This window comes from Pseudorasbora parva, chromosome 1 (assembly GCF_024679245.1).
Source record: "Pseudorasbora parva isolate DD20220531a chromosome 1, ASM2467924v1, whole genome shotgun sequence".
NCBI classification, from domain to species: domain Eukaryota; kingdom Metazoa; phylum Chordata; class Actinopteri; order Cypriniformes; family Gobionidae; genus Pseudorasbora; species Pseudorasbora parva.
The window spans coordinates 55467220-55539308 of record NC_090172.1 but is presented as its reverse complement, the minus strand read 5'-3'; the positions used below and the strand labels follow the sequence as shown (position 1 = coordinate 55539308).

Genomic DNA, 72089 nt, shown 5'->3' with positions numbered 1-72089 from the left:
CCTAAATCATCTCGACTCTGATATTTACTTTTTGCCTGGTCCAGAACGCAGTGGTGTCGGGCGTCATGACTGCGGCAGCGTGAGCAGTTTGGAAAGTAATGGTAGTCTGCCTAGCTTCAACAACCATTGTCGGTTCTCAGAGCGCCGTGTTGCATCATGGGCCGGCAGCTTTGAGCGCTTGCTCCAGGATCCTGTGGGTGTCCGCTATTTTTCTGTAAGTACTGCAGTTTGTCTTAGACATGCTTATTGTTAACTAAATATATATATTTTTTTTATGACCAGTGAGTTTTTGACAGGCTTGCCTTTGTGTATATCAGATTGATATTTTGTGTTGATTCATTTGTGGACACCATATAATAAAGAAGAAGTGTATTAATGTCACAGGATAGTAGTTTAGATCCAAATGTACTGTTATATGTTCCCTCAGGAATTTCTAAAGAAGGAGTTTAGTGAGGAAAACATCTTATTCTGGCAGGCCTGTGAATGCTTTAGCCAAGTTCCAGAACATGACAAGAAGCAGGTAATTATCTGCAACACATGCACAGTTCCCTCGGTGATACATATTTAATCATCTTTCTCCTTTAGCCTCTGTTGAAATCCTCACAAACCCCTAAAGTGATATTTCACAGAACAATGGAAATTCTGTCATCATTTACTCACCCTTATAAGCATACAGGTCAAAAGGTTCTTACGTTATTTTAATCATCTTTTTGTTGTTTTTCAGCTGTCCCAGAAGGCCAAAGAGATCTACAATCGTTTCCTCTCAAGTAAAGCTACTATGCCGGTGAACATCGATAGTCAAGCTCAACTTGCTGACGATGTCCTGACTGCTCCACAGCCTAACATGTTCAAACAGCCACAGCTACAGGTCGATGTACACACATGATTAAACTCCCACATTCACACAGTTATCATCAAACTTAACCTTCAATAAACCTTGACTCGTCCCAGCAGATCTTCAACCTGATGAAGATGGACAGCTATGCTCGGTTCCTGAAGTCCACTCTCTATCAGGAGTGTATGCTGGCTGATGTAGAGGGCCGACCTCTCCCTGACCCCTGCCCAATCCCATGTAGTCCCGCCCCCTCCAAGCACAGCTATACCTCTGACCGGTCCACATTCTCCACACCTAAAAAGGTACCAATCTCACTAAAGCAACAATATCTCAAGCAAGGTTTGTGTGTAATGTAAAAATGTTTTTTGTTTACAACCATTTTTATTAGTTGTCTACGACTGCTAAGCAACACTACCCTTTACTGTGATAATGCAGGCAGTTTTGTTTATCACTAGAGGGCCAAATGTTACATAGTGTACCTTTTTTTAATATATAAAAATATAATTAAATATTCCATTATCAATTATATTATCAATACCAATTCCATTGGAAAAAAAAAACTTTTTGATACATACTTTTTGATACATACATTTAGTTTATATTATATAAAATAATGTAGAATTATATAACATAAAATATTCCATGGTATAACATTTTGGTCATGTTATCCACTGCTTATATATGCTATAATGCATTTAATGGTCATTATATATAATGACATTTCCTATAGCCTGATTCATTGTCACGTGTCATATTGTGTTACAGGAAAATAAGAAGCCCAAAACTGGCCGGTCAAGTGATGACCTCCGAGACAAACACTCTGATAAGAAAAATGGCTTCTTCTCCTGGTACAGATATCCAAGTATTGGTAAAGGACAAAAGAAAAGAGACGCACCAGATTTACCTTACAGTGAGTTTTAAAACAATGTCTCATCATTTTTGTGTATGTATAACATCTATTTAGTTGATGTAGCAATGAATACTTATACTGATCATGCCTAATAAGCTGATAGGCACGTAAACGCTTTTAACAGGAAAAGTTAATATACAGTTTAACTTGATAGACACACACCTAACTTTATTTTCCCCCATTACCTGTCAGATTACCTGGATGTAAATGCATTTATTGATGTCGTGTCAGCTTATTGAATGTGCACACATCAATTGATCTGTTTTTTCAACTTCAGCCACTTGGGGGTTCTGTGGGGCAGATTTTAAGAAAACATATCCAGCCTCTTTCCTTTTTGTTATATGAATGTCACTTTAAAATGTGCAGGACAAGCATGTTTTTATTTTATTTTTTATAAACGTTCATCCTATCTATACTTAACTGCCCCATTTATTATTGCATTATTATTTCAAATGCCTTTAATGTAGTTTTTGTCTAGACCAAGACTTTCCAGTTTAAAAATGAAAAACACCCTTTTTTAAACCAATAGCAAAGAAAAACATCCTTGAGTTAATTTGGTGAACAGTTTTTATTTTTTTATTTTGGTAATCACTTTTTGTACATTTTTAACACACTCTGAAACCTGTTTAACGTATAAAGTATGACATATGCAATGTTGTGATTGGTTATGCATATGTGTGGACAGACTGTAATGGGCGGAGAGAGTCTCAGGGTTCACTGTCTTCTGGTGCGAGTCAGGAGCTCAACACTTCCTGTCCTGGAGGAAAAAATGAGGTAAGAGGATTTAAAGTTACATTAGGGAGTTTAGGAGTGCACTATTTCAAACACTAGGGAGTTACATAGCCATTAGACATGCATGGGGAGGCTTTTTTCAGAAAATCAAAGCAATAATTGTGATTGTACATTACAGTAATTTAACCACAGGTAACTGTGATGTTCTTAGTGCAACATAAAACATTATTATGATTGACATGTTACATTAAATTAACTGTAGGTTGTTTACAGGTGCCAGGAAGCACAGCAACTTGGCACATTAACACACCAAAGGTTTTGTTTCTCTGGGTGTTTTGTATGTGTAAAGCAGTGTGAGCTGAGACGCTCGGGTTCTGTTTGGGAAAAGGACAAAGAGCGGTGCAGCAGGACGTGTACAGTATTGCTGCCCGACGGCTCAAGCTGCTCCATTCCCCTACGACAGGGCGCCTCCATCAGACAGGTGCTGCTGGAGCTCTGTCAAAAACAGCACATTAACCTGGCTGCTGTCGACCTCTTCCTCACTGGAGGAGAGAAGGTAGAGAGACCCTTCAGTTTTATAATGTCTCCTTTAGTTATACTGTGAATGCTAAACTTGAGTGATTCCCCCCCCCCCCCCCCCCCATTGTTCCCTGCTTAGCCTTTGGTGTTGGACCAAGATAGTAATACTCTCAGCTCCCGAGAACTTCGTCTTGAGAAACGCACTTTGTTCAGGTACATTTTGTTATTATTGTCTCTGGAAAATCATATTCTAGTGCTCGGTTGAAAGTTCATGATAATCCCTGAACAGTTAATGACCCAAATATTTACACCCAAATGGATTCACGTTATTTTGACATTTATATTCTGTCTTAAGAAGTCTTATTCAGTACCAGCACAATCTGTTTTCTCTAAGAGGACCATATGTCATAAATGTAGAAAAGACTATCTAACAAATGTCTTGTGGTCGTTGCTAAACTATAAATAAATCCACCCTGTTTTCTATTTTCAGACTGGACCTGGTACCCATTAACAGATCGGTTGGGTTGAAAGCAAAGCCCACAAAACCTGTGACTGAGGTTCTGCGTCCTGTGGTTGCCAAGTATGGACTCCACCTTAGCGATTTGGTGGCCAGAATAGTAAGTGATTGGCTGTGACCGATTACACACATGGTTGGTACGATACGTTGTACCTATATTTTTGCGTTGTACACTGTTGGTACACATTTAAATTCAGTCTTAATAAAAAGGGCAATGTCTCATCTAATCTGTAATTTAATTTTAATGTTATGGCAAATTGAAAAACAATAGGATGTGAAATGTACATGCAGCTGGTTCAGTGTCATAGGGTGTGGAGTTACATGGTATAGCAGGAAACACTGCAGTTTTTCCTCTCTTAAATGTCAAACAGTGCTCATCTGAGCTATCTTTTAGAAGTTAATGGAAGCCAGCACTAAGCAGAGAGGATTGACTGTACTGGCTTGAAACAAAGCCACTTCCCAGCTCCGCAAATCATGAAAGCTAGTTTATTTTTAGCCAGCGGTCTATGAAGCTTTTACTTATATCGCTTAGCACAGACGTTTAGCATTAACCTTCAAAAGCATAGAAGATCTATGTGATGCTAGAATGTAGGGCATAGCTAAAACTAGAGATATAGGTGCTAACATTTCAGTCATATATCTGCGTTTGCTACCTAGAGGAATGTTCTGTGTTTAAAACTAGTTAAAGGCAAAAAATGAAAATTCTGTCATCATTCACTCACGCTCATGTCGTTCCAAACTTGTAAGACCTATTTTCATCTTTAGAACAAGATATTTTTGATGAAATCAGAGCTTTCTGACCCCACATAGACTGCAACGATACCACTTTCAATGCCCAGAAAGGGAGTAAAAACATTGCTAAAATGGTCCATGTGAATATCGTGGTTTGTGTTCCGAAGATGAACATAACTCTTACGGGTATGGAAAGACATGAGGGTTAGTAATTAATGACAGAATTTTCATTTTTGGGTGAACTATCCCTTTAAGTTAACAACAAGCAACAACTGTTTGGTGGTGCAAGACGGTCTAGAAGATGTGAAATGTGCAGCTTATTTAAATATTTCCAAACCAAATTGTCTGTTATTTGAGCTATAGAGTTATCTAAATATTCCTTTTAGCAATGGGAATACTGTTCAGACTGCTTAAACCTCTCGTCTTGCATTACCATCATTTTTGTGAATGCAGTTTGCTTATTTAAACAGTACTTAACGTGGATAATAACATCATATTGTGAAAGGAATTCAATTGTAATTGTACACAGACACAGTATTTTAGCTAATTTATCAGTCGTCTCATGTTAACATGTATTATGGGCAGGAGTATAAAGCAGCGCAAATGGGTCGCAATGTTTGTGGAGTGTTTTGTCAAAGAAACAACTTTATTTTGAAAGATGTGCATAAATCCTGTGAACTCTTCTACAAAGGCTTTGCTCTTCTGTCAGACAGAACGCCCTTTTCCATTCCACGGTGCTACTATTCCATAGTTTTTCTATGTAAACGCGCTAGACGGACGTGTTTGACTGCTCTGCTCGCGTCTTTTGCGGTGTCTCATGCATGACACGGTGCTCAGGTAAAAAAAACCTTCAATTTTACAACAAAAAAAACATCTCTAGACGTTGCAGTTTTTTTTTTTTCATTCCACTGACCTGCGTCTCATGTTGTCATTACTCTAATGTTATTTTAGTATTTTGTTAGGACACAGAATGTGTTTTTGCAATCAAAATTAGAGCATTCAAGGCAAGCCAAGTTTATTTATATAGCACATTTCATACACAATGGCAATTCAGAGTGCTTTACATAGAAATGAATTAAAATAGTGATAACATATGGATAAGAAAAAGAATACCATGTGTAAAAATAAAAATAGAAACAGTTGTAAAGAGAATAAAAAACACACAAAAAAAAAAAAACAGATAAGTTGGTGTTTTAAATGGTGATTCTAAATTCAGATACCCCTATCTTAGATGGAAGAGATGGAGCAGGTTCGCAATGTCTCCTGGACCTTACTAGTCAGTCCAAGACGGCCTCCAGTAGTGGGCGTTACCTTTGCCCCGCAGGCCCTTCCCTTTCTTGAGTCCACTTCTTTACACTGTCTGCTACACAAGCAGAATGAAGCGAAGCACACCGCTCTCCTATTCCAATCTCTTCCAGTCAGACAGCCCTAACCAAAAATAATAATCAACAGAAGCATAAGAAATAGAAGCATAAGAAATAGAAATATACAGTTGTAAAGAGAATTAAACATAATAAACTGATGATAACCAAAGATAAGAACAAAGGTAAACTAAAGCAGTTATAAAAAGATTAAAAAGATTAAAAAGATGATGCATAGATAAGATAAGGTGCGATCAGCGTCATAGTTACATTAGCTGGGTTTCCTTTCCATCCAAACGTAAAGCAAATCTTTTCACAAAAAAAAAATAAAACAACTGCGAATTAGGAGTGTTTAGGTGTGTTTCCATCATCTAGTGGATGGTATTGGTAACCGAGTACCTAACAGCAAAAAAATAAATAAGGCATGCATAAAAAAATGGAGACAGGACTGCAGTTAGTTACGATTGTGCAAGTGATACATTTGCTAGCACTGTAGCTTGCAATCGCCAAATTGAATGCGACAACGTCAGCTGGATTTTTGAGAGGTCATGGTGACCAGACATTTTACTCTCAACCTATGGTAATGACATTTCAGAATGACAGAGGCCACATTTGAAATGTTATGAAACATTACTGACAACGTGAGTCGATTAGCCGATTAGTCGTGGGTTTAATGTTCATTACATCAGAATTTATTCTGCAAATGCGTTTCCATCATCCATTTTTTCGCATTAAAGGATTAGTTCACTTTGAAATGAACATTTACTCACCCCAATGTCATGTCTTTATTTCTTCAGTCGAAAAGAAATTAAGTTTGAGGAAAACATTCCAGGATTTTTCTCCATATCATGTATTTCATGGGGCGGCAGTGGCTCAGTGGTTCATGTAGGTTGTCTACAAACCAGAAGGTTGGTGGTTCAATCCCCGGTTCCACCTGACCAAGTGTCGAAGTGTCCATGAGCAAGACACCTAACCCCAGCTGCTCCCGACGAGCTGGATGGCGCCTTACATGGCTGACATCGCCGTCGGTGTATGAATGGGTCAATGTGAGGCAAAAATGTAAAGCGCTTTGGATAAAAGCGCTATATAAATGCAGTCCATTTATTTCAATGACCACCAATGGGTTCAAATCAATGAAGTTTCAAAGTGCTTCAAACGGCTCTGCACGGAGGAATAGGGGCTTATATAGTGAAACGATCCGCCATTTTCATGAACAAAAACAAACATTGATATACTTGTTAACCACAAATGCTCGACTTCAGTGTTGTGATTCTTCACAGCGTGTGACGTCATTACGTTGGAATGTCAATTACCAAAAAGTACCAATAAATTATGCAACCGGCACGTGTGTTAGCTGAGAAGGATTTGCTTGCGGGTATGATGTTCATTCTATTCATCAGGATCCGTGGCCATGTTTCATTAGCAGGTCATGTTAGTATTGTGCATTCACCATGGTAACTGTAGTTTCTGTAGCCTTAACCCAAAGTCACCCATTTTTGATGTCTGTGGTGGCTCATACAGGCATAATTTACTAGTTTGAGACTGCTGTCTTACTTTATAATACTGTTTATTCATTGATAGTGAAGGTTAGTAAGGATGGGCCGAAGCCTAAATCCTAATTCAGTAAGGCACAGGAAATTAATAACGCATTCATTGTTAGTATTGCTAGTAGTTGGTTATATTACTGTACATCAGAGTTCACCTATCACGTGAAAATAGCAAGAAGAGATGACAGATAGGATGATGGCGGAGGATTATTTGCAAGACATGAATATCATTGACAAATTTCTTATATTGTAAAATGTGTGCTCACTAGACAGTACTGCCGTTTCCTGTACACAAAGTGTGTGTGATCACAAATTGGAAAGTGAAAATAAAAAAGCAAGTGTGCATTCGAAAGCGATTTCAATACCCTGCATATTCATAGCCCCTCCATGATGCCCAAAAATGATATATAATGTAATTACCCAACTATATAACTGAGAGAGAACGCAAAATAATTTTCCCCCCATCACCATGTCCCTTTAGGGACTGCGTAGAATGCATCATTTCCTTTCCAAACATAGTATTTGACTTGAATATTTTGAGTAAGCATGTGAGTAAATTTGGTTAAAATTCCTAAAAATGTGGTTTGTGGCTTAATGGCCGTGGAAAAATGTGGGTCACATGGCCAAACCAGTTGAAAACCACATGTATAAAGTATCTGAGCTGAAACACAAATTATATGATTGCTGAAATATTATCAGGCAACATGATTCTTAGGGGCCGTTTACACAGCACCATTTACACTGAAAACGTAAAACTTTTTATTGGAGTGGTCCCATGATGATTCATTACTATACACACCATTTTAACATTACACAAACATGAGATATGCATAGACATTATTTTCTGTGGTAATCAACAGCATGCATCTTTAGACCTTAAATTGTACTGAAACTGGAATATTCCTTCTAGAACTTTAACCTGTATGTGTCAAAATTTCAGCCATCATAAATCAAAATGTGTTTGTAAAGTTGTCACATTTGAGAGGCTGATGCTAAATGTTTTACATTTTTAGAGTGGTGAGACAGAGATTCTGGATCTTGGATTACCCATATCAAACCTTGATGGTCTACGAGTTGTGCTGGAGAGGGCTGATCCAGCAAAAGGTACGCACGCACACACACATTGAGTTTACATGTTTTATAGAGACTTTCCATAGACAATGATTATTTTACTGTACAGACTGTATATTCTATCTCCTAAACCTACCCATCACAGAAAACAGGGAATACCTGAACCACACACACACACACACACAGCCTTGTACTACTTTTATTTACTTTTCCACTTCTCCCTGATAATATCAAGTAATTGTGTTCAAGGCCATTTCAGCATTCCTTTGTGTAATTGTTTTGTTGTACTCCTTTACCAGACAAGTCTAAATCACTCAACTCCAAAACACCAGCTGCCAAGAAAGGTCTCCCAAGAGAGGTGAGAGTGACTTCAGTACTTCGTTCCTCTAAATACCCACATGTTGATTCATCCGACATACTCTAGATGCATGTACAACATTCTCTGTATATTACTAACTCTAAACATGTATGGATGTGCTGAGCGGGAACTTGTGGATACATGCATGCTAACAGCTTTTTCTAGTGTTCAGATGAAATTCCTATTTTATAAAGGGAAATAAAGCCTTCATGAACATGTCAGTCTATAAGACGATACTGAGTTGTCCTACATCTGTCTTTGCTGCATTGATAGAGAGACGACAGCTCGGCAGGGAAACCGTCGAAAGGAGATGCTGAAGACAAGCATCCCCGGACAGCTGCTTCAGAGAGGAAGAAAGGGAAAAAGAATCATATAGATGAAGCAGAGGGTACTTATTTTACTCTTTTCCCTGAGTGTTATTATGTCTATTGTTTTTGTCAAAAGGTATTGGGAAACTTACGTCTGCCTCACTGTTTAGCATGAAAACACAAAACTGATGGTTCAGTTGTGACCTCAGTTTTTACGTCACGGTTCGGTACAGCAGGGGAGAGAAAACTAAATATAAACTTTTTTTATTATTAAACATTTGTGTCAGTCCTAAAATGAATTCAATAACTACAAGTTTCTTTAAGATAAAAAATGTTCTCTGCTAATGCTGTAAAGTTTAAACTATATATGGAGCCCTCACTTGCGTATTACTATAATATAACAGAATTATCTTAAAGAATTATCTTAAATTACGTAGCTATTTATTTGTAATATGTTCGTGTGTGAACTCAGATTGAAGTGCGTTCCGTGTGTAAAACAAGCCGACAGTTAACCGTTAAAGATTGCATTGGGTACTGTTCAGTACACACGAGCACCGCAACCGAAACGGTTCAGTACGAATATGTGTACGTTACTTTTTAAAAAGTGTGAAATAGTTGCATGCTATAATTGTTTCTGTTTACTCATTGTTTAAATCCACTCTTCTTTTCTAGAATTTTTCGAGTTGTTGAGTCGTGCTCAGAGCAGCCGCGTCGATGACCAGAGAGGCTTGCTGAGAAAAGAAGATCTTGTGCTTCCTGACTTTCTCCGTGTGAACCCTGATCCCGAACCCCAAGCTCCTGCCTGCTCGACCCCCACCTCCCATAAACCTGGCCACCACAACACAAACCCCCAACCCCCTAAACCCAGCTCTTCTAACGGACACCTCCGCGCTCCCAGCCCCGACTCGCTTCCTTTCATCGCCCCGCTCTCCCCTATCCTACGCTCCACTGGTCCCCAGGGCCAGGAGGAGGAAGGGCTGGGCGATCTGACTCTGGTGGGGGAGGGGGACATCACCAGCCCTAATTCAACTCTGCTTCCACCTCTACCGATCTCTCCGCCTCCTTATGAGGGCAGCCTACCTGAGGCCAACTTCACCCCTCCGGCATGCATTCACAAGCGGCCCAGCCCAGGTATTTCTCCCGCCTGACTAGCCGTGAGTGTCGCTGTGTGTGTGTGCGTGTGGTGGGTGGCAAATCTGAATGGATTAGCGTAGTATTAAAAAACACACATCCCAAGTTCACCTGATGAGACTGACATACCCTTGATAGTGTTGATTTCATATTCATAATTACATGCACTTCTGTTGAAAAGTTTGGGGTATGTAAGATTTCGTTGTTGTCGTTTTTGAAGGAAGTCTCTTATGCTCATCAAGGCTGCATTTATTTGATGAACAATACAGTAAAATTGTGAAATATTTGTATGTTTTCTATTTGAATGTATTTTATAATATAATTTATTTCTGTGATGTCAAAGAATTAGAATTTTTCAGTGTCACATGATCCCTCAGAAATCATAATAAGCTGATTTGCTGCTCAAGCAACATTTATTATTATTATCAACACTGAAAACAGTTGTGCTGCTTAATATTTTTGTAGAAACATTGATACTTTTTTCAGGATTCGTTGATGAATGGCAAGTTCAAAAGAACTGCATTTATTTGAAATATAAATCTTTATATAATTAGAAATGTATTTACTGTTGACACACTTCTGATCAGTTTAATGCAGCCTTGCTGAATAAGGATTTCGTTTTAAACCAAAAAAAAAGAGTTTTGCCCCCAGACTTTTGAACGGTAGTGTAGCTGTTCTTGAAATGGTGCCTAACACTAGTGCCTAATGTTTCTTTAAGAATAGTATGTGAAACGATATGGATTATGCACTTATAACCATCATTGTAACATGACCTTAATACAAGAACAAACTCAATGAGTTATAAACACACACACACACAAATATTGTTATCTTGCAGTTCATCAGTTAGAGGGTCAGATTGCATTGCATCGTGGGATGCAGTGCTCTGTTCTACCCTACATTTATCAAATCTAGTAGGGCATCTGGGTATTCTGTGTTTGTAGAGAATGTGCATACTATGCACAATATACATGTTATTTTATACAGAAATAGTACGAGTATAATGCTAGTGTGCAATTCGGCTCAGAGTTCATTTATGTAACTCTGGACTGTGTAAAGTGTTGAAAGCTTTAAATTAACAAGACATTATTTTGTCTTTACTGTTTTGACCAACATTACAAAAATAAGACCCCATATTGATCATGCTGTAATGTATATCCAAGACTACAATGCAAAGACTGTTGTGCTGCTTACAGTGTTTCTGAGGGTTGTAAATAATCATTTAAAAACTGTCTCATGTAGTTTTGTTCATTCCTTTTCACTTTTCCTGTTGATACAAGCTGTGCAAATGTGTCTCTGCCCATCTAATCATTGCCTAAAGTGCCATTCAACAACGCTAGGCTATTTTATCAAACATTGTTGATTTGCCTGCCATCCTGTTTGCTTTGTAGTTGATCATGTTGATTCTGTGTGGATCTGATCAGATCTAATAAATGCTAGCAAAATCAGACTAGACTTTCTTGTGATCTTGTGACATCCCTACACTTCTGTTGAATTTCATCTTTCCTGGTGTAATCATGTTTCTTCTCTACTTAACTTTCTGTCTGTCTTTGTTCCCCCATTCATACTTGCATTGATTGCATTTGAAAAATATACTGGAGGCTGTTGATTCATATCATATCTAGAGCTGATCTAAAACCTGATACCGCAAAGCATTATTGGTAACTTCACATTTGTCCTATAATAAATCAAAATAATAATCTCTAATATATGGTGTACAGCATGTTTGTGCACAACAATAACATTTCCAACCTTTTAAAGCTGCTAAAATAAGGTCTTAAAGGGATAGGTCACCCAAAAAAATGAAAATTAGCCCATGATTTCCTCACCCTCAAGTCATCCTAGGTCTGCGCATTCATGAAAGACTGGCATCCCAGCACAACATAGGACGCAGGCGTAATTACCGGTGCTGAACACAGAAGCGCAGAGGATCGAGCAAAACAAAACTTGGTTCTTGTGAGAAGAACTAACATATTTCCACCGGAGAGTCCTACGCCATACGCTGGAGCGGCAGTCTCTCGTGAACACGTACGACAGTTAGCGGAAGTTTTAAATATGGACATTTTTCTTGCCATTGCTTCACTTCACAAGGGCTTTATTAACCCCCGGAGCCATGTAGATGCACTTTTATGATGCATCGACTTAAAAACAGAAACAGCAATTCACTGCCATTATAACGCTTGGAAGAGCCAGGGCATTTTTAAATATAACTCCGATTTTATTCGTCTGAAAGAAGAATGTCATATACACATAGGATGGCTTAATGGTGAGTAAATCATGAGCTAATTGTCGTTTTTAGGTGCACTATCCCTTTAAATGCACGAAAAGTGACCTATGAGCGCATGAACATGAAGAAAGCTCTGCCATCTACATTATTTGCATGTTTCCAGTGATCATAAACTAGAAACGCTCTTCTCAATACAACTTATTATAACTCTGTTGTAATTTTACTGAACTGGTCACTGCCAGTTGTGAAAAAAAATAGAGTGGTGTAAGGATGACGTATTTTTGTATACGTCATCCTTACTTCCAGCCTAGCTGGAAGTTAGCATCACCCTGGTTGGATTATTGCAGAAAATAAGGTCTGTGACTGACAAAAGTCCATGATTCCCACACGTTTTGTTCATTGGGATAATCTTAACAAATGAACACAGCTATTATGACAATTTATGAATATTGAAGTGTAAGTTAAATACAATCGGCAGAAGTCAAAAGCTAAATGTAGGCTATAAAGTTAATAAAGGCCTTCTGAAGCGAAGCGATGGGGTTATGTAAAAATGTACATATTTAACATGTTATACAGTAAAATATCGAGCTCCCGCCAAATCACCTTCCGTATTTAACTTACGAATTTTACTTACATTTTGAACTGCGAGAGGCGCTACGCTTTTTATGCAAGTTGAATATGGAAGGCAGATATTTTACTTTATAAAAAAAAAAATATATATATATATATATATATATATATATATATATATATATTATATATATATATATATATATATTTTTTTTTTTTCTTTTTTTTTTTTTCTTACACAAACCCATCAATTGACTTCAGAAGCCCCCCACCCCCCAAAAAGATTTGTGCTGCCATTCACTGCCATTATAAAGCTTGGATTAGCCAGGACATTTTTTAATATAACTCTGATTGTACTCATCTAAAAGAAGAATGTCATACACCTAGGATGAGTTTTTAATTGTGGGATCATTTTAATTTTTGGGTGAACTATCTCTTTAATGTCCCAGACACTGTAGTCCCATTTAGCCACTTGCTAGCAACAGCCTTTTACAAAACTACAAGAGGGTATTACTGAGGTGTTTCATATCGTAGAATAAAACGTGAAAATATCTTGAGCTTGTGTTCACCACAGACCTCATTTTTGAAGCATTTAACCAAAAGCCCATAAGAAAAAACAAAAATCATTGACTTTAAAACCAACTCGTTTTTCTGGGTTTTTGGCCTACAAAAATATGCCATCCCTCCACACATAATAATAAAAAGTGGTATTGGTAATACATATTTTTTCCTACATTTTTATTTTTTTTATAAATAAGTAATTCAGTAATGACACATCCTGAAAATAGTGTTGAGCTAATTTATTTATTTTCAAACGAATGGGGCCATACTGCCACCTTGTGGTTGGATGTCACTGTCAATGTCGCGGAACAGGCTCTCGTATAATTAATTATAACTTTATTATGCTGTATTCATTCCAGAGCATTTCCGTGTTCTGAACTTAATGAGGATGTGATAATCATGTCACTAAATCAATCCAACCTGACTTTTTATTTAGCTTGAATCAATCATTTCGATTCTTCTGGTTCCCCGTTCCCGCGTTCTACCTGCTTGTTTCTTCATTTGTGCTGTGCTGACTTGTTTACAAACTTGTCTCCAGGTACAGAGGAAGAAAACGCGTGCACTTCAGCGGCCAACATCCAGCCCCCCTCCTCAATAACATCCCAAGTGGACTCGACTGTGCAGGACAGGGGGGTCAGTGTAGAGGGGGTCACTCTGGAGGACAGCTTCGAGGGTTACGCGGCCGAGCTTCGCCAGTGCCAGAACAAAATGAAAAATGGCATTTACCCCTCCACAGAACCGTCCCGTCCCCTCAGCGGGGTGCTGGAAGTCAACGAGAGCGACACAGTGCAATATAAAGCAACGTTTGTCTGAAGGAAGCTGCTTGTTGGACAATTTTCAAAGACTGATATGGAGCCAAAATGTGCATGTGGAAAATATTGTGTAGGCTATGTTAATAATGAAACCTAAGATTGAAGAGGTTATTTGTTAATATTTTGTAACTTACGACCATTGTTTATTTAATGATAATTAATAAACGTGTTCAGTGTTAGATTTGGGTCATAGTGCACATCCGAATATCAGTGTAACTAGATGGGAATGCATTGGCAAATGGTTTCAGTAGTTATAGTGGAACTTAGTGCACCAATTGACCAATAATAAATATAATTTTTAATTTTTTCGTATGGTAATTTTTGAAATTGCAAACACATCTAGTCTTGTTTACAAGAATCAGTTCTAAAAACCACAAAAAATATTATTAATTATTAAAAATGTATTTAAAAAAAATCATCTATTTTTGTCTGTGTGTGGGCTCACTCTTGGTTGGTTGTGAACCATTTTCATACTTTAAAGAATAACTTTTAAGAGACAAGCGCTGCTGCAGATCACTTAAAAAGTCACTGATTCCAAATTATGCAATAAAAATTGTAGTTCCATTACACATTTAAGGTAGCCTACTGTAATATGACTACTTTTAGATTACTTTTGACCACATTATCACATTGATTTGAATGGGATAATCCTGTACCATATTGATGTAAAAATACAAAGAGAAAGAAAATGTTTTCCATTCTTTGTTATCAGCAGCAGGAATTGCATTAAAGTTATATATATATATATATATATATATATATATAAATATACTATATATACATTTTTTTTTTTACTTAAACATCCAAGTTGTTTGTACTTTTAAGGCAGCAGGTTTTTTTTTTTTTTTTTTACAGTGATGAAAAGCTATCAAAGCAATCGTTCACCCGAAAATGAAAATTCTGTCATCATTTACTCACCCTGAAGTTGTTTCAAACCTGTGTGAATTTAATTTATTCTGCTGGAAACAAAAGAAGATATTATGAATAATGCCAAACAGTTCCATTTGTTTTCAATAAAACCAATTCACTGCCATTGTGAGAATAACATGTAATCAAACAACAGTGTAAAAGGAAGCCAACCAAAAACTAGTGAGATTGTAAGTGTTCAAGTCAAGTCTAAAATCGGCCACATTATGTGAAATTTATCCTGCTTCAAAAGCAGGGATAAAGCAAACAAAAGGACATTTTTATAGAGCTTTTATTCAGCCTGCACAGTCTCAAACAGACTTTTCTAATTCCTAGCTTTGATATACTGTGTCGTGCAGCGCACACTATTTTTAACGGCACAGTTAGTGTCAGATATTAAGCGTCATTTTGAATTATGCAGTTTATACTTTGTATTAAAATAGCATACTTTGAGCATACACCAGTTTATCATGATCTCATAAAAACTATTACACTTCGTACTTTTACACTGTATAGGCCAGAGGGGCGTTTCCTCAGAGGAGGCAAGGGAGGCAGCGTCTCCTTAAAAAACTGGATGAGAAAAGAATCCATATTATTAAAAAATAAAACAATACATGACTTTAAAAAGTGTATAAATGACAGCTCGAGGCTAGATTCATTGTGTTCACACTGGCCGTGAAGGTATTCCACCCTGTTAGGGACATAGTTATCACAAAATGTTAATAATGGAATTGTTAAGCAATAGCAAGCTTTTCTTGGATAGTATTTGTCACATGCCATCATAGTATTTTTTTTTATTCTTAAAACAATAACAAAACAATTATTAATGAATAGAATTATTCATATAAATACAATAATAATTAAAGCTGCGAGCAGCGATGACGGGCCCAAGCCGGGGGCACCGCCACCCCGGTGGCATCAGCTTAAAGTGCGCAGCAGGCAATAGGCATTTAATATGGGAAAAAATAAATAAAGGGACTATGTCAAAGTCATTTGAATTCACCTCATTAACTGCAGCAACTGGTGCTGCTATGACCAGGAACCACAACACTCACATCTCTGAGATCAATTACATTTTATTCATTAATTTTATGTCAGATGATGTCAAATGTCAATTTCAAAATGAGTGCAGAATACTGTCCAAATGCTGAAGTTGTATTATCCTTACACTTCTCTTAAAAATAAATTAAGCTAAATCACAGAGACCGCAACAATAATTTTAATATCAGTGTCAGGTAAGAGTAATATGCGTGAATATAATTTATTAAAAGTTTATTATAAACAGCCACTTTTATAAGATCATGTGATTTTTTTTTTTTTATCCATTTGAATTCTATCAATAAATAATTAGTTTAAAGAGGTGTCATACGTGATCTTTGCAAACACAGCACATGACCTTCTTTAAAGCCCATGTTACAGAAAACAATTAAAGTATTAGGATATCACTTTTAATTATGTGCAAATGTATTTTTTGCAGCTCAAAATTTTGTAAGTTCAGAAGACCAGTATTTAATTAAAGATATAATATATGTTTTAGTTTTTTACTTATTTTTCACAATAAAGTGATAGATATTTGTGATAGCCTATGATATGAAAGGGTTAAATTATTAAAAAACAAGAGACCCCCTCCACTTATACACTTATGAAAACTTATACAATATTGCCCTCTACTGGTCATTTAAGGGAGAGCATACGTGTTGAAAAAAAAACAAACAAAAAAACAGTGTGATATATAGAATAACCAGCAGGTGGGAGTATAGCCTTATTTATGAACCAGGCACTTGTGTGTCCCTATTTTGTCTTTTTTAGGCTTTTGCTAAGGGAAAACCGTTTGAGATATCCAATAACCGTTCGCATTTTAGCATCTCCTGTATATTTACTTCATGTTGTCCGAGTTTGGAGGAGATTGAATGAATCGCTTTTGAGGAGAAGGTAAAAACTCAGAGCTCGCTTTGCCACTTCTTGTTATCTTCCAACCAAATTATCTGACTTCCTGTTGGTCAGAGCTAATGACTGTAAATTAGAAAGTTGTCCGGCTCGAAATGTACAATATATATACCGAGTTTGGTGACTGCAGATAAAACTAACCCCCCACTTTGGACAAAAGTGACACACTTCCTGCTGCCAGTTGGTGGCGCTATAACATTGACTCACAAAAGTCATATCCATGTGATCGGCCTCTTACAACGAACACACAGCTGAAGTTTCATCAAAATGAATTAATGAATGCAGAAGTTATAATACACTTCCTGTTGCCCTTTTCTCGCCATAAATTCGTCTCTTCGCCACGACCAAACCGTTTGAGATATCAAAAAGTTGCTCGCAATTTAGAATCCTCAGTGTCTTGACTTCATGCTGACCGAGTTTGGTGCTGATCGGGTGAATCGTCCAGGAGGAGAATGTTAAATTCTACTGTCTATGGTTAAATTCCACAGCATGCGTTTTCCGAACAACCCATAAAAGCTCACTTCCTGTTGGGCTGACGCATAACTTAGAGCACGAAAGTTGTTCGGCCCGATGAGCTCTATATGTGTACCGAGTTTCATATATGTATGTTCAAACGTTTTTGATTTATGGACCAAGTCAAATATCGCATTCAAGGGGGCGCTGTCGAGCTCCTGATGCGTGTGCAAAGTTTCAAGAGTTTTCGAGCATGGGAAGGGGCTCAAAAATGCCTGTATAGTCGTAAAAAAAAAGAAAGAAAAGAAAACAATAGGGCTCTGCGCCCTATCAGGGCTTGGGCCCTAATAAATAAATACAAGAATAGAAGTCTTGATTATTAAGAACAGGTATTTTTTTGTACCCATTTTTGCCAAAAGGATTTGTTAGAAAGTTCAAAAACATATTTGACAGCAACATTAAATGTTTTGCATATGTATTATTTTGGGAGGTGCTGAGCCTGAGCATATATATATATGGTTTAGAACTGTAAGATTTTTAAAAATGTTTTTAAAGAAGTCTCTTCTGCTCACCAAGGCTACATTTATGTTAATAGAAATACAAAAAAAACTGTAATTAAAATATATTTATATTTATTTTTATATTTCAGATAAATGTTGCTCTTTTGAACTTTCTATTCATCAAAGAATTCTAAAAAAAATGTTTTACACAACTGATAATAATCATAAATGTTTCTTGAGGAGTAAATCGTCATATTAGAATGATTTCTAATGTTTCTAATTTCTAATATATAGTCTATATACACTCTAAAAAATTCTAAGTAAAAAACAACCTAATGTTGGGTCAAATATGGACTAACCCAGCAATTGGGTTGTTTTAAGCAAATATTTAACCCAACCGCAGGATTAAAACAACCCAATCACTGGGTTAAAACAGCCCAATCACTGGGTTAAAACAGCCCAATCACTGGGTTAAAACAGCCCAATCACTGGGTTAAAACAACCCAATCACTGGGTTAAAACAGCCCAATCACTGGGTTAAAACAACCCAATCACTGGGTTAAAACAACCCAATCGGTGGGTTAAAACAACCCAATCACTGGGTTAAAACAGCCCAATCACTGGGTTAAAACAACCCAATCACTGGGTTAAAACAACCCAATCGGTGGGTTAAAACAACCCAATCACTGGGTTAAAACAGCCCAATCGGTGGGTTAAAACAACCCAATCGGTGGGTTAGTCCATATTTGACCCATACAATATACACAAAATACAATTTATTCTATTAGAATTTCCACCTTCTACTTGTATACTACGTCAGATATGTTTTTATATATTTTTGACCAGACAAACATTCTTCATAACATCTAACAGGGTGGAACTTTAAGAGCGGCGGGACAAACAGGATAACATTTCAACTAAAAAAAAAAACGGTTGTGAGAGTTGATTCTTCCTTCAGTTTGTACATTTGAATTCCAGCAGGAAAAATAAATGATGTAATTTCCTAAAAATGGTCCCAATGATACTTGTGGTCTTTTGTGGAAGTAGAGAAAGTACTAACAGGGTTGATGATGACTTCAGGGGCACGGTAAATGAAGAAAAGTGTACAAAAAAAAAAAAAAAACACAGTTTCACTTGATTCATATGTATGCTTTTTAAGGCAGTTTAACCTATTCTATAACATAATCCAAAAATATTTTGAGATTTCTATTATTTCATGGTTTGTTTGGGAAGTTGATTACTTCGCACTGAAGACATGATCAAATTGAATGCATATATCACTAAAAAGGTGTGCATATATCACAGTAAAGTCACTGTACAACATAACAACCCGTTTATTTTAACAAGGAAACTGTGAAAAAATTAACTGGGAGAAGAAGTTGTATTTGATTCATTTAAAGGGGTGGCTGCATGCGATTTCACTTTTGTAACTTTAGTTAGTGTGTAATGTTGCTGCTTGAGCATAAACAGTATCTGCAAAGTTACAGCGCTGAAAGTTCAATGCAAACGGATATTGTCTTTTAAAATATTTGCCTACAAAAACGGCCGGTTTGGACTACAACAAGCTTCTTCCCGGGTTGGTGACATCATAAACCCTTGCTAGTCACCGCAGATGTGACTTTTGCCCGTAATGGGAAGGGGCGTGGCGTTTCCGGACAACCTGTGCTTGGCACTTCAGCCAATAAAAATACAGGAAACTACATTTGGCCATCTAACCAATCTAAGACCATTGCATTTTTCAGAGGGATGGGCTTCATAGAAGCAGGAAGCAAACGAGCCGTTCAAAGCATAGACAGTAAAAGAAATGGACAGAGCGATCCCATAGACGTCAACTGTGAAAATGAAGTCAATTATAGACACTCACTTCCTGATGGCTGAGCGAACTGCGCAGGCTCAGACTGAGCTTGGCGACGTAGATGTGACATGAGCCTCCTGTCTGACAGCTGTAGGTCTTCTAGTAGTTGTGGAAAGGGAAAGCTGAATCACGTTGTGTAAATATTTTCTCCCATTGCTTTTGGTTCACTATGGGCTTCTCCCCATTCTTCTCCCTTGACTTTATCTGACTTTTTGTCTCCACGTCCCCCCGACTGTCTCATAGACAGAAAAAAAGATTGCTTCTGAGCGTCTCCTCCTGTCTATACGGTAATTTAAATAAAACTGTGCGACAGAGTCACGTTGGTTATGACGCAATCGTTAGCCTATTTTTACAAAAACAGCTTCTACCCAGTGTAAGATACAAGGTAATGGAGCCTTTTATGCATTGTTGTGTTTCTTTATCAATAAACTAGGGATGCACCGAATGTTCGGCAACCGAAATTAATTTTTGCTGAACAATGACGTTTTTAATGACGCGATCAAATAGTAACCCACGTAGAGTGAGAGGCGTGCGCTTTATGCAAACATGTCAGCAGTGTGGAAGCACCGTTTAGTGCTGCATCTCATGTCATCGATGAGAAGAGGAACCGACTTTCATGTGAGAAAGCAGAGAAGCTACTTTTCATAAAGAAGAACCTGCCACTTTTCCTGAAGAAGTAGGCTAGGCTTATGTCTAGGACAGTTATTTATTTGTTGTGGGTTCATCCACCTTTTTTGCACTATTCAATGCACATTTGATGTTGTAGACATACAGAGTGTATTTTTGTTATTTGATTTATTTCTCTGAAAAGCAACACAAATTAGTAAAAAGCAAATTTTTACAATTTAATTATTGTAATGGTAAAAAAATGGCCAAATAAATGGAAAAAATGCGAAACACCGCATTCGGTATTTGGCCTTCGGCCAAGCATTTCATTATTATTCGGTTTCGGCTTCGGCCAAGAATTTCATTTCGTTGCATCCCTACAATAAACAATGGACAAATGGAGTCTTTAAACGTCTCAGATGTAAAGTTATTCACTGTCAAAGTGACTCAAAAATTAATGGGAGTCAATGGGATGCTAACAGCAGGTGATGGCTTGGTTAGCAATGGCCGCCCCTATGGGTGGAACGCTTTCCGAGCGCTAGATTAGCGGTTCAAAGGACAGAGGAGACAGCGGTGTGGAATAAAGGTCAGATATAAGACAAATATGGCGTTTAAAAAAAAAAAAAAGAAGTACGAAGACAGGTTATTCTGCGCCCCATAAACACAACCAAGCCTAGAAAAAAAAAAAAACACATAACCACCCCTTTAAAAAACACCTAAAGAGAGAGAAGACTGACCTCCACTTTCAAAAGCGCCACTGGATGGCTCTGTAGAGGGCGCTGTTTATATGCTCGACTTCCGAGATGAGAGGAAGTTCTTCTGGTTGTTCTGTGGTGTCTGTGCATCTTTAGTGTCCATCGCGATCAAAACACTGTACATCTGCGCTGAGTGTCCGCGCTCTCCAGCATGAGTCGAAAGAGAAACCACTGCTATATGGAAACAGGGCCGTCTTCCGAGCCCCAGGGCGCGTTCATGGACAACGCGGGGTCCTTCGGCCGAGACGAGGAGGATTTCTCCGAGCTCGAGCCCGACGAGCAGCTGGTGTGCTCGGTGACCGAGATCACGGAGCACCTGGGCAGAAACATCACGGTGGTGCTGGAGTCCGCGCTGTCCGAGATACGCAAGCTGGTCGGCGTCCGGATCCGAGTCCTGAAGATGGAGCTCCGCGAGAAAACCGACGAGATCGAGCTGCTTAAGGCCAAGCTGGAGTCGACGGAGAAAGACGGGAGGGTTGCGAACCCCAGCACCCTGGACGGCAGAAAAACGGAGCATCAATCGGGCCAGAAATACAGCGCTGACCCGAAGAAAACCAAACCCGGTACGCCCGTAGTGAAGAAGGAGAACATCAACGCTATCTGCGACTATCTGATGAAGGATAAGAACCAGCGGGGTTCTGCCGAGGTGGAGAGCGACCACAGCAGTCAGGCCTTCGGCTCCGACCGGGACATGAGGAGTGACCCGCAGCCGCACGCGTCTCTGAGCCTGTGGACGGACAGCGGCTCCGCGGACACGGACGCGGACACGGACATCTTCAACATGCTGCCGTCCGCCAGCAAGCGCATGTATGACTATGAGTGGATGGCAGGGGTCGAACTGAACTCAGCCGAGTTTAAAGGTACCGCTATATCAAGCCTGGTTAGACACAGATGGTAGTAAACATGCAGTTGCATATTGTATTATTTGACATATCTTTACATATAGTTTGCATGCATTGCCGTACATTTTAACGTGTGTGGAACGATGCATCCATTTTAGATGATTATGAATATTGTAGCATAATTGCCTGCATTTATTGCCATAAACGTATGTATACACAACGCATATCACTATGCATTTTTTGGTAGTATATGCATTGCTGCTTATAGTATAAATTCAGGTTTATAGCATGCATGCATCTGTGTGTGTGTGTATATATATATATATATATATATATATATATATATATATATATATATATATATATATATATACATTTTTATATATATATATATATATACTTCAATGTATATATTAATAAAAATATAGTATAAATGTATGGTTTGCAGTATTTGCATCTAGTATGCTGTCTATGTTTGTATATATTTGCTTATAGTATAGTACATGCATGTATTATTATTTTCAAATGCTGTTGTTGCTGCAATATTTTATGTGCAATTGGTTTTGTTTCTTGCTGTATGCTTTGCAATTTTGCATGCCATTTCTTGTATGAAATATAAATGCGCTACATCAAGTTTAATTGTATTTGCCTTACTTTAGCTATTTATTTAATTCACAGTTTATGACTGTTGACGTGTTTAAGGATAAAAAAGACTAAAAAGCTAAAGACTGACTGAAGAAATAAGCTAAACCCAGAGGGTGTTGCATTTATTCCTCTGCTCCGCCGCTTCTTTAGGTGACACTGAAACAAAATGTGAAGACGTTCCCCCTGTGGATGAGGATGAAGAAAATGAAGACTCTGAAGGAGGAAGAGGAAGTCTGAGGTCAGTGTCTGACCATTTTCCTCTGGACACTCAGGGCTCTCCGCGGGAAGACAGGAGCAGTCCAGCGGAGGACAGCATGGACAGAATGGAGCCAGGTCAGTTTCAGCTGAATACAGATGGGAATAAGTGTGTGCTGTCTCTGCACGTCTGACTCTTATGTGAACATTTTATTAATCTTTACTAGAGATGAACGATACAAACATTTTCCACAGAATTTTATCAGTTGAAACTAATTCTCTAAACTATACAGGGAACCTCTCGTATGGTACATTACCATAATATTAGAGGTTAAAATTTACAACAGAGTCAAGACTATGATATTCAACTGCTATTTATTTTCAGATATAATAATCATACTTGAATTAAATTTTTGTATAAAAATCTGTTGCACATAAGTTCGATTTATAAACACTTGTCATCTTAATAAATTTATTCAAACACATATTTAATTAGCAGTAAATTAAGCTCCTCTCTAGTGTTTTTAAAGCTGTGAACACTGGATAACTTTCCTGAGGTAAATAAATACAACTTTAAGTGTTATTGTTCACAAGCTGCTGTTTTATTGATGTCTTTCTGGTTTTGAAACACTGATTGAGCAATTACATGAGACGTGATTCATTTCGACACGTTGTTCTGTATCTTTTCACACACCTTTTGATGTTCAGGCATGTCTTTTCACGCTATAACTGTTGGAAAAAAGACTCGTGTTCCACATTGCCGCTTGAACTGAGGCGCTACAGCGATCTGTCGCGTCACATTTAGGAACGTCAAAATGCCATTTATTGCTTTAATTTTGTAATAAATTGCACAGAATTTGAAAGCTGAGACTTTGTTTATTATCAGAAGTAACAAAGCACAAAGCTCTTTGTGATTTATGGATAAATCAAAAGGGGTGGAAAAACATGTTTCACTGTGTGTGAAGAAAATGTTGAGTTTAATTTAGGCCTGTTAAAGTTAATGTATTAAGTGACAGATAAAAGTACAGCAAGCAATTTGAAAGCATACGGATCTATCTGCTCTCTAATCACACCTAGTGTCCACGTGCAGCCCCGTTTTTGTGTTCTTCCAGAAAGCGCATGGGCAAGGTGAATATTGAGACAGAAATGTCCACTAGGTATGGCAGGTGGGAAGGTCTAAAAATAAGACTAATGACTTGTCTTGGGAAATCACTATACTATAGCCAGTAACTACTGACTTACCCACTGATAGGCCGGCAGTGGATCTGTATAAGTACTTTCCTCACACGGCTGACGACTGACTCTCCTCGCAGCAGGCGACTCACTTTCCTCACAAAGCGACTCGCTCTCCTCACGCAGCGCCTCACTCTCCTCACGCAGCAGGCGACTCGCTTTCCTCACACAGCGACTCACTCTCCTCACACAGCGCCTCACTCTCCTCACGCAGCAGGCGACTCGCTTTGCTCACACAGCGCCTCACTCTCCTCACACAGCGCCTCACTCTCCTCACGCAGCAGGCGACTCGCTTTCCTCACACAGCGACTCACTCTCCTCACACAGCGCCTCACTCTCCTCACGCAGCAGGCGACTAACTTTCCTCACACAGCGCCTCACTCTCCTCACACAGCGCCTCACTCTCCTCACGCAGCAGGCGACTCGCTTTCCTCACACAGCGACTCACTCTCCTCACACAGCGACTCACTCTCCTCACACAGCGACTCACTCTCCTCACACAGCGACTCACTCTCCTCACGCAGCGACTCACTTTCCTCACACAGCGACTCACTCTCCTCACACAGCGCCTCACTCTCCTCACGCAGCAGGCGACTCGCTTTCCTCACACAGCGACTCGCTCTCCTCACGCAGCAGGCGACTCGCTCTCCTCACGCAGCAGGCGACTCGCTTTCCTCACACAGCGACTCGCTTTCCTCACACAGCGACTCGCTCTCCTCACGCAGCAGGCGACTCGCTCTCCTCACGCAGCAGGCGACTCGCTCTCCTCACGCAGCAGGCGACTCGCTCTCCTCACGCAGCAGGCGACTCGCTCTCCTCACGCAGCGACTCACTTTCCTCCCACAGCAAATCACTTTCCTCACAGGCAACTGACTCTTCTCCCACAGCGACTCACTCTCCTCACACAGCAACTCACTCTCCTCACGCAGCAGGCGACTCACTCTCCTCACACAGCGCCTCACTCTCCTCACGCAGCAGGCGACTCGCTTTCCTCACACAGCGACTCACTCTCCTCACACAGCGCCTCACTCTCCTCACGCAGCAGGCGACTCACTCTCCTCACACAGCGACTCACTCTCCTCACACAGCGCCTCACTCTCCTCACGCAGCAGGCGACTCGCTTTCCTCACACAGCGACTCGCTCTCCTCACGCAGCAGGCGACTCGCTTTCCTCACACAGCGACTCGCTTTCCTCACACAGCGACTCGCTCTCCTCACGCAGCAGGCGACTCGCTCTCCTCACGCAGCAGGCGACTCGCTCTCCTCACGCAGCAGGCGACTCGCTCTCCTCACGCAGCAGGCGACTCGCTCTCCTCACGCAGCAGGCGACTCGCTCTCCTCACGCAGCAGGCGACTCGCTCTCCTCACGCAGCGACTCACTTTCCTCCCACAGCAAATCACTTTCCTCACAGGCAACTGACTCTCCTCCCACAGCGACTCACTCTCCTCACACAGCAACTCACTCTCCTCACGCAGCAGGCGACTCGCTCTCCTCACACAGCAGGCGACTCGCTCTCCTCACACAGCAGGCGACTCACTCTCCTCACGCAGCGACTCGCTCTCCTCACGCAGCGACTCGCTTTCCTCACAGCGACTCGCTCTCCTCACACAGCGACTCACTCTCCTCACGCAGCGACTCGCTTTCCTCACAGCGACTCACTCTCCTCATGCAGCGACTCACTCTCCTCACGCAGCGACTCGCTTTCCTCACAGCGACTCGCTCTCCTCACACAGCGACTCGCTCTCCTCACACAGTGACTCTCTCTCCTCACACAGCGACTCGCTTTCCTCACGCAGCAGGCGACTCACTTTCCTCACGCAGCAGGCGACTCGATCTCCTCACACAGCGACTCGCTCTCCTCACACAGCGACTCGCTTTCCTCACGCAGCAGGCGACTCACTTTCCTCACACAGCAGGCGACTCACTCTCCTCACACAGCATTTCATTTTTGTATGAATTATCTCTTAAAAAAATCCTCTTGGTGTGATTGTGAAATATTAATAAATTGTATTGTTAATTGTTTCTCCTCCAGGTCAGCAGTTCACATCTCACACCTTCATTTGCCCCTTCTGTGGAACCCTTTGCCCTGACTCCTCTTTCTTGGAGGAACACGTCAAGCTCATGCATCACGACGAGGGCACTCTGCAGTCGCCGCCGGGCAGCTCTTCGTCCCGCGGGGAGGGTGATTCGGGCGAGGCGGGGCGAGCTCCGGGAGGCCCAGAAGGACCCGTTGGCAGGGGCGCACGGGAGAAGAAAGTGGAGGGCGGCTATGAGTGCGGCGACTGCGGGCGTCATTTCAACTATCTGGGCAACTTGCGGCAGCACCAGCGCATCCACACCGGCGAAAAACCCTTCGTTTGCCCCGAGTGCGGAGAGCGTTTCCGGCACGCTGCACGTCTCAAAAGCCACCGCCTCAGCCACAGCGGAGCCCAAAGCCCCTTCCCCTGCCCGCAGTGTGGTAAAGGCTTTCCGGTGCTGTCCGGACTGAAGCGGCACCAGCGCGTGCACACCGGAGAGAGCCCGTATGCCTGTCCCCAGTGCGGCCGCAGATTCAAAGAGCTGGGCAATTTATACACACACATGCGCATTCACAGCGGCGCCACACCCTACACTTGCTACCAGTGCGGGCGGAGCTTCAGGCATCTGGGCACATACAAGAGTCATCGCTGTATGCCGGCCACCCAGCTGCCCAGCGGACACAGTCCAGCGTGGGTACAGGAAGACAAGGTGCAAACTGGGTGATGGCCAGGTGACAGATGCTCCAAAAGCAGTTCATTACTTCCTCAACGGCTGGTCTAGGATCAATTTCAAGTCCGACTGGCCGAAGAAATAAGTGCAACATATCGCTATGATAGTATCAGGTTTCATCATGAACAAGAAACTATGAATTAGCGCATCTTTCTCTTTTAAGTTTGTTAACGTCAAATTTAACGATAAATTGCTGCTCGTTAAATGTTCGTTTTTGAAACATTTCGCAATAATATCTTCCAACTTCAAACACAAAATATGTTTGAAAGCCCACACGCGGTATTTCAAGACTTAACCATCTTTTTATTCAGACTTTTTGTAAACTTTTTTTTTTGTAAAGAATTTCTGACTGTTTTTAGAACTAGATAGCAAGTCCACAAGGCCGGATTAACTGCCTTAAGTTATGTAACAATCTTTTAAGTTAAATTAAATAGATACATTTATAATATGACATGACCTTTTCCACCCTTTACAAAAAGTACCATGGTATCAGACTGTAATATAGTGTTACTTAAACGAATAATTCAACCAAAAATGAAAATGATTTACTTACCCATGTCGTTCAAAACCTGTAAGACGTTCGTTCATCTTCAAAAGCACAAATTAAGATCTTTTTTATTTAATCTGAGAGATTTCTGTCCCTCCATTGACAGCTATGCAACTTTGACACTTCACAAAGTTAATGAAGAGGTCCTAAAACTAATACATATAATTTGAGTGGTTTAGTCCAAATTTCCTGTCTCGATCTCTTAATATGATGAACAGACTGAATTTATGCTTTTATTCACATATAAACATTCATCAACTCACATCAGTTGTGGTAAACGGAAGGTCAAACATGTTCGCTTGACGTGTGAGAACCAATGAGGTTGATGCTCATTTGAGCTTCTATATCCGCTGATGAATGTTTATATGTGAATAAAAGCATAAATTCAATCAGTTCGTCATATAAAGTGATTGAGTCATTTAAAAAAAGTGGACTAAACTGCTCAATTCCTATGGATTCGTTTTGTGATTTCGAAGATCTTTTTGAAGCGTCAGTGGTAGTAGCGTAAACTGTCAACGGAGGGACAAAATCTCAGATTACCTCAAGAAGATCTTCATTTGTGTTCTGAAGATGAATGAATGAAGAATTTTCTTTTTTAGGTGAACTATACCTCAAGATATAATACACATATTGAAGAATTATCATGTAATATGTACACTATTGTTCAAAAGTTTGGGGTCGAAAAAACATTTGTTTGATCATAAATACAGTAAAATATTACAAATTAAAATAACCGTTTTTGGTTTAATTATATTTTAATGTAACCAGCTATAATACTTTTTTCAGTATTCTTGGATGAACAGAAAAAAGTATCAGCATTTATTTGAAATATAAATAATGTAACATCAAATACCTTGACTATTGATTTTGATCATCTCAAAGGTATGTTTTGTTTTGTTTTGTTAAATGTATAACATCTTGAATCCATCTTTCAACTGTGTTTTTGTCTTGTTGTTCTGAATTACCACGGTATGCCTATAAGAAGTATTTATATTCGGACTAATTTAGTCCGTGCGGAGGAGCACCGTACCTGCGTGACTCGTCATACACAAACAGAGAGTGTTTGTTTAGTAACCGCTAGAAAATGTTATTCAGTAATTCAAAAAACAGCAACTTTTGAACACTAGTGTACAAAAAATACCATGGTATCTGTCCAAACGCAAATGCAGTCTTTAGGAGTCAAGCAAACCAATATCAAGTTATCATAAATGCCTGTGAAAATGTAGATAAGATCATCTGCAACATGTACTAATTTCTATTAAGGCTGACCAGCATACAACAGATGTAACTTTTAATTGCGTTAAAAAAATGTATTTCAGCAACTCAAACTCATGTTAGGCTAATGAGAAACAGATCGTTTACAGTGTTATTTTGAAAAGATATTACAGTTTTAAGTGCTGCCATCGTGTGGAGGCTCATGTTACTACATCGGTATCACCTGGAAAGGCAAATCTTCAATTTGTTCCGATTGTGATCTCACTATTAACATTTTAGTTTTTTTTATTTTATTTATATTAGTGAATTTGTTTATATATGTCTACCTGTATTTTAACAATTTATATATTTGGGAAAATATACTACCTAAATGGAAAAATATGGCTTTAGAAAAGATCTGTTATTTTCAACAACAACAAAAAAAAATACTTGGACACACGATGGAAATGACGCATACATAGTGTTGGAAATGACCGGATGGATCTTCAAGATTTTTTTTCCTGTAGTGCTGATATTACGATATCCTGAATGTTATGCATTAAATAGCACAAAAAGGTACAATTTGTCATTTCTAAGTTGAATGATCTGTACAAGGCAACCTGAACTGTAACTAAATAAATACTCTAAAGCTATGGTTCTAGTTGTTTTATAAGCGGTTGTTGACATCTTGACATGTTATCAAAGCACATTAAAAATAACACTTGTGTATGAAAAGATGTTTGTTTTTTAACCTGAAAAAAATTACTATGGACACAGATAGTTATCGACAGGCCAAGTGAATGCCTTTGACAGGTTGAATGTTCCTTTATTCCTGGGAATGCCTCTCAGATGTGCTTTAGAAAAAGGCTGTAGTGACATTTAATTGAGGGGGTCATGTATGTCAGGAGAGACTGAGTGATAAAACAACATCCAGACATGGGAACTATTTTCTTTATTAGAGGGTGACAAGTCATCGTCAGTAAACTCGAAGCCTTAATAACACACTGCCAGCTGAACGTGTCATTTCTCCAGGAGATTGCAGGGCTGTGTGGTACTGAAAGAGTATTTTTCAGGAAAACACTTTAAGAAGCAACATCTCACACACAGAGACTTACACATGCAAGTAAGCTATACAAAGTGAATATACGCTGTTTAATGTTTACGGTCGCATTAGCTTATGTGCGCTTAAAGGATTAGCTCACTTCAAAATGAAAATTTCCTGATAATTTTCTCACCCCATCTAATCCAAGATGGTCTTGTCTTTTTTCTTCAGTCGAAAAGAAATTACGTTTTTAGAGGAAAACATTCCAGGATTTTCCCCCGCAATGGACTCAATGACAGATAGAGAAGCGATGGGTTGTTGGTCTGATTGGTTGAAGGACTAAGGAGTTATTTTAACTATACCTGTTGATCAGGCCTCTTGTGCAGTAGAAAATACAGAGCACACTCCCCAATGTTCAGTTTTAACATATTGAGCTTGGTCTGGTGATAGTCAGACAAGACGAAAGTGTTTTATGAATTAATATTTCGAATCTTAAGTGTGAAATAACAGCTAGTAGTAAAACAAAATAAATTATACTATCAAATTAATACAGACTTACCTGGTAATTACAAACCCAATTCCAAAAAAAGTTGGGACACTACTAATTGTGAATAAAAGAAATGAATGCAATAATTTACAAATCTCATAAAATATTTTATTCACAATAGAATATAGATAACACATCAAATGTTGAAGTTGAGACAATTTGAAATGTCATGCCAAATATTGCCTCATTTTGGATTTCATGAGAGCTACACATTCCAAAAAAGTTGGGACAGGTAGCAATACGAGGCGGGAAAGGTTAAATGTACATTTAAGGAGCAGCTGGAGGACCAATTGGCAACTTATTAGGTCAACTGGCAACGGTCAACGCAATCCACCGGCACCATTGCCGACTAAATATAGGTAAAAAAAAGAAGCCATATCTAAACATGACAAGACAAGTTGCTATCAGCGCTCTGTTCAGAAGACTGCATCACAACAATATATGGATTTTTATTCCTAAACTTGAGCAACTAGTCTCTTCAGTCCCCAGACGTTTGCAGACTGTTATAAAAAGAAGAGGGGATGCCACACAGTGGTAAACATGGCCTTGTCCCAACTTTAAGATGTGTCGATGCAATGAAATTTAAAAAACTATTTTTTCCCCCTTAAAATTATAACAATTTTCAGTTTAAACATTTAATATGTCATCTATGTAGTATTCTGAATAAAATATTGAGATTTGAAACTTCCACATTATTGCATTCTGTTTTTATTCACGATTTGTACAGTTCCAACTTTTTTGGAATCGGGTTTGTATATCTAAATACCTAACCCAACCCTTCCATAACAAGTATAATTAAATGACTTTAAAAACTGATGAAAACAAACAGTATGACTTACAGCGTCTGGTGTGTCTGGAGTGTGGGCGGGCTTTTGATATATTGCGCCTTTACTTCCTGCTCTCTACAGCGCAGACTCCGGTCTTCAATTACTTCAGCGGAAGAGAATGAAGTTGCGTCGTGACAGGGCGCTCAAGATGGCGACGTGAGCGGTTGTGTTTTTTTGAGCTGTGACAGAAATATAGGGTCCACTTAATTTCCTATGACTTAAACTGATTTGTTGCTTAATATAGTAAGCAGTGCATTTGTAAAACACTTTTGGAGACTTTCAACAACTGGCTTAAGGTCGAACAATAGCTATTTGTCGTTTGAACTAATAGCGCGAAAGATGGAAGATTCTGTGGAGATGGAGACTGAGTCTGCAAAAGAAAAAAGGTCTATTAAGGATCTCCACTCTTATGCTTGCAAAGAGACTGAGGGAGGTACATGTAGCTCCAATCCTAACACTCCAGTGAAACGTCCACCAAAGAAAGCAAAGAATGATGGAGGGAATGAACCGTCTTTGACCGAGATGCAGGAGAACATCATTCGCGTTCTGACGGCAAAAATCGACCAAAGAGCTGATCAAATTGACACGGCAGTCAAACAAAATACTCTACAAATCGAAGGACTCAAAAAGTCACTCGATAACTGTTACCAAGACGTCGCTGATTTAAAGAAAGAAAGTGCGCGTCTTAAAACACAGTGCGCGGAATCTCAAAAGAAGATTCAAGAAATGGAGCAGAAACTGAATGACTCTGAACGATACAACAGACGATGGAACTTGCGTCTTTACGGAGTCCCTGAGAGATCAGAAGAAGTCATCAAAGTGGTTGTGAAAGAAATATGTACAGAAATCCTCCCAGAAGCTGAACGCACCTTTGTGACAGGAGCCATCGATGTAGTCCACAGGATTGGGAAACCTCCTGAGGTGAAGAACAACGTCACACCGCGACCAGTGATCATCAGGTTTCTCTCACGGACGGCGAGAGACTTGGTTTGGAGAAATGCTAAAGCAAATGAATATCTACAAAGAAAGCATCTTCGTTTCAAAGAGGATCTGACTGCTACAGACAAAGAAGCACGCACTAAGTTATGGCCACTTGTAGAAAAGGCACGCAAAGAGGGAAAGAGAGCATACTTTGTAGGTAACAAGGCTTACATAGATAAGAAAGAGGTTAGAGTTACATAAAGTTTCATTAACTGAAATGTAGATTGCTTGGAGCAAGCAAAGTTTTCTTTCTCTTTTGAGTAAGCTGCATTGGTTTGTATACCAGGTTGTAATTGTTAGGTATACCTATACAATGCATTACATTTAAAAGGTATTTTCTAAACCATATTTTGTGTTCAGATGCAACTGTAAATATACAATCTGTATTTATAGGTTGTTAAATTTCTATTGTATATTGCAAAAATCATATAGAAGATAATATTGAAGCAACAAACAGTACTTCAAAGACCCTAATAATTCTTTTAAAAAAAGAGTGTAAATTTGGATGTCTATTTCTGTTTTTTCGATTAATGCCAGAGGTTTACGTGATCTTTTGAAAAGGAAATCTTTATTTTTATATTGTAAAGGAAAGGGTGTTGATTTTTATTTTGTGCAAGAAACACATGCTTGTAAAGAAGATGAAAAGTTCTGGAAAAGTCAATGGGGAAATGACATATGGTTCTCTCATTTCAGCACTAGATCTGCAGGGGTCGCTATACTAAAAGGAAATTTTAAGGGTCAGGTACTCAGCCACGAAATTGATAGTTTGGGAAGGTTGGTAATTGTACATGTCAGCATTGATCAAACTCATTACACTCTTGTGAATTCATATGCCACCAATAATAAACAGCTTAATGAGACATTTTTCACAAATATTGAAATTAAATTGAAGCAAATTAAAACTAAATTTCCCTTGGCAAAAATAGTATGGGGAGGTGATTTCAATAGTGTGTTTGACGAGGATCTGGATCGATGGCCATCAAGAAGTAATGAAACTCGTTGTGAAATCAGAAATGTATGTACTCGAGTAGGTTTGGTTGACATCTGGCGACTCAAAAATCCAGATAAAAGAATATATACATGGAGCAACAAAGATTATTCCAAACAATCACGCATTGATTTTTTCCTAATATCAGATGAACTGGAACAGTGTGTCCAGATTGTTTCTATTGAGCCGTCAGTTTTAACTGACCATAAAGGTATATCAATCTCAATTAATATACATGGTCCAACTGATTTTCAATTTAAAAGGGGTTATTGGAAATTGAATAAAAAGTTATTACATAATGATAAGTTTAAAATTATGGTATCAAAGTTAATTGACAAGCACTGGTTTCAGGCTAAAATAACACATTGTTATGGTGAACATTGGGAAATAATGAAGTACAAAATCAGGAATCTAGCCATTTCAATGGGGAAATCGATTGCTTCAGTTAAAAGACAAAATGAATATAGTGTTATTGAAGAAATAATGCGGCTTTCCAGTAAAGGTAATTTGAATACACAGGAATTGATGGATTTGTCATTGTTACAAGTACAGCTGGATACAATTTATCAAGAAAAAGCAGAAGGTGCATTTATTAGATCAAGATATAAATGGTTGGAACAGGGGGAAAAAAATACTAAGTATTTTTTTAATTTGGAGAAAAGAAATGGTGAACTGACCTCCATTAGTAAATTGTTAATTAATAATACTGTCATTGAGGATGATAAAAAGATATCACAGTTTGTTACTTATTTTTACAAAGACCTATACACTTCCAATTGTATATCTTCTGATCTGAACAACTTCTTAGACAATGTTTTAGATAAGGCCAAAATTATTGATGAAGATTTTAAATTGTTTTGTGATGATGATTTGAAATTGGAGGAAGTTAAAGAATGTATTGGCAACCTTAAAGATAATCGTTCTCCAGGTAATGACGGACTTGTTAGTGAATTTTATAAAATGTTTCGGGATAAGTTGGCTCCATTTTTGCTAGCAGTATTTATAGAATCTATTGAAAAAGGGGAACTGCCCTCTTCTCTAAGACAAGGTGTTATTACATTAATCCCAAAGCCAAACAAAAATATTCTTCATTTAGAGAACTGGAGACCCATTAGTCTATTAAATAATGATGCCAAATTATTTGCTTTAATCTTTGCCAAAAGACTAAAAAAGGGATTAGAAAATATTATAGATGAGGAACAGACTGGATTTATTCAAGGAAGGCACATTAGTAATAATATTAGATTGATACTAGATATGGTAGACTACAATGAATATGTTTTAGAGGATAGTTTTATTTTATTTATTGATTTTCACAAGGCATTTGACACCATCGAACACACCTTTTTATTTAAAGCAATTGAATTTTTTGGGTTTGGTATTTATTTTCAAAAAGCTATTAAAACCTTATACAAAGGATGTACAAGTTCAGTAAAATTAGCAAGGGGGACTTCTGGCAGATTTGAAATAGGTAGAGGGATTAGACAGGGATGTCCGATCTCCCCCTTTTTGTTTTTATTAGCAACACAAATAATGGCCCTTCACATTAAAACTGGAAATTTTCAAGGAATTACAGCATTAGGAAAAACATTTAAGTTGTGTCAGTTTGCAGATGACACTGCCTTATTTTTGAAAGATAGGAATGAAATTATTAAAGCAGTGAAATGTATAAAAGAGTTCTCCAATGTATCAGGGCTAAGAATGAATATAAATAAATCAGTTCTGTTTCCTCTCAAAGAATGTGGTTTAATTAGCTTCTGTAATATTCCAATTGCAAATCAAGTAACATATCTGGGAGTTGTTATATGTAAAGATGAATATCTGCGTAATAATTTAAACTTCAATCCAATTATTAACAAAATCAATAAGAGGTTTAATATGTGGTTACAAAGGGATTTGTCAATTCAGGGGCGAGTACTTTTGTCAAAAGCGGAAGGAATCTCCAGATCAGTTTATGTTTCGTTATCATTGGATATCCCCCCAAAAGTTACCAAAAAATTGGATAAAATGCTTTTTGATTTTATTTGGAGAAACAAGCCACATTATCTTAGAAAAGACATTTTATGCAATTCTAAAGATCATGGTGGTTTAGAGGTGTTGAGTTATGATGCCTTAAACAATACATTTAAAATAAATTGGCTTATTCAATATTTAAAAAATAAAGACAGTATTTGGAATTCCTTTCCCAACTACCTATTCAAGCAACTAGGCGACCTCTCATTTTTATTGAAGTGCAATTATTCAATTGACAAAATACCAATTAAGCTTGCAAAATTTCATAAACAAGCTCTCATGGCGTGGACACTGGCCTACAAACATAACTTTTCACCTAGGAGATACTATATTTGGAACAACAAAGACATCCTATACAAAAATAAATCTCTCTTTTTTGAATATTGGGTCAAGAACAATATTATTTTAGTTAGTCAGCTTTTAAATAATGATGGTATTTTATTAACATATAAGGAATTTTTAAATAAATTTAAAATACCAGTCAGACCCAAAGAATTTGCTGTTATAATGGATGCAATCCCCAGAAAAGTTTTGATCCTTCTGAGGAATACATCACAGGAAGAAGATCTAAATTTTAATGATATCAAGGATAAAATATTTATTGGTAATAAAAATATTTTACAAGGTAGAGTCTCAAATAATTATATTAGAAACATACTTAATAATATTGTTTATCCTCCGGCTAGATTTTTCTGGTCTTCTGTATTCGGAGATGTGAATTGGCGTAAAGCTTGGCGAACAGTAGATAAATTCTGTATTAATAATAAAGTAAAAGAAGTGTCTTTTAAAATAATGCATAGAATATATCCAGTAAAACATGTGCTGGAACGCTTTAAATTAGATATTGATTACTCTTGTAATTTCTGTAATGGTGAAAAGGAAACAATTTTTCATTTATTTTTCCATTGCATATATACAAAAATATTTTGGATTGATGTGGAGCGTTTAATAAAAAAAAAATTGAATGTTAATTTGCAGCTGAGTGGATTTGACATATTAATATACTTAAATGATTATGGGATTGAGAAAGATAAGGCATACTTCATACAATTATTAATATTAATGGGAAAATTTCACATTCATAAAATGAAATGGTCGGACTCCAAACCTAACTTTTCTTGTTTTAAAAATGAATTCAAGCTTTATTGTTCCATTTTGTGTAATTGCACAAGTAAAAAGGCAATCAGAACTCATAACTTGGCAAGCAGGTATGACATTGTATAAAATAGCACCCTTGTCCTTTTGTTTATTATAATTTTGTTCTTGTCCTCTGGCACTGTTTTTTATTTTTACTTTTCTTTATCACTTTGTAATTTTGATTTGAATGTATATGTCTTATTGTATTGTTCTGGTTATGGCATTAATAAAAAAAAAAAATAATAAAAAAAAAAAAAAAAAAAAAAAAAAAAAAAAAAAAAAAAGTTGCGTCGTCCATATTTTTGTACGGCCTATGCTGATGCCTTCGGAGGTCACATCAAGCCACGTCCGAATCCAATGTTAGCTTCACTTCCTGTCTCTTGAGACACTTTCATCTGATCGAGTTTTAAAGGACAACTCCGGTGAGAAATGAACCTAGGGGTAATTAAAGGTGAACTATGTAGTATTTTTGCAGTAAAATATCCACTTAGGCCAGTGTTATATATTTTGTTCAGTTGAGTACCTACAATATCCCAGATTTTTCCAACTATTTGTAAATTGTGAGAAAATTGCTATTTTAACTAAGGACAGGGACGTTGCAGCATTGCATTTGAGAGAGTCGCCTGTCAATTGCGTCATATCTGCGTTACCCTCGGTTTCGGCTTTTATTTGGCAGGAGCGCTTTACTCTTAGCAGTGTGAACAACTGAACGCACGGAGTAACGTCATAACATCGTTTTAAACACACTTAAATGTATCTAATATGATAAACAGAGCTCCATTACCTCAAAATCATAACCGGAAGAGCGGATCTGTGCAGGCGCCCGGCAAATGAGTCCCGTCCCGTCATAATAAAAGTCCCGGTATTCGCAAGGCGGGTATTTGTTTAACAATTGCTCCAGCAGCTTTGCTCAGGTCCATAACACTCGGTCCTGCTCTGCTTTAGACTACAGTAACGTTAATAACCGCATGCATGAACGTGATTTCTGCCCGAGTCCTATTTTTCACCGGCTGTGATGAGAAGACCACATCTCCCAAGATGCTGCGCTCACACTTTGCGTCATCAAACTACGCATTTGTTTTGCATAGGCGCCCTCCAGTGGACAAAAGCTGCATAGTGCACCTTTAACAGATGGTTACCGAGTAGATCGTTCTCTGGGATGCATTTTCATGGAAATCGAATGTAAAGAGTTTTATCTTTAAAAACAGATTAGCTTATAACACTAGTCTATGGGGCACAGAGTAAGTGAAATTAAATCGCTAGTTAATACCACTAACAAGGCTACAAATAGCCTCACACTAACACAGTAGCATAATGAGGGTCCCTACATGCCAACCGAAGCATTGAAAACTTTGTAAGAGTACAAACAGTTTAATAAGAAGATACTTTATAAACATAGTGCCTTACACGTTCACAGACAGGCGCCATCTTGGAAAACAGTCTCGAATCATCGAGCCACGAGCGCTCTGCTAAGTGATGAACTGTGACTTGGAATCTCATATGGTCCGTTGTTTCCGGAAGAAAACACTGAACACAACAGAGAAAATAAATAAATAAAAATAAAAATGTCCATGTTATTACATTTCACAAACTTAATTCCTATCGACCAGCTCACTTAGAACAGCGCTCGTGGATCGATGAGTCGAGACTGTTTTCCAAGATGGCGCCTGTCCGTGAACGCGTAAGGCACTATGTTTATAAAGTATCTTCTTATTAAACTGTTTGTACTCTTACAAAGTTCTCAATGCTTCGGTTTGCATAGGGACCCTCATTATGCTACCGGGTTAGTGTGAGGCTGTTTTGAGCCTTGTTAGTGGTATTAACTAGCAATTTAATTTTACCACCCTGTGTCTACCCTGTGCCCCATAGACAAGCGTTATAAGCTAATCTGTTTTTAAAGATAAAACTCTTTACATTCGATTTTCATGAAAACGCATCCCAGAGAACGATCTACTCTGTAACCATCTGTTAACTACCCCTAGGTTCATTTCTCACCGGAGTTGTCCTTTAAGGCAGCATAGATGTATCCTTCACTCTCTTTGCTATCCCACAATCCTGTGCTTTCCATTCAGTGACAGTTGAGCTAAAAAAAGAAAGATGGCATCTGAAAGGTGCATTTGCTGGTCAGTTTGTGTGAATGTACGTTTTTGACCAACATTTTCCACTTCTGATGTAATTTCTAGCCTGAAATTACAACTGTAGTAATTTAATATTTGCTGTAGATCTTTAACTTGCTTAAACTTTTGCAGTGCCTCTGAAGTCTGTCCAAAATCCGTTTCGTGAGGTGCCTTTGCGCGCTAACGCTGCCTTTCTCGCTAGATATGACATCAAAAGTGGAAACCATTGGTCAAAAACTTTCATTTACACCCAAATTTACCACCAACCGCAACTTTCAGACACCATCTTTTGTAGCTTAACTTTCACAGAATTGAATGCACAGCCCTTACGAAAATTATCCGTGGTTTTACTATAGTAAAAGTGTAGCAATCATGTTTTTTTGGGGGGGGCTAATTGATTACCACAGTTTTACCACAAATACCATGGATTATGGTTTGAGTAGCAAAGTCATGGTGGTTACCATGGTTTTTTGGTTTTATTTGTAGTAAAACCATGGTTTGTAAGAGAGGATTGAGGGTTATCAAAGGGAGCAAAGGACAGGAAATGAAGCTGGATTCAGACGTGCCTTCCCACCCTGGAAAATGTCCTCTGAAGGCAGCAGTTTTTTTTATCTACTGAAATTTCTTGGAAAGATATTTTTGCAGTGTTTTGTCAGCAGAACAATCTCAAAGCACATTAAATAACAGCACAACCCACAGAAAATTTGTATGTCTACCCCTCACAGCCTCGCTGTTAAAAACAAAGATGGCACTGCTGTGAAAAAGGTCTATAGTGAAAACATTGAATACTTGCAATGAAACCGCCAACACATTTCCATTAGTTCAAGCACTTACCGGCCTATAGCTGCATTACAGACACAATACAAACACCTGGGCTCCTATTGTGGAACTGCAGGTATTTAGGGACACCTGATGTGAAGAGGGTCTAATGTTATCAATCATGAAAAGACCACACATGTGGGATGTTTGCTGTAGACACAAAGAGTGAATAGACACATTTATATACTAATAGTAGCAATGATAAACAAAACCTCACTTACTTGCCACTTTCTAGTCAGTGAGAGTTGGAACGGAAACAAAACAAACAGGCCTCATAAATGGGCTTTTCATACTTGAGTAACTCCAGGCTATCTTTAACCAAAAGTAAGGGAACGTTTAATGTTATCACTGGGTAGCCTAGGATATTGCATGCTGTGGTCGTCCTATTAATAATACCGACACCGCAAATAAGAGGATAATGCGAGTAATCATTACCCTTACCTAATTGAACTAGAGAAAGTATTTTACCAATATAATGTCTTTCATTTAGTCTCGAGTCAACATAATTTAGCTGGATCAGGGCCAATGAATGTAACACTAAACTTTATTAGGTTTTCAAATGCCGTTTATAAAAGTGTATTTATTTTATTAAACATTATTGACACTGTATACTAATAGCCTACAGCATGTTAAGAACTTAACGTGGTAATCTATTCATAGGCCTACTGCACGACTCATGTTGTGCAACGCGATGACACAGGCAACTAAACCCAAATAATTTGCAATGTTTTATTACAATATTGTTCTCTTTATAATAAAAAAGTCCCAACTATGGTCATTATTAGTTGTGCATTGCTGTTTGAGCTGCATGCGCAAACTGATCACCGGATTGGTTTACTACCATGTTAATTCTTTAACCAAATGCATCCAAATGAGATAAATCAGATATAGATAGGCCTACGCAAAATAAACAAAAATACATTCAAACTTACATCTGCACAAAACAAAAATCTGCGGACAGTAACTCCAGCTGTAAAATGGAGCCAATTAACAACTCTGGCACACTAACGATGGTTAAAGGGATAGTTCACTTTGAAATTAAATTTTGATGTGTTTTAGCTTAACTCATGGGCATCCGAGATGTAGGAGTATTTGTTTCCCCAGTAGTTTCAATTTTGATAATTTTAGGTCAAACTGTTCTTGTCTGTGCCTCACATAATGCAGGTCTATGGTCACCACCTCAAAGAGCAGACACAGAGAAGTCCAAATTAAAGAATCCCCCATCGTAAGTACACACTGATGGCCTAAGACACGAAACGAGCGGTTTGTGTGAGAAAACGAACAGTATTTATATCGTTTTTACCTCTTGTACACCACTACGTCCGACTGATCCGAGGGCACGCATGCGTGTTTCCTGTGGTGTACAAGAGGTAAAAACGATATAAATACTGTTCGTTTTCTCACACAAACTGCTCGTTTTGTGTCTTAGGCCATCAGTGTGTCCTTACGATGGGGGATTGTTTAATTTGGACTTCTCTGTGTATTCTCTTTGAGGTGGTGACCATAGACCTGCATTGTGTGAGCCACAGACAAGAACGGTTTGACCTAAAATGATCAAAATTGAAACTACTGGGGAAACAAATACTCCTACATCTCGGATGCCCATGAGGTAAGCTAAATTATATGAAAATTTAATTTCAAAGTGAACTATCCCTTTAACATCCCTATAGTACAGGTGTTGTGCCAAATTCTGACCCGATATCAAATTATTACCCAAATTATTAATAAAATTATTATTATAAATTGTAAGTGTGGGGGAGAGATTACAATTTGTGTCAGGGGTTTGGGGTGTGGTTAGGATTAGGCAAACTGGCAAAGGGGGGCACAACAGTAAATAGCACCACAGTATTCATTAGGGGATTCCAGGATTTTTGGAGCCGACTCCGATTCCTGACTCCCACTGTAATCTATGGAATTGACTCCTCGACTTCAATTACTTTACACCAAAACAGGGTCAGAAAAGACAACATTTTGCCCATCATTAACAAATGCATAGAATGAATAAATATGACCCAAGAACTGGTTATGTCCTATATTTTTCAACGTTTGCATTCATGATAACCTTATTAAACAGACATATTTAGACACATTAATAATTGTTGAAAAACCTTGATGGTTATACAACATTTAAAATGTTCTGTACTTCAGATAAAGATGAAGACATGTTTTGTGCATGGACACACATTGCTTCAGGGTTTCTTCTGGTTTTCTTTTAAAACTTTTATAAGGTAACAACTGTTTACCTGAGTGTACTGAAGGCATGAATTATTGCATACATCTATTCAGTATTGAACGCTCACACACTGACACGAGCTTTACACAATGACAGGGCCAAGATCAATTTAAAACGTGACTGCTTGACGTATTGATGAAGGTATGAATGCTAGCACATCAGTGCACTTATAATTCAACTATTCAGCTAAAAATACACCATAACATCAATTCCTTTTCTCTTAGTTTTAAAGAACATCTGCACGTCTGTTAAAAACTATAATTTTCCGCACCTGACTGCAGTTACACTCCATTAACCGATACAAAATCCTCAGTGATGCATTAAACGGGCCACATTGCCAGAGCAATCATTTATGGTTGCTTTCTAGACTTGATACATGTTGAATTTATCTGATGAAATCCATTGCAATGTGTTGAATACAATAAACCACTGGGTCTAGGCCGATGGTTTTATGAGAGACATAAAACTAGCACAGTGCAGGAGACAATGGTCAAAAGTTCAGTCTACCTGTTATGAAAATATTTCACTACAGAATTGCTGTTGACCAATCACAACCAAGCATTCTAGAGAACCATGATTAAAAATAAGGAGTTTAAGGTCTGTCACATTTATGATATGCTTCTCCTTCTCTCCTGTGATCCACACGCGCACAGAAATTACAAATCTGCAGCAACCATATCAGGAACTGGTTTTGACTGTTATACTCACTTACAACAGCGTCACCGTGGCGTGATGAAGGCTGTCCCACTCCCAATTCAAAAGCTCCCCCAAATGCATCCTTCGTTTCCCGTGAACGTGCAACAGATGGATCCTTCGCGGCCTTGAACACCAGTGATGACAGGATTACAGGACAGAAATTGCTGAATTACACTTGTAACATATTTTTTTGTATCATAAACCTAAGAATTAGGTCTCAACTTAGCCTACTTATATTACTTATTAAAAAATAGTGATTCAGATGTTGACTTATCTTACCAAGATGTGATAAGCCTATATATAGTTTACACTCTTTATTACATGGTGAAAATATTTAGACAGTTTGCGAACCCTGTTTTAATTTCAAACTATTTAATAGCTTTCAGAAATGTCACTCAACGGGAGCTTTCACAGTTGCTAGGCGACAAAAACAGTCCTCCATCCCATTTAAAGAATTAGTTCACTTGAGAATTAAAATTTTTCTGATCATTTACTCACCCCCATGTCATTCAAGGTGTACTCACCCCCAATTCATTCGTTCTTTTTTTCTTCGGTCAAAAAGAAATGAAGGTTTTTGAAGAAAACATTCCAGGATGTTCCTCCATATAGGCCTAGTGGAAGGTCCAAACTGCAGTTTTAATGCAGCTTTAAAGAGCTCTACACGATTCCAGACCATCAATAAGGGTCTTATATAGCAAAATGGCTATAAAATGGCTAAAAAAAAAAAAAAATGAATGCATGCTTTTTAACCACACATGCTCATCTTCCACTATAGCGTCCACGACTTTACGCATAGTTACGTTGGAAAGGACATGTGTGATGTGACGTTCATCTGTGTACTTAAACTCCGAGGACCCTGTACAGGGACGGGAATGATATCGTCATGTATATACTTTCCATTTTAAATGTCTGTGGAGCAGCTATCAGCTGTCATATGTGGTACCATTTGAAAGCCTAGAGCCTCTACTTTCTGGAGATGTGCATCACTTTGGCATTTGTTTTACACAAAGTAATGTATTTACACTAAATTACTCTGGTGCCATTTCCGCCTGGATTTGGCCTACCCAAATTGAAAAGCCTCCCATACACACATACAGTGGTCTAGGTTCAAAATGTTGGTGTCATTTTACAGGAAACCCTTTAAAGTTACATAAAACACTGCTAAAAGTGATAAACATGTAAGTATATGTTGTGTAAGTTGTTATAACCCCCCCCAAAAAATTAGGCGCTTTTTGATTTTTTTATATAAATACATTTTTGAAAGTGTGTAACTCAGGCCCTGTGTGCTCTAGGACCCTGCAGACAGTTTGGGCTGCTTCCAGCATGTATAATTAATTTAATGACACTGGGATATTGCATTTATATCACTGTATATGGTGGTGGGAGGGGGTGGTGGAGGGGGGTAGCAGGGTCGTGGGGGGAAGGGTCATCCCTTCAGACCCATTTGAATAAATGTGGCATACAACATGACACAGACAAACTTCATTTTTCCAATATTTTCTGTAATTTAGTGGAAACAGCCCAAAGTGTCTGCAGGTTCCTAGAGCTCACAGGGCCTGAGTTACACACTTTCAAAAATGAATTTATGAAAAAAAAAAATCAAAAAGCGCCTACTTTGGGGGGGGGGGGGGGGGGGGGGGGGTTGGGGGGGGGGTTGTTATTACAGCTTAGACAACATATACTTACATATTTCTCACTTTTAGCAGTGTTTTATGTAATTTCAAAGGTTTCCTGTAAAATGACTACAACATTTTGAACCTAGACCACTGTATGTGTGTATGGGAAGCTTTTTAATTTGGGTAGGCCAAATCCAGGCCGAAATCCCCAAAAATGGCCCTGAGTGTAAGAGGCTAGGTAGGTAAGGTAGGCCGAAAAACTTATTTTCACATCCGACATCGTTGTTTTAACTTTTTGTTTTGTAAAGGGCATTTGACTTGGTTCACTGTGTAAACACTGGGACGGTACTTCCACCTATGCGTGATCTTTCCACTGTGACTAAAGGCTGAATCCGAAATCGCCTTCACTATTCCCAACGATAGTCCACTAATACAGTTCACTTGAAGAAGTGAAAGAAAATGAGAATTCGGACAGCCGTTGCGTGTACATTGGCTGTACACTCGTTATTGCGGTTGCTACAAACATAGGAAATGCAGTTCCCGTCTTCGACCATCAGAGGTCTCATTCTCCTGAATTCTAGACTCTTTCCTAACTACATTTCCCACAATCCCGCACCTGGTTCTGATTTCCCATCACACCTGAATTTAACCTCATCACCTCCTGCACTTAAACAAACAGTTTCATTCAGCTATCTTTGCGAAGTCTTGTTTTGCACTGGTAAAACATTTCTAAGCATTATCTTCTGTTTTTGTCTGCTTGTTACTACTTTTGGACTGTCTCTCTGGTTTTTGATAGTTTGCTGCCTGTCCTTTGAATCACTGCTTTGTTTTGTGGTTTTTTGATTGTTTGCCGCCTGCCTCGACCCTCAGCCTGTTTGTAGATTACGCCCTGCCTTTCCTGCATTGCCCAGTTGTTCTGTTGACTCTGCCTGTCTGACCACCATATTAATAAAATACTGCAAATGGATCCAAACTCTGCTGACTCGTCATTACAGCGGTGCAATGTGGGATTGAATGAGTGCACTCAATAACATCCACTATGGTTTCGGACACCACTACAAATGGGTGTCCCCTCAAATAATGTCCTATTTGAGGGTGTAGGGGGCGATTTCAGATTCAGTCTAGGTAATGCATTAAGTCGTGGATGCATTTGTGGTTTGAAGGTATATATATATATATATATATATATATATATATATATATATGGATATATTGGACCCCGTTCAAGTGAAGTCAAGTCATTGTAAAAAGCGCTACAGTATAAAGGTGACTTTAACAACGCTCAGTCCGACCTTCATGGCGTTTGAAGGCATGGCCTTTGAATTAGGACACAGCCAAGAACTAAATTTAATGAAGGGGTAAAATAGCTGTTTCCATCCACCTAATTTAATGCACATTTTAGGATACTGCATAAAAATGCTGTATGGAAAAGCCAAGGTGCTCATAAATTCGAAAAAAATCCATTTTTTTTATCCAATAATAAGATGTGCAGTGTTGCCAAGTCTGCGGTTCCTGTCGAATTGGGCTGCTTTTTTTGACTACTATTTTTACTAGCGGAGGTTTTTGGATCCCACCTATGATGAAAACATATTTACTGAATATCCCTCTTTGTTCAACAAAAAAACTCATGCGACTCAACAGTGGATGTGATTGGATAACTGGACTAGCCAGTGGACCAATCGCATCGTAAAGCATCTCAACTGTTGATCATTCTGAAAGGAGTCAAAAGCTGTGTCTCGTTTAGAAAGGCTGCGCCCTCCTGAGGTCGCATTTGAAGGCTGTATGCGTCATAACGCTGTCTCATTAAAAAATAAAAAAAAAGTGAGTAGGACACTCCTAGCCTGAAAAGCCAGACCCACATCAAGATGTTTGGTCTGGAAACTCACCATTGACAGGGCTCAATCTGAGGGGCGGGATAAACAGTTGTCTTTCAAACTCCCTCTGGACAGCGTGCACGCGATAGGATAGCGCTACAACCAACCAGAGCAACGAAGGTGAAGCAGAGCTAGTTGATGGATTAAACTTTCTCCGTATCCGGTCGGCTAAACTCCGAATACATCTTCCCTTCTTAAGAATGACTTCAGTGCCGTTCTTTGTTCTTTTCTCAGAGAAAAGCTTAACTCCAAGTCTTGCAGTCAAAGCTGATTCGAAAGACCGCCGTTAGCCAGCTTCTGTGTTTACTAGTAGCACTTCATAATGTTAAGCCCCGCCCACCGACTCTATACACGATGTGATTGGCCCGACCAGAGTTTGGCGTTTACAGCTCAGAAGTGTATTGAGTGTTGCTAGACGACACTAGCGGCAGATTAGATTTGCAGCGCTAGGGTGCGTCTAGATTTCTTGGCTAGGACACTCCAAATGCAACCTTCGGATGCGCCCTTCTCTAAATTCGGAGTGTGCATGAGGTGTATCTTTCGCTAATGCAGATAATCCACAATTCTTTGAGTCGCCTTAACAACCGTCATATTTTTTTTATATTATATGAAAAAATGGCACCAGATATACATGCAAGCGTTGATGTGGTGTTTAAATGTAATTCGTTCTAAGCTTGATTTTGTTTTTTAAGCTGTATTAGCCTACCTGAAACAGATAGTTGTGGTAAACAGTGTGGTTTGTGCTTTTTAAACATTAAGAACAGTAGCTGTCAAGACAAGCAACATGTCAAGTAATAAATCAATTGAATTCATATAACTGGCATGAGAGAGAACATGTTGGCATAGTAACATGATACTTCCTGTCTGTGTGTCCTACAAAGGACGTCTCGTTTAATTCTGATTGAGGACACTCTGTACACTGCATCCTTCACAGGATGTGTCCTCCGGAGGACGCAGCCTTCGAAATTTAACGAAATGAGACACAGCTAAAGTCTGTAATCAGAATGATTTGGTTTAATTCCCTCCCAGAAGCGTCTCACATGATTGTTCACAAACACCAGCATCCGAACGCAAGATAAAATGAGAGTGTTTATTGTGTTTTGTCTGTGCGCTCTGAGACGCTAGTCATTTATGATGGAAGAAAAACGGCCAACAGTTTCTTCCACGATTGCAGCAACTTCCATTTTTTTTTTTACAGATATTCTTCATAAGACAGCATTTTGAATGAACTTAGCATATACACTAACTTACTGCAAATGATTAAGGGTATGGACTTAAAAAAACAAACAAAAAAAAAAACAAACATTTTCTACATCACAGCACTTACCAACTCAATCTGTTTTAATAAAACAGATACAAATCTGTTTTAATAAAACAGATACAAAATACCAACTCAAAAAAGTAATTTTGGGGTGTACTGCGGCTGTAAGGTTGTCACTCGTAGCATTTTGTCAATATATTTACAATCTCCCATTTTTCCGCACACAAGTGTTACCCGCGACTGCAGTCTAATGAGTAGTTATAAATGAACAGATCAGGTCAATTTGGGCACAGTAACACTTGAGTTGACACATAATATCTAGGTTCATAAAGAGGATTTGAGACAGCAATTTCACTACTACTTGTTAAGAAAAAAAAAAAAGTATTGTATTGTTTCAATACTGTCCACTGAAACGACAGTTGCAATTGTACAATAAATGTAACAGAAAACACAATCAGGCCTGTTTGCTATGGAAAATAAAATAAATGTCTTCCCAAACAATTCAGAAAGTCTTTTCCATATGGTCTCTTTTTTCCAAGAAAAAGTAAGATCCTTCCGGAAAAAAATATATTGAATAGGTTGAAAAAATAGGAGAAGAAGAAAAAAGAATAGAACTAGTCGCGTGCCCAAAAAAAAAAAAAATCTAACGTTAACACCCGGGTAGTTTTAAACTCAGTTTCGCTCAAATTATCCAAAGTGTGTGTGTTGTACTCTCTTATCTGTATCCAGGAATTGATGACAGATTTAGGATACTGAATTCACTCCAGAAAGTCGCGTTGTGACATCAGTTAGGTACTGTTGGCTCGCTGTACAATCGTCCGATAAGTATGCATCAACAACAGGAACAAAAAAACCAACCGGAGTTTCTTTAAATTAAAGAGTGAAAGATCCCTACTGACTATCACCGGAAAATAACTTTTTTTCTCTATTTAATCATTTTTAAGATAGATGTGCTCTGAATCAATTTTTTTTTTGCTTTGTTTTTCTGAATTAATGACTTAATTATCTCAGAATTATGAGATAATTTTTCATAAATAAAATTTTTTTTGCTCTGTTTTTCTGAATTAATGAGATCCCTCAAAATCCAGCCAAGAGCTCTATTTTAGCTGGATTGCATGGAAGTAAACATGTCCCGCCTTTCAAATTTAATCCGGATTTATTTTACTTTGGGTTTGAGGCATTGTCTTTAAGTAATAAAAATTGTATTGTTTTTAGTGCATCAACTTTGTGCAGACACCTCAAGACAGCAGAAATGAACATTCTGATCTGCTTGACATTGCTATTGCACTCCATGGGGATCCAGTATTTTCAACAATTGCCTGATTGTCTCTTGTGTCACCACGTAGCCAGCCTGAATGCATTTCAGATGCATCATCTTAACACGATCACATAGTAATGCGTATCAATAGTACAAGTGTGAAATCGTGTCTAATGTATATCGTCTGGAATGTATATTGTGTGGAATGTTTACTGAGATAATGCACGTGCTACACAGTCTTTCGCGTGCATGCATATGACATGCTCTTGAGTAGGTTGGGGATGGTGGGATGGGGGGTTCGTACGTATAATATGCCATAAAGTGCGTATCATAAGCACGTGAAAAACTGTGTACCATATGCACACCAAAACTCATTTTAGCGTATACATTCCACAAGATTGCACACTTATTTATACTACTATTTATACAAATTTTCATGAGATCGGCTGTCTGCACAAATTTGAAAGGGGGGACATGTTTACTTCCATGCAATCCAGCTAAAATAGAGCTCTTGGCTGGATTTTGAGGTATCTCATTAATTCAGAAAAACAGAGCAAAAAAAAATATTTATGTAAAATTATCTCATAATTCTGAGATAATTAAGTCATTAATTCAGAAAAACAGAACAAAAAAAATTATTCATGAAAAATTATCTCATAATTCTGAGATAATTAAGTCATTAATTCAGAAAAACAGAGCAAAAAAAATTTATTCATGAAAAATTATCTCAGAATTATGAGATAATTAAGTCATTAATTCAGAAAAACAGAGTAGATTTTTTTCTCTCAAGTGAATGCAATAAGCTTCCGTAGCTTTCTTCCTTTGTCTATTACTATATTAATTGCGGAGAAAACGAACTCTAGTGGGGAATAGTAGGTACTACCTTTTTCTTCTTTTTTTCAAATTAAGAGTCCTTTAACCACCTTCATCTTTTAAAGGGGTTACACAAGCATTTGTTCATGCAATTTCCAGCACTAAACATTATCTGTAGAAATATGAACAGATTGAGGTAGTGTACTAAGTTGGACTTTGAATACTGAATGGCTGGCAAGTGTTTATCTGAAATTGGTAGCAGATTCCAATCAGCCACAAGAGTATTGCCATCAAGAGAAAGACAGAATTCTTGTTCTGAAATTACATTCTTCCATTATATAACAGATTCATTCGATAGAAGGGGGATGATGTGCAGACTGATGTTAAACATACCGGTGACAGCAGAATACATTTGGAAGGAAACAGTTAGAGTGCTTCAATTGGTTTCCTGCAAAAAATATAATCCTCAACGGCACAATTACAGGACGTGAAAAGTCATCTGAGAAATTCTGCTCGTCTCACAAATACGCCTGAAATATTAGTATTTGTACCACTGTCTCTATAATGCAGCTTTGGTTAAAGTATCTAAGCGGAATCATAAATCCTTGGCATTTTCATGCATTTCTAGGAATTCTGAAAGGTCACAGCTGAGCATAATCTAATGTATTTGCTTTTATTATTTAAGTAAGCACAAACATGAGTTGTGTTCCCTGGGCGCAGCTCGGATAATGCTATAAGCCTGAGGTAGAGTCTCTAAGACATTAACTTATGTCTAGAAAAATATGTAAACTACTTTATGAATTAATGATGAATTGAAGCTATTTATTAAAAACTTAAAGGTGCTGTAGGCGATCTGGATAAATGCTACCCTGAAGGGTCACACAGGGGTTGCAGAGGACCGTAGAAGGAGCGTTAGGACTCACACTGAAGGATGCAAGTCGTGTTCAAAATCTGCACTCTAGATGAATTGAAGATGAGCAGGTAACTGAAGAACGTTGCTTATTAAAACTTGCTAGAAGGCCACTTTTTGTCAGTTCTGAAGGAAGGTCAGGTTGTTGTTGCTTTTCTGTCATTCTCGCTCTGTCCGCACAGTTGGACATCGGCTGCGGCTGACTGTACTTTACTGCATAATACAGAGTCTGTTTGTGCAATAAAAAAGTTAAGCCTACACTATCAAAGCAGTGGGGTCTATGTTTTTTTATCAGTTTTATTTTGATACACATGACAATATAACATTACGACAACATGAAAATAGGTTTTACTGTTATAAAAAAAATGATTTTTGAGCATTAGTAGAACTGAAGGTTTTAGAATAAACCAAGCGGCATCCTCCCCCAGTTTCTGTTGAAGCCAAAACGGAAGTGACTTAAACTGCAATTCATCGACTGGCCACTAGAGTCAGGCTCCAGAAGGGAGCACAATCTCATTGAGCACCATGTTTAAATGCCCAATTTTACAGCAAAAAACAAACAAAACAAAAACAAGTTAACATCCTGGTACAAATTGTGGTTTTGGTCTATATGGCTAATTTTGCCCTTCATGACAACTGTAAAGGGGTGAATTTTTTTATAACTCGTTCATTTACATTATATAAAGCCTTAAATTCCTGCAAAATTAGGGGCGTGGCCACTTTGAGTGACAGGTGGTAGCTGTTTGTCTGCTGTTTGTTAGTCATTGTGTCACCTCAGCTCCGCCCACATCCAGCCTTGTTGCCCATTTCCTGTTATCCGGGCTTGACGCGCTGCCAAGAGGGCAACGGCCAGCTCGCCCCTACTCAGTGCTGCGAGGGCTGCAGCCCCCCTCGTTATAGCATCAGCCCCCCTGGTGGGGGGCTGTGGACTAAAATTATATTGTATTTAAAACATGAAATGAAATAAAATAAATTAAAATAGACTGACATAACATACTGTGTTTTAATGAGATTAAAATAATAGGCCGTGGATAAGATATAAACTAATTAATAATTATTTTAATAATTCCTCAGGAAGTGCTTTCGTCACCATCATGTCACCTCGCTCACTCTCGTTTGGTCATGTTTAGCAATAAGCAGCAGAAACGTATTTGTAGACTTTTTTTGATTAACGTTTTCTACTAACACGGTTAAGAAAAGTAAAATTGGGAAATCTTCTCAAATAAAGTATGTAAACTCTACTCTCACGAGTCTGCTGAGGTCGGGACACATGATATTTTACAAACGTGATTATGAATCATTATTTGTCCAAATATGCGCACATGATGGACTAAGAGCCCTGGCAGATGCTGGATATTGTATGTAGCCCATGAACACTAATAAAAATAATGCTTTATGACTTATGAGTGATGATTAACGTGTGTCTGTGTAGTAACGTGTGTTAACGTGTGATCCATGGGCGTCGGAACCATTGTGTGTCGTGAGGACAAGACTCACCCACTTTTAAAGACCAATGATATTGGACCCACTCTTTTATCGTCACTAATTCAACACATGTCTGTTTACCTACCCCTAACCGAGAAAAACGTATTAGGTGTTTGACTCTATTTTTTCCACTTTTCTAATATTTTCTCAATTTTTATTGAAAAGAAATGCCTTTCTGATATGTGATGTGAAAAGGGAGTAGAGCAAGTTCGGCAAAAGACAGGGCAAATAACTCAGTGATTTCCATAATTTTGTCTGGCGCAATCAATCGTTTAGTAAACTGCAGTAACGTATATTTGTATCTAACGTTACTCCAGCAAAAACAAATTCTGAGACCACCCACAGTTTTGCTTCCGACACCCATGGTATGATCGCGTTTTAACAAGTAATTAATTTTAAACAACAATAATCTGGGGAGGTGGGTCCGTCTGTGCTCTTTGACGGTAAAGGGGGGTTCTACTACAACACATGTCTGGTCGCCACCGACGACATAATGACGTCACACTTTCAGCCCCCCCGGAATTAAACGGCTTCCAGCGCGCCTGCCCCTACTTTACGCTTCAAAACTGCTCGTCAGAATCCTATGGGTGACGTCACGGACACTACGTCCATATTTTTTTACAGTCTATGGATGGTCTTACGCAGACGATATATATTTATAAAATATACATTTAGACCGCTTAACAAAGTGATTGCTATCAGGATATGAGGAGACTTTTAACCAGCATAACAAAAACCTTTAAATTCATTAGTTATGACAATATACCTCATTACACCGGTGAATTATATCAGCCATTAATTTTTAAAGCAAAAAAAAGCAATTTTTAAATTGATCCAAAAGGCACACATGAAGCAATGCATGTGAAAATGTCAATGCTCTAAATGCAGACAAAAAGACCTAGGCACTTTGTGCTTCATAAAGTTTTAATTGAATTGAAATTCTGTTCGATGTTTTATGAACCTTAGATTGTGAATCAAAGCAAACAAAGAACTGGACCTGTCAAGCTCCAACACTGCTTGTATACTGTTTTTCAATTATTTTATGTCAGATACATATATCAAATAAGATATAATTTACTGAAACTATTCCATCGATAAGCATTGGTTCTCACATAATGCATAAAATGCAAGTCTAAGTGCTATAATATAACCATGTTTTAGTGTAAGCATAAAAAAATATGACAAGAAAAACCAGCACGCAAGAATATCATTTTGACAGAATAAGCACAATTTTCACAGTTCAGTATGCAACTGTCCAGCCGCCCACTGTCATTATCTTGATCCATTTTTTGTTACATCCTGTAGACAAGTAAAAGAAAAAGGATAGTGTGAAGCTTTTAAACCATGAGTTAGAGCGCCCTAATGTGCTATCAGATGTCGTAGTTAAAAAATTGGACATGAACATCCTCTCAAGTTAAACTTTTAATGTGATGAGCTCGTAAATCACGACTTCAGAAGTGGGAAGTAGGACATTTACGATAGCACACAAAGGCAGCGTTATAATGCGCCATGATAACATGTTTCAGGTGAAGGTATACTATCAATCAGAGAGAATCATTCTGGACAGATACAGCACAGTGGCAAAGTCAGCGTGCATCAGAGAGCGAAAAGATACGAGAGTTTGCTGTGTTTGTCCTGAAAATAGAATACATTTGTATGTAATGAGACAGAAAGATTAGAAGGAGGAGGGAGAGAGAGAGAGAGAGAGAGAGAGAGAGAGAGAGAGAGAGAGAGAGAGAGAGAGAAGAGAGAGAGAGAGAGAGAGAGAGAGAGAGAGAGAGAGAGAGAGAGAGAGAGAGAGAGAGAGAGAGAGCACATATGAGAGCGCAACCACTGGAATCAAGGAGAATATGTGAAGGCAGCACATGAACGAGGGAGAGAGAAATAGACAGAAGGAGACAGGGAGAGACAGAATGAGTGAGACAGAAACACAATAGAGGGTTGGCAGGTGGACGGATGAAAGAGCTGGAGACGAGAAGATGCTTCAGCTTTGTCAGTGTCTCTCCATCATCACGAGGACGATACAGAGCAACCTGCACAAACAGACTGGCATGTCAACAGCTTCCCTCCTGCTTCATACCAAGCTAAACCAACAGAACTCTACTCAACTGAATCACACCAGGTAAAACAAATACCGATTTTCTATACTACAATCTATACATTATCTACTTTAAAGAGAAATGGAGAATGTTGAGTTATTGCTAAGTTAACTATCCATGATTTTAAACAATTTAATGTTGATTTTATCATTCAAAAAACTTGCATGCGGAGAAAAACATTTATGAACGATGCTGATTTTATATCTATGGACCGATCTGTGAACAATATAACACTGTAACACCCCCCCCCCCAAAATAAATAAATAAATAAATGATGTCTCCAATTGAAAATTTTCTAGTGATTTATCACATCTAAATTCTTTAGTTGGCCAAATTTAATTTCTGTGAATTTAATTGCACCAATTCACAACTATTCAATTCGGCCAACTGAAAAATTTAGATGTGATAAATCACTAGAAATGTTTTAATTGGAGACATCTTTCTTTTTTTTACAGTGAAGGGGACACAATGTTTTAGACCTGTAACTGTGTTTGAGGAGGGGAGAGAGGATTTCCTTCATTCATGCAAAACCATCAGAAACAGATACACTTGGAAACACAAATATATATATATATATATATATATATATATATATATATATATATATATATATATATATATATATATATATATATTGTACCAATAATATTTATTTTAACTCATATTATTATACTGGATATCATAGTATTATTATTATTATTAAAGTGGCCATTATTATTCTGATTCACTTGTAAACTGACAAATATATGACTCACTGGTGTCTCTTGCATTTTTTGACAGTTCTGCAGGGAACTGTTTCTGACATTGTGAGAGAGATGAGTGAGATATTATTCAAGATTAATTTAATTTGTTTACAGTCCTGCATTTTTTATTTGAAGTCATAATTTCTATTTTACAAATGAAAATGGTTGAGTGATCCTCCTTGCGTGGTTGTGAATCACCACCAGTTTAAGATCTGCTATGAGTGGACAGTGTCTTTCATGTGTCACTCTCAGCTGGGGCTGAACGATTAATTGCAATTGTAATGATATCATAATATGAAAAAACATTTTTTTTTTTAACTGCAAAGGCTGCAAATTATGGAATAGTAAGTATAGCAGGCTACTCCGCAAGAACAGAGAAAAAAGGTCTCGCTCCCAGGGCTGCGAGAACAAAATTACGTCGTTTTTTTTCTCGCAGCCCAGGTTTGGCAGTTCTTGCAGCTTGTTCTTGACACATCGGCTGCGTCCGAAACCTGGAAAATGCTGCCTTCGGAGGACACATTTCAAGGCAGGAAGACATCAAGGCACGTCCCAATCTAATGTTTGCTTCACTTACTGTCTCCTGAGACACCTTCATCTGATCGAGTTGTGAAGGCAGCATAGATGTATCCTTCACCGCCTTTAATATCCCACAATCCCGTGCTTTCCATTCAGTGACAGTTGAGCTGGGAAAAAAGATGGCATCTGAGAGTTGGGTTTGACGGGCAGTTTGTGTGCAAACGTATATTTTTCACTTCTGATGTCATTTTTAGCGATAAATTACTATAGTAATTACATTTTTGTTTAGTTCTTACCAAAGCTCTCTCTATTTTGCTTTAGATCCTTGAATTGTTACACTGCCTCTGAAGTCTGTCCGAAATCATGAGGTGCCTTCATGCACAAAAACGCTGCCTACAAGTCATTGGCAAATAAGGCAAGCGAGACAACGAGTCAGCTGCCTAAGTTTTCGGATGCAGCCATTATCTGAGCAGAACTTTATTCTGGTGGGTGTCTGATTGGTCAGAAATTTTAAGTGGGCGAGGTTAATAGGAAGAAACGGACATGTTCGGCACCTGCTTTTCCCGTGAAGGAATGTTCCGGCCAGAATGAACTTTGTTCTTGTTGCACCTTGAGAAAACGAACACATTTCTTTGTTATTGTAGAGCAGGGCTATTCATATCTTACCCTGGAGGGCCAATGCTGTGCAGAGTTTATCTCCAGCCCTAATCAAACACACCTGAACATGCTAATAAATGTCTTCTGGATCATTAGAAAATCACAGGTAGGTGTGTTTGATCAGGGTTGGAGCTAAACCCTGCAGCGCATTGGCCCTCCAGGGTAAGATTTGAACAGCCCTGTTGTAGAGTATGTACCAAGCATATTGCAGAAGCAGCATGCACTTTGGCACATTATGCCTACCTGGCCTAAAGGAAAGAACAGTTGTGTTTTATCAATGATCGATCTAATACTGTGTTGGTCATACTATAGCCTATAGGGGTGGGATCAATTCTGAGCTTAGATTTGAACTGTGCTCAATGGCGGTGCGTGCGTTTTAGAAACACCCGTGTTGCGTATCTTTTGCTTCAGAATTCATATACTCTTAAATGCTGAAAGCACTCTTTATTTATTGCCTGTAATGTTTTTTTTTTATTCCTCCTTATTATTTACTAGCTTTTATGTTTTGAAACTAGGCTATATTAATTTAGCCTATGTGTTTAAAAAATAACAAGCAATTTTAGTAATTATTTTTTGTGTAATTATTTGAAAAAGTACCTATGATTAATAATAATTTATTTTTTATTAATAAGATTAATTAATCTGCCTGGAAGACTTGAAGGAAAACAAAATGTTTTATATTAGCCGTATATTATACATATAGCTACTCACATTAAAATTGAATTTTTTTATCTGTTATTTTAAGTGTTTGTGAACTCAATCACAGAAATCTGTATACTGTGTCAAGTGTCAATGTCAAGTGATTTCGCTTAAAGCTGACAGACATGATCAAACTTCATTTTAGTCCATATTACGGAATTTAGGAACAAGTTTGCAATATAAAATTGTTAGGGCACTCAAAAGTTGAAGAATAAGTATCTGCGGCTGCTTAAAGGAAGCGTGAAAGTAGAAATGTGATGTGTCCTATCAATGAACCACGGGCGGTCTGGCGAGCCTGATGAACTGAAAGTCTCATTAGACTGAATAACTGTGTACAAACTACTGGCTCACATCGACCTCTTCTGAGGTTATGCTGAACTAGAAAAGATCTTTTAAAACAAAGAGACAAGGGACTATTGAATAGTTATATACAGTGGAAATAGAAATCTATTTTGTCTGTAAAAACTCACAGACAGATAAAATCAGATTCAGACGTCGCAATACAAGCAGAGAAAACAAAGCAGTAAATTACCTGATCTATTTAACTGGTGTCTGAATATCATCTGATCCAAGGACAACAACATGAGTACACTACATAAAGCTTTCAGGAAGAAAATGTTTTTGTTTTGGACAAACGTTTCTATCTGTAATAATGATTGTTGTACTACTACAACAATAGTTGGAGAGTCTCAACAATAGTCTCAAAAGGAGAGCAAGTATATTTTAAGATAAATAAAATTGCTAAATAAATAAACCATGCTCATGTTACATAAACACAAACTATATATATACTCACACACACACACACACACACACACAACACCACACACACACACACACACACACACACACACACACACACACACACACACACACACACACACACACACACACACACAATATTATATATATAAAAACTGATCAGGACTATGACTTATTGTGCTGGTTCCCCTTTTGCTGCCAGAATGCACCTGACCTGCATGTCGAGGCATAGACTCCACTAGATGTTAGCAGCAGATCCTTTAAGTCCTGTAAGTTGTGAGGTGGGGCCTCCTTGGATTGTTTGTTCAGCACATCCCACAGATGCAGATTGGATTAAGATCTGGAAAATTTTAAGGCTAAGTCAACACCTCAAACTCATGCTCCTCAAACCATTCCTGAACCATTTTTGCTTTGTGGCAGGGCACATTATCCTGCTGAAGGAGGCCACTGCCATCAGGGAACACCGTTTCCTCGAAAGGCTGTACATTGAACATTGCCCAAAGCATCACACTGCCTCCTCTGGCTTGCCTTCTTGCCGTGCATCCTGGTGCCATGTGTTCCCCAGGTTAGCCACGCATAAGGCCTTCCGTCTGATGTAAAAGAAAACGTGATTCATCAGACCAGGCCACCTTCTTCTATTGCTGTGTGGTCCAGTTTTGATGCTCATGTACCCACTGTTGGACCTTTTGGCAATGGATAGGGGTCAGCATGCGCTCCCTGATCTGTAGCTATGCAGCCCCATACGCATCAAACTGCGATACACTGTGTATTCTAACACGTTTCTATCAGAACCAGCATTAACTTCTTGAGCAATTTGAGCTCCAGTAGCTCGTCTGTTTGATCTGACTACACGGGCCAGCCTTCACTCCTCATGTGCATCAATGAGCCTTGGCCGCCCATGATATGTATATGTATACCTGTCGCTGGTATACAAACACACACACATTATATATAATTGTCAATAAGTCAAACATCATCTATCAACAGATTGTAAAATAAAATATTGTAGATCATATACTGTAGTTCAATGCTCTATAAAAAATAATCTTCACTGACCCAACAGTATTAAAATGGCAAAATATTAGGTATTTATAGTTTATGACATAATGATCGATGAAACCACATTCTGATGTGCATTTAACATAACATAACATAAATGTTATGTTAGTAAAACAGCAATTAACAGCAATTTACTTGTTTTGAATGACTTTTGCAACACAAGACTTCCTGATGTTGCCACAAGGTGGAGACTGTGGGTTTTCTTAACAAATATTCTATTTAAATGCACATCAGAACGTGGTTTCATCGATCATGTTCATTTTCTCGTGTAACTGTACACTCACTAAATAAAACACTCTCTCCGCAGACAGTACAAGAGTTGAGTGGTGCGATTTCAACATGGGGCTGTACAACAGAGACGTGAGAGGAGTACAAATACAGATATGGGCTTTTAATATTCCTCTATGCAGCTTGCATTTTCAGGCTCATTCCACGATGGTCAAACGCTGCCGTGGAAATACGCAACAACACAACGAGACGTGACAGCCATTGCTTTCCTTTTGTACCTATTTTTCCACACTACCTCGCTCTTTTTTCTATAGCAATGTGCGCCACAAATTGCCCAGCAATTGTTTTATTATGGTAATAAGAAGTTGAATTGTGGCCTTTGCGCTATTAATGGCGTGTGGAAATTGCATTAAAATGTCAAAAGGCAAAAAGTAACTACAGTACTTAACGTCACAACACAAGACCACAGAGAAGAAAAGATGCAGACCTTTAACAGAGCAAAAATAATAATAAAATAAAGGGCTGCAGCAAAATGTTGGCTTCAAGCATCATCATATGCATGTTAAGCATCAAATAAGGTAATTTTATCAGCAATCAAGTGTGTCCGTTTTGTTTACAATGATAAAACAGGTTAAAAAGCCCTATAGGAGCGAGGCATACGAATGACATCCAAGGCCATGAATGTCATAGAAATTTGAATAGCGCTCTTTTGACTTGTTCCATTGAACAACCACTTTGCAACCACCCAGAAAACCCTTCTGACCACCTAGCAACACCCTAGCAACCACCCAGAACAGAACAACCACACATAACATACCCCAAAAAAGATCCTATACAAAACTTTAAAGGATTTTTTTATCAGGTACATCATATATAACTCATTTTAGGGGTTCCATCATGTGATCATTTTCTGGATTATTATTTAGTTTTTAAAATTTTGATTACAATTTATGAATTTTATTGTATTTCATTAATGTATGAAGAGCTTATAAACATACTTTATCACTAGACATTTTGTTAATAATCATGAAAGTAGGCTATTATGCAAGCATTTAATACATTTTTGGCATAAAGGGTTCTTTAAAATTGAAACAAGAACCAGTTTTATATAAAGAGGATCTTGATCTTGGATCATCACTCAGATATCCTTCAGAAAATGTAATAAAAACGAATAAAATCAAATAAAAAATTCACGCCAATAGAGTGTGAAAATGATTTGCTTTCAAACAGTGACACTTAAAAATCACCACCGTGTGTGTGTGTGTGTGTGAGTGCGTGCGTGCGCGAGAGAGAGAGAGAGAGAGAGAGAGAGAGAGAGAGAGAGAGAGAGATACTCTACAAAGGCTGATACTCAATCTCCACAAAACCTTGCTTTGATTATCATGACCAGATGACGTCCTTTTCAGCATAATGGCTATGCTGTTGTTGAATTGAGTAAGCTGCATCTCTCTCTCTCTCTCTCTCTCTCTCTCTCTCTCTCTCTCTCTCTCTCTCTCTCTCTCTCTCTCTCTCTCTCTCTCTCTCTCTCTCTCTCTCTCTCTCTCTCTCTCTCTCTCTCTCTCTCTCTCTGCCATATTTCACCTGCCTTTAAAAGAGTATACAGCCTGCTTATACTATAGCAACACACTCTTGTTTTAACACTCTTTGTGTTCAGTAAAGAGGTGCTAAAAGCATCAGTCACCTTTGTCTAAAAATTACTCCTGTGTTTTGGCTCTCGATTGTATTCAGACCCTTTATTACATTCATATTAGTGCTTCAACTAATGTCACGTTCTTGAAAAACATGGTGCATTTGTGGGAGGGTGACACAAATAGGATGCATTTGTAAATTAGGCTTTCCAAATAGGCCTATTAATTGTGGCAAAAACCTTTGCAGCCAATTTGCTTTACTTGCCATATAATTATCACTTTATATTCACTGGAAAAATCTAATTTTATACAGACTGTCTTCAGCGCATGCATTTAATAAACTAAGATCTTTTTTTTTCTGTGTTCTTTAAAAAAAAAAAAGATGACAGTCTTTAATTATCTTCAAGTGTTGATTACTGAGGCCAAGTATTACATTACAATAAACTCTTCTAAATGAGAGGTGCTGGTATGAAATAAAGACTGCGGTAAACTTGACGATACTTTGACGTCATATTCTACAATGTGAACTATACACATCCACAGAGAAAATGCAATTTATGAAGCATTCATGTTCATTTGTGACCCTGGAGCACAGTCATAAGTCTCACTCTCAGCCAGCAATACATTGTATTGGTAAAAATTATAGATTTTTCTTTTATGACAAAAATCATTAGGATATTGAATAAAAATTATGTTCCATGAAGATATTTTGTACATTTCCTATGTATAAAAAATTTATTAGTAGTAGCAATATGCATTGCTAAGGACTTCATTTGGACAACTTTAAAGAGAACTTTTTAGATTTTCTCAATATTTAGATTTTTTTTTTTGCACCCTCAGATTCCAGATTTTCAAATAATTATATCTCGGCCAAATATCGTCCTATTTTACATCAATGGAAAACTCATTTATTCAGCTTTCAGATGATATATAACTCTGTTTCAAACAATTTAGCCTTATGACTGGTTTTGTAGTCCAGGGTCACATTTTTGAAAATGTATGTTTTTCATAGGTAGATTAAAGGGTTACTTCAGCGATTAGCATATGGCTTTGTATCAGTAGAAACCCTGGAGAATATTCAAATTATTGTGCTTTCCCCTCTCATATCTCCCTGAGACGAGAGATTTATGCATTTTATTTCTGGAAAAATTCCTCCTATGATGCAAAATGACGATTTTTGCATCATAGGAGGAATGTTTGCCCAGAGGCTAAAGACTACAGCCAGCAGAGGGAGCCATTTCCGCATGTTTTGAATCCGGCATTGGGGGATGGGAGATTACACTCAGCTTGCAGGGAGAGCTCAGCTTGCAGACAGGATCATTTAAACGGAGCTATGGTGAGCAATGTAAGTCTTTTAACTTCTCAAATTCATTTCTATGAAAGTTAAGCTTGCAAAGGCATGAACTGAAACGCGCCAGACTGAACTCGCGTTGTGAATGTATGCCGCGAATGTAGTCGCGATTACCTCAGCTCTCATCACTCCTGCAGTTAGTGCTCAGTGCTGTGAGACTCGCGCGGTGACTCCCTCATTATATTGAACAGACACGTTCAGTTTTTAATTGTAGTGTCTCTAACTCAGTCACAGTAATGAAGTTGTTGGCGTTGGGAATGGCCTCACAGGGCAGCGAAGCATTCTGGGAATTGTAGTCTTTCATCCCCATGGGACAAAAATACATTTTCTGTCTTTTCTCAGTCTAGAAGACACCAAATTCAAAAATAATTTCACATTTCTACTGCATTGATGACCCAGTTTAAATACAGATTCATCTTCCCAGCGCTGAAGTACCCCTTTAAACTGAGTGAGTTTGTGCAGCGTACATAAAAAAAATTAACATTGCTTCAAAATTCGCATTTTGTCGCATATTGTCAAGTTATGTTTACCACATTATAAAACCCCAAAGGAAAATCTCGAATGAACCATGTGTCCGAATACACTTTTGCTATTTTAATGACAGAAAAAAATGGGTGGCGCATCAGGCGCATAGTTCAAAAGTGTTGTCATGGGTGTGTTTTGGGCATATCTCCCATCTCATCTCATCTCATCTCATCTCCCTTTCCCTTTTAAAGCCAGTTGCAATCACGCCAAGGCAGATTGGCTATTTACATGGCGGAAAGTGGAAAAACTGAACACTCCTGAATCGAGGAAACTGATCTGCTCGTCCAATGACGGCGTGCTCATCATTACTGCATGTATAGGCTAATTCGGATTCATGCAATGACTATTCATTATGATGTGTTGGCATTTTTATATTTATGTAAACAATATTTTTTTTTTACATTTTAATCCTTTAATTTTTCATATTTAAAATTTTGTGTGTGCTGCTGCACATCCCTGTGTGTGTAATAAGCAGAGTGTGAATGTGTCTATAACTGCATAGACATAGACAAACATAGACAAAGTTTCAAAAACAAATGTTGGACGTTTGATAGAGTATTTCTGTGTCAAAAATACTCCTTCCGGTTTCTCACAAGTTTCGGAGAGTTTTTTTTCGAGTATGGGTCGACTTGACGTTAATAGACCGGAAGGTCCTTGTATGGGCCGTACGGGCTCTTCTCCCGGTAGGGTGCGCGCGCGTGACTAGAGCGAGAGAGATAATGCACGCCGTAAACACTCTCTCAGCTGCAGATCCAGTCGTCCGTGAACACTAATGTCGGTTATAGTCCGCGCCGCGCTCCACTTCATTCCTCCACTTTGACATTAAGCGACTTCAACGCTTCAGCACAGCATTCCGGGAAGGCAGCGCTGCATTTGAACCGATTTGAACGCAGAAATGCTTCAGTCGCATCGCAAAGTGGATCTCCACACTCCAAGAAGTGTGTTTTTGACGGAGCCGTCCCAGCGATAAAGGTTCGGTCCTGCTTTGGAAGCAGCCGGTGAGTAAAACTGCTTCAAATGTCTGTGCTGTTGGGTCGTCGCGTGAGTAAACATCAGTAAACGACACGATCGCGTGCTTCGTCATTCAAATGCGCTAACGGTTACTCCATTGCTGTTCTCTGTATAACGTTACACTAGTCTGACGTGCAAAACCGTTTTGCTTGCTACTAAGGTTTGGTTGCATACAATAGTCCATAAACCGAATCATGTCCTCATAAACTGAGAGTAAAGACACGCAAATGTTGACAGGCCACTAAATACAGTACATACCACAGAGACGGACGTCCTGCTGTTGCTGTTTCTATTTCAGCCTCCGAATTAGATTCTGGATCATATCTATTAGCTGAGATTGATAGCAAGAGTTTCTCCACGCTTGAGGACGTCACCACTTTGCGCATTCGTCATTCTTTAGCTCTGCCCACACGATATGCCTCCAGCCGCTCGGTTTTTTCCGGAAAGACTCGGTACAGCCCATATTTCTTTTACAAATATAATAAAACTAAAGACTTTTCGGAGATATGAAGGATGCAATAAAAAACATGCTTAGACAACATGCACAAAGAGCCCTGTGGCTCACGATGACACATTAATATCTTAAGACACAAAACTATTAGTTTGTGTGAGAAATCGAGCCGTATTTATATAATGTTTTACCTCAAATACAGCGCTATATCCAACAGCCTGGAACACGCTTCACTTCCGGGAAGGTCCAAAAACACGCTCTGGCTCATATAGCGCGTGTATTATTGCCAACCGGAAGTGAAGCGTGTTCCAGGCTGATGTATTTGAGGTAAAAAATTGAATAAATACGGCTCGATTTCTGACACAAACTGATCGTTTTGTGTCTTAAGATATTTTTGCTTTCATAGAATTGTTACCCATTCACATGATTATATGACTGGCACACAGCAACGGTTGGAGTTAAAAATCTTCATTTGTGTTCTACTGAAGAAACAAGAACACCTACATGTTGGATGCACTGGGGGTAAGCAGATAAACATCACATTTTCATTTTTTGGGTGAACTATCCCTTTAAGTTTCACTTAAAGATGCAGTATGCAATATTGACAGTTAGTGGATGAAATGGGTACTGCTGAGGCTTTTTAGGATGCAATCTCTGACCTAGTTTGTTTGGTGGCTTCCATGGTTACAATACGCTGAGTTTCCCACCAAATGGCAACCCGGGGAGTCGCACAACTATTGGGTAAAATGTCAATAGGCAGAACCACACAGACCAAAAAAACCAAAAAACCAAAAAAACGAAAATAATGTTTTAAAACTGGCTGTAGCTTTGTTTTTCATAAAAAAAACAAGTGTGACCTTAAACCTTAAGACCTTGTGATCAATCAAATCGAACACACACACACACACACACACACACACACACACACACACACACACACACACACACACACACACACACACACACACACACACACACACACACACACACACACACACACACATATGTTGGTCTATGTGGTTTACAGGGACTCTCCATAGGCGTAATAGGTTTTATACTGTACAAACCGTATTTTCTATCCCCTTACACTGCCCCTACCCCTAAACCTACCCATCACAGGAAACATTCTGCATTTTTACTTTCTCAAAAAAACATCATTTAGTATGTTTTTAAGGCCATTTGAATTATGAGGACATTTGATATGTCCTCATAAACCACATTTATAGTGTAATACCAGTGTAATACCCATGTAGTTATACAAATTTGTGTCCTCATAAACCACATAAACAGGCTCACACACACACACACACACACACACACACACACACACACACACACACACACACGTGTAAGGTAATGACTTTAGTAGTTATAGTAAAGATTGGTGAAAATGGTACAAAATTCTAAAATAATTTTCACTTTTAAACTACATTTTTTCTAGATTTCTCCTATTGATAATATCAGACACCCATTGTCATTATCTACCCAATTTTCACAGATTATTTTAGTCATATTTCTACCGTGTGCCACTATTTGAGACATTACTTGTGGCCTCAGAGAGAGAGAGAGAGAGAGAGAGAGAGAGAGAGAGAGAGAGAGAGAGAGAGAGAGAGAGAGAGAGAGAGAGAGAGAGAGAGAGAGAGAGAGAGAGAGGCTTGAGGAAAATGTCAGAGACCAGTGATGGAGTTTCCCTCTCCACTGTGAACCCATTCTCACTTATTCTCTTTCCCTCTTTCTCACTCCCTTGATCTCCCTCTCTATCTTTCATCATGAGCTCCTCCAGCATGTCTTAACTCACTGCCGGTTGTATGTGTGAGACATTCCACCTGTGACCTGCTCCGCTTTCACAATCCTTCTTTTTTATTTCACTGCTGCTTCTCACTTTTTGTGCATCTCCTCAAGGTCCATTTCTCCGTCACTCTTTCCTTTTCAACTGTTCTTTATTCCTCCTCATTCCAGTGTCACCCTCATTTCTAGTCCTTCTTCTTTAAGCCTTCTAGTGTTGCTTCTCCTATATGACTAGATATGAAATGCCTATTGCTTCTTAAAAAAGCTTGTGTGTTGGCATAAGCATCAGAAAACTTTATGGAGGTTACAGCAGTGGATGCACTTACCATGGTTTATAAATAATGTAATGTCTCTCTATTTCTTTCAAATAATGGTTAAGTATGTATTATTAAACTTAAAGTACAGAACCTTTTTATGTGCTAAAATGATTACATCTGTACGGTGAACTATACATTTTTCCGTAAACAAGAAGCAGCTATTATGATGCATAAAAATATGTACATTTAGCTTTTGAAGTCCTTTCAATTGAAACATACTTCACATGTATTACAGTAGCACTTCACAATAAAGATGGTTTTTAAAGCAGCTTCACGGAAAAAAAAACAGAAAACAAAAGAAAAAAACTACTTTGAAGGGTTAGTTCACCCAAAAATGAAAATCACCCCATGATTTACTCACCCTCAAACCATCCTATGTGTACTGCATATGACATTCATATTCATATTCATATATGATGTTGGAGTTATATATAAAACATGTCCTGATTTAATTCAAGCTCTGTAATGGCAGTGTGACGCTACGGTTATGCTACGTCAGACGTTGCATCAGTTACTCCTTTTTCACCAGTTCAACACGAAACGCGAAATTAAGCTATAGATATTTTACTTCATAAAGTTTTAAATATGGATATTTTCTTTCACAAATTTTGGGCCGCTATTCACTGCTGTTATAAAGCTTGGATTAGCCAGGACATTTTTAAATATAACTCTGATTGTGTTCGTCTGAAAGAACAGTCATATACACCTAGGATGACTTGAGGGTGAGTAAATCATGGGCTAATTTTTATTTTTGGGTCCCTTTAATGTTGCAAAATTCATCAATAATGAAAAATTCTAATTAGCTGTAACAGAGGCCAGCTAGTAGTAGTTGCTGTGCGAGTAAACCTCACTCTGACCTCAAGAGATGCTCTAGTGACTGACCCTTGAGGTTGCAGCCTTTAGCCTCCTTGCTAGAGTGTCTGACTCTAATGCCGGCAGACCTGGGTTCGCGTCCCGGTCTGAACAGAAGGGGTTACATACCTATAAAGCAACTCTACAGAGGACAATGACCATTTTGTTTTATTGACCATTTTATTTTATTTTATCTTATTTTATTATTATTATTATATATTTTTTAATTATTATTATCTTTACAACTGTTTTAACTATGCTTGTTTTTAATTTTTTATTCGTTCATATGGTATTCTTTTTTCTCATGCATTTGTTACCACTGTTTTAATTAATTTCTATGTAAAGCACTTTGAATTGCCATTGGGTATGAAATGTGCTATACAAATAAACTAGCCTTGCCTTGCCTTGCCTTGACAATGTAGTTATTATTCAGCTCAAGTCAGTTTAATGTTGGTTCAATTCATTTTAGTAACTGTCAATGCCGCAAAGTCTGTGTACATTACAGTATTCTTTCTGAAAAATATTGAAAGCAGAGATGAGGGCCTTTTTTCTTGGAGGAAATTACCTGGGTGGTAATTTTCCTAAAGGAAAAAAATGTTTGGGCTATAAATATAGGTACCATTTAGACCTATTTTGGCTTAAAATGATTGAAAAATGCCCCCAGGATCAAAACACACCATGACATGAATTGTTATTAGCAATAACTCAGCTTGCGGCTTGGACATATCCAGCAAAATGTTCCTTCTTTCTAAATGGAGATCTTTATCTCTCATTTCGAAACAGTACAATCAAATGGCAGGGGAGAAGACAAGCTTTATTTATTATCTGAGCTCAAAATTCTGCTCGCATGCAGTTTCTGCGGTTTTCTTCAGCACTAGCTGTTTTTATACATTAATAAGTCAAGCACAAAGCCATTTGTATTCCAACCATTCATATATTATTAGCTAGCCAGATTTGTGTTTAAGACTGCCTTTGGCTTTTGGATGATCAGGGGCATGGGCTGCACAGCTCCAGCTGTGAGGAGGTGCAGGGGGTTGTGTTTTCTATCCTCTCCTTTTCATTACTTTCTTATTTAGTTGGCATCACCACGGCCGAGTCCTACAGCAGGATGTTTGCTCTTTGTGAGCAAACAGATTGATGTCAAAGTTGTCTCGGCATCTTCATGTCTTCTAATTGAACAAGGGGATGGGGCTGAGAGAGCCTTCACACACTTTCACAATCACAAGGATGACACGTATATCTCCCTTCTAATCTCTGAATCCATTTTATATCCAAAGCAAATAGATTTGGCACACACAGTCAGACATGGATGAACTGGTATCTCAAAACCTAATTATATTTTTCTTAAACAGTCATTTTGTCTTTTCCATTTAAATGCCAAAACATCACTAAATGAGATACTAAATTATAACTATATTATTTGCTTCATTTTATTTCTAGTGTAACTTGTTCACTTTAGACATTCTACTATCATTAGCCATGTCTTTACCAAAATTACCCGGAACAATTTGTCACAGAAACTCCTTTTTTCCCCAGACCTGTACCCAAGATTATTCTTTCCAGTTCCCGCAGGATTTCGTCCTCCGCATGTAAAGCCTAAACTTCGCCGTCAGTCCATCGGTCGTATTTTTTACACTCCAAATAGCAGGTTGAAATAAAATGCTGGGTGGAGTCAACCAATCAAAATTCCTGAACTTTGAAAAAGTACCTTGCGAGCAAGGACTTTCTGAAGGGCACATTTTTACGCGGAATTTCAATTAGTACCTGGTCCCTGCGGTCGAAACTCACAGAGTACCACCACAAAGTGCCTAGTTCCTGGGGAAAGTTCCTGCGCTGGAAACGCAACTTCATGTCAACTAACTATTATTATTAATTTGCAACTACATGTTGCAGTCTCAGAGTATTTTAAGACTGTTAAGTTAAAGTTAGTAGAATAAGTTGACATGCAGTTACTAAAGTAACTAATAGTTGGGAGAATGTCTTTTGAGGAGCATCAAAATAAAGTGTTAGCAGATAGACAGTCTACTGACACTGATACTGAAGTTTCTTATGGTTAGTAGAATGTCTGGTAGACCATCGGAAATAAAATATAAATTTGGCCCTTAAAGCAGAGTCCTGCACGGGTTCGGGTACTGGTAAATTTTGCGGAAACGGGTGAAAAACATCCAACTGTGTCGGATACAGGTGCGGGTCGGGTCAGACAAGGGGGAAACATGGGTCTAACACGGGTTTAAAAAGGTTACGTGTGAATGTTAAAATGTATGTATATTTTTAGGAACACATCTACAAAAATATGTCTTGCCTGTATTTCAAGCTAATCAAAAAATGTAAAAATAATATCAGGTTATTTGTGCTCGCGCGGCCGCGTGCCCTCCCAGGAATCTCTCACTTTAAAAAAAATCACACAAGGCTTCAAGGGGGCCCCACACCGGAGGGGAAGTTCAGCGCCGGACGCACACATTATATATGCCACACCACACGCAAGCTCAGTTTCAAATCCACCTCTGACATAAGGGCTGCACGATCTGTGCATCTTGTTGCACAGGGTGAAATCAGTACATTGGCGCCGAATGCCGCCACCGGTGTGCGTACACTCATTGAAAATAATGTGTTCGAATTTTAAAGACGTGGCGCGGTGCTGTAATTACTTTTGTATGACCTGGCAATAAATATGGGTCGGGTTAGGTGCGGATTTTAATAAGTGCTCCGTGTCAAAACGGGTCGGATGCGGTTTAACGCACCGTGGGTATGGGCGGGATTTACAAAATCGGACCCGTGCAGGACTCTACCTTAAAGTCAAAATGTTTGTCTTCCTAAGTAAACTTTTTGTTTTAAGGATGTTTAGATACTTTCACTTTTTTAATTGAGCAGATGTCCCTTGTTTAGACCTTAGGATTGCCATCATTGCCTTTAACTAACAAGGTTTTTCTTTTAGGCCTTAATGACACCTGGAGCAAGAAACATCAGCGGGACCGAGCAAACTGTGATAGAACTCTAAAACTCATATCTATTTTACGACGGAGCAGCTTTAACTCCAGATGAACTAATCTTGATTCAACAATTTGCTGTGGATCAGTTCTCCACTGGGAGGTGGTTCTTGAGGCAAGAACACATGGAGAGTAACATCGTAATACTTTGATTCACAGACTCAATTTCTTTTTAATGAGCTGGAATGCCTTTCCCCTGCCAAGAATGAGAAGTTGAATGATGCTCAGTGAGCCATGCCCTTCAACACCTGCACACTCTCATAGACGAGCACAGGTTTGCTTAGGAATCAAAGAGGAATGCTCCTACTTAGAATTCTGCAGATGCAACAATTTAGCCTTCATATTTCAATCTTTCTGCTCATTACTTTAGATCTTCTGAGTTCTGAAGCCGAGTCCCTTAGGAGCGGGAGATGAGACTACTGGGTCAAACTAAGGACCTGACTATTGGTTTGGTGCAAAAACAAAATATATATGAAGGTTGAAGAAAACAATACTTGGAAATATTTGAGTATGACATTTTGAGTATGTCTGATTTTACAACACCATTAAGACATTGATTGACTGGAAAAAACAAACCAAGAGGCTCAATTTGGAACAAAAGACATATCAAATACAATACGATATAAAATGGCAGAGCTTGCTGGATACAATGGTAGCGAGAGCTTCATGCTTTCAACCGGTCTGCCTTTCAACTCTACTGGAGATTATGACTATTATGAACCTGAACCTGATGCTAGCAAGATCATCATCCCCTCCATCTATGCGCTGGTGTGCTGTGTCGGAGTCACGGGAAACGCCATGGTCATCTACGTCATCCTCAAGTATGCCAAGATGAAGACGGCCACCAACATCTACATTCTCAATCTAGCCATCGCGGATGAACTCTTCATGTTGAGCGTCCCGTTCTTAGCGACCTCGGCCGCGGTGCACCACTGGCCGTTTGGCTCGCTCATGTGTCGTCTGGTTCTCAGTGTGGACGGCATCAACATGTTCACGAGCATCTTCTGCCTGACCGTGCTAAGCGTGGACCGCTACATCGCCGTGGTGCACCCCATCAAAGCGGCTCGGTACCGGCGCCCGACCGTCGCAAAAGTGGTCAACGTTTGTGTGTGGGGACTTTCGCTGCTTGTCATTCTGCCCATCATCATCTTTGCGGACACGGTCCCGGCACAGGACGGTGGAGTGGACTGCAACTTTCTATGGCCTGAGGCTTCGTGGTCGGAAGCATTTGTGGTCTACACATTTCTGCTGGGATTTTTGCTCCCGGTGGCAGCCATCTGCATGTGCTACTGCTTGATCGTGGTGCGCATGCGGGCGGTGGGCCTCAAAGCGGGCTGGCTGCAGCGGCGGCGCTCGGAAAAGAAGATCACACGCATGGTGCTGCTGGTGGTCGCCGTTTTTGTGCTCTGCTGGATGCCGTTTTATATTGTGCAGCTGATCAGTGTGTTTCGCAAGCCACCGGACCCCATGGTGACTCAGCTTTTTGTCATTCTGAGCTACGCCAACAGTGGCGCCAACCCCATTCTCTACGGGTTTGTGTCTGATAACTTCCGCCGCTCGTTCCAGCGTATCATCTGCTTCCGCTGGCTGGAGAACGGGCTGGATGCCGAGCAGGTGGACTATTGTGCTGTGGCCCTACGGCGTCAGACCACATGTGGTCACCCGCCGAACTTTCCAAAGGAGTGCTTGGCCTCCGATATGGTGTTTCGCAATGGAACCTGCACGTCCCGTACAACCACTCTGTGAGAGACTGTTCAGTGAGAGTGCTGAAAGGGATAGTTCGCCAGAAAAAGAAAAGAAAGAAAATGAATTTATCATTTACATACCTCCCTGTCGAGCCAAACCTGTATGTTTTTGGTAACACTTTAGAATAATGGTCCGTTATTAATAGATAACTATGCAGGAAGTAATGCAGGACTAATAAGTAGCACTACATTAACACTTCAGCTACTACTATTAACCAATAAAGAAACAAGCTGAACTAAACAGTAAGTACCATCGACTTTAGGAGATAGTTCCTTATTAAGTAATCAATAATTACTGACTGAGATTAATAAGCCTCATTAATAACTATTAACTAACTGACCAATTATCACATTATTGTGTGTCTGACATTTAATGAATCATATTCTTTACTCTGAATAAAGTCATAAAATGCATCACTAATTACTGTATTGTTACCTAATCATTTTGCATGAGCTACTAGTGATCTGGACCATTATTTTAAAGTTGAAAATGTGTTTTTTCACCTTAAAATAATGGTCCAGATCACCAGTAGTCCTTGAAGAGTGATTGGGTACTTGAGTAATTAGTGATGCATTTTATTACTTTATTCAGAGTAATAAAGGACAATTTTTAAGAACTGCTAGTGATCTAACAATGTTTTTCACTTTAAAATAATGATCCGGATCACTAGAAGTTCCTGCATAATGACTAGGTAACATTTAAATAATTAGTGATGCATTTTATGACCACATTAAGCATAAATAAAGACAATTTCTCACAACTCAGACATGTTAATACTGTGATTAGTAATTAATTAGTAATTCTTTATCATTTTTCCTTGTAACCTATTAGTTATTAGTGACGCCAGTCTCATTCATGAACTATTAATTACCTAATAAGGAACTATCTTAGTGCTAAATTCAATATTACTTACTGATTAGTTCAGCTTGTTTCTTTATTGGTTAATAGTAGTACCTGAAGTGTTAATGTAGTGGTCCTGCATTACTTCCTACATAGTTATCTATTAATAACGGACCATTATTCTAAAGTGTTACCATGTTTTCTTTCTTTCGTGGAACAGAAAAGATGTTTTGAAGAATCTTTTTAATAATTTTGGGGTGAACTATCCCTTTATTACTTCCTTCAATGAGACATGGAGTGCAGTACCAATTCAAAAATCCCCTCCAAATCCCACGATTGACTCACCCTCAAGCCATCCTAGGTGTATATGACCTTCTTCTTTCAGCCGAACACAATCAGAGTTATACTGATAATATCCTGACTCTTCCCAAGTTTGTAATGGCATTGAATAATGAGTTTTTGAAGATCCGAAAAAGTGCCTCCATCCATCCATTATAAAAGTGCTCCACACGGTTCCAGTGGGTTAATAAATGCCTTCTGAAGCACAATATTTAAAACCTTATAAACTACAATCACTAGCTTCCAGCTTCCATAT

At 38.6% G+C, this 72089-nt stretch overlaps 3 protein-coding genes across 4 annotated transcripts in view; all 3 read left to right on the top strand.

The window, feature by feature from the left end:
* rgs12a (regulator of G protein signaling 12a) overlaps positions 1-14498 on the top strand; it is a 45835-nt gene extending 31337 nt beyond the window's left edge. Inside the window, exons 5-18 of one of the 2 annotated variants that reach the window (XM_067445293.1) lie at positions 45-214; positions 428-520; positions 725-868; positions 955-1137; positions 1601-1745; positions 2431-2519; positions 2830-3033; positions 3136-3209; positions 3487-3613; positions 8167-8257; positions 8524-8582; positions 8856-8970; positions 9563-10021; positions 13918-14498. In XM_067445293.1, coding sequence (XP_067301394.1) covers positions 45-214; positions 428-520; positions 725-868; positions 955-1137; positions 1601-1745; positions 2431-2519; positions 2830-3033; positions 3136-3209; positions 3487-3613; positions 8167-8257; positions 8524-8582; positions 8856-8970; positions 9563-10021; positions 13918-14192 — 2228 coding nt within the window. In that variant the 3' untranslated portion in view covers positions 14193-14498. Of the gene's footprint in view, positions 1-44; positions 215-427; positions 521-724; positions 869-954; positions 1138-1600; positions 1746-2430; positions 2520-2826; positions 3034-3135; positions 3210-3486; positions 3614-8166; positions 8258-8523; positions 8583-8855; positions 8971-9562; positions 10022-13917 lie in introns of both variants that reach the window. The other variant, XM_067445292.1, reaches the window with a different exon arrangement.
* A 6733-nt stretch (positions 14499-21231) lies between these two features.
* Positions 21232-29271, top strand: znf16l (zinc finger protein 16 like). The gene is made up of 3 exons (XM_067445295.1): positions 21232-22073; positions 22851-23033; positions 26162-29271. The coding sequence occupies exons 1-3, from the start codon at positions 21365-21367 to the stop codon at positions 26869-26871; spliced, it is 1602 nt and encodes a 533-aa protein (XP_067301396.1). The 5' UTR covers positions 21232-21364; the 3' UTR covers positions 26872-29271.
* Positions 29272-53030: 23759 nt separating this feature from the next.
* sstr1b (somatostatin receptor 1b) lies at positions 53031-70807 on the top strand. Its single transcript, XM_067445291.1, has 2 exons — positions 53031-53357; positions 68857-70807. Exon 2 carries the CDS (start codon positions 69536-69538, stop codon positions 70652-70654), a length of 1119 nt encoding a protein of 372 aa, XP_067301392.1. The 5' UTR covers positions 53031-53357; positions 68857-69535; the 3' UTR covers positions 70655-70807.
* Positions 70808-72089: the final 1282 nt, after the last annotated feature.

Bases quoted from the DNA above. Each gene is read 5' to 3' on its own strand.
- sstr1b (XM_067445291.1), top strand. From the start codon at position 69,536: ATGGCAGAGCTTGCTGGATACAATGGTAGCGAGAGCTTCATGCTTTCA.
- znf16l (XM_067445295.1), top strand. From the start codon at position 21,365: ATGAGTCGAAAGAGAAACCACTGCTATATGGAAACAGGGCCGTCTTCC. The intron at 22,074-22,850 runs GTACCGCTATAT...CCGCTTCTTTAG, and splicing joins GAACTCAGCCGAGTTTAAAG to GTGACACTGAAACAAAATGT. The intron at 23,034-26,161 runs GTCAGTTTCAGC...TTTCTCCTCCAG, and splicing joins CATGGACAGAATGGAGCCAG to GTCAGCAGTTCACATCTCAC.